General features: G+C 43.6%; 2 protein-coding genes across 3 annotated transcripts in view; both read right to left on the reverse strand.

The window, feature by feature from the left end:
* Nucleotides 1-8939: 8939 nt before the first annotated feature.
* On the reverse strand, nt 8940-41325 carry LOC307238297 (sodium- and chloride-dependent betaine transporter-like; the record flags this gene model as incomplete). Its single annotated transcript, XM_080011230.1, has 13 exons — nt 8940-9029; nt 30213-30313; nt 30429-30531; nt 30620-30757; nt 30861-30973; nt 31421-31545; nt 31741-31844; nt 32661-32795; nt 33545-33677; nt 35019-35121; nt 35660-35797; nt 40940-41074; nt 41172-41325. The coding sequence occupies 13 exons, from the start codon at nt 41323-41325 to the stop codon at nt 8940-8942; spliced, it is 1572 nt and encodes a 523-aa protein (XP_079867356.1).
* Nucleotides 41326-65109: 23784 nt separating this feature from the next.
* Nucleotides 65110-72089, reverse strand: part of pold3 (polymerase (DNA-directed), delta 3, accessory subunit) — a 13481-nt gene continuing 6501 nt past the window's right edge. The window contains exons 6-12 of one of the 2 annotated variants that reach the window (XM_080011425.1): nt 68546-68792; nt 67593-67665; nt 66739-66883; nt 66275-66378; nt 65997-66088; nt 65837-65909; nt 65110-65741 (exon numbers count right to left, since the gene is read on the reverse strand). In XM_080011425.1, the coding sequence (XP_079867551.1) occupies nt 65536-65741; nt 65837-65909; nt 65997-66088; nt 66275-66378; nt 66739-66883; nt 67593-67665; nt 68546-68792 (940 nt within the window). In that variant the 3' untranslated portion in view covers nt 65110-65535. Of the gene's footprint in view, nt 65742-65836; nt 65910-65996; nt 66089-66274; nt 66379-66738; nt 66884-67592; nt 67666-68545; nt 68814-72089 lie in introns of both variants that reach the window. The other variant, XM_080011424.1, reaches the window with a different exon arrangement.

Raw genomic sequence — 72089 nt, forward strand, 5'->3', positions numbered from 1 at the left:
AGGAGACTGAGTACAGGGTTAGGGTGGACCACATTGTGGCAAGGTGTGAAAACAACCACCTCCTCTTGAATACGACCAAGATGAAGGAGGTGGTTGGGATTTCAGGAGGACCAGGACTAAGCCGAACACTATTTCCATCCTGGGAGAAGAGGTGGACGTAGTGGAGGGTTACAGGTACCTGGGCGTTCACCTGGATAGCAGACTGGAAATGCAACACTGAGGCTGTCCACAGGAAGGGACAGAGCAGACTCTTGAGGAAGCTCAGGTCCTTCAATGTGTGCAGCAATATATTGCATATCTAGTACAGTGGTACCTCGACTTACGACTGCATCTACTTACGACTAATCCAAGATACGAGAAGCGATAGTCGCGAAAATTTGTATCGACTTGCAACCGACTACTCCAAGATACGACCGTGGAAATTTGCAGTCGGCGTGTCGGCAGTCAGCAGTCAGTCAGCAGTCAGTCAGCGGGCGACCTACATCGTGTGTGCACGTTGTTCGTGGCTTATCAATATTTTTTTCATATTTACTGTGTTTGTGCTGTGTATTTTACTTATTTTCATCCTTCATGATTTCATAATTTATATGGGAAAAATTGCTTCGACGTACGACTGTTTTAACATACGACTGTTCTTATAGAATGAATTACAGTCGTAAGTCGAAGTACCACTGTACCAGTCTGTTGTGGCTAGTGAAATTTTGTTTGCAGTTATCTGTTGGGGCAGAAGCATTAGAGCCAGCGACTACATGAACTGAACAAACTGATAAAGAAGGCTGGCTCTGTGCTGGGGGCTGCTCTGGAGCCCCTAGAGCTGGTTGTGAAGAGAAGCATGTTGCATAAGCTGCCCAGCATAATGTCACTGCACACCCCCTACACAACCTACTGGTCAGACAACAGAGTGTCGTCAGCCAGAGGCTCCTTCAGCTCTGCTGCAATAAGGACCATTATAGGAGGTCATTCCTGCCCACCGCAATAGCCACCTACAATGACTCCCCTCTGTGGCAGAAGAGGAAACTCCTCTTCTGAATGCCAATGCACAAGGCACATTTTTACTTCACATTTAACTTACACTCCTAATCTTTACCTTTCACTAAGTTAAATTCTATTTTATTCTATTTATTTTTATACGGTACAGTAGTTATTTTATATGTGTATGTATTTACACATATGCATATGTGTGTGTATCTGTATATATGTGTATATGTTGAGGGGGCCCTGTGAGGTTTTATTGATTTACTGTTAATATTAGTATGCTGATTTATGCATGTTGACTTGTAATATGGGGGTGTGCTTCATGGACTATTTGGGAAAGTGGGATCAATATTTTTGCTGGTGGGTAGTTGTTTTCCGTATGGTTAGGCGCTAATCAGCAAGACCCGGCTGATGGCTACGAGACGCAGCTGTTGCCAATGGGCGAGAACAGCAGACGGCAACCGATTGGTTACACCGTAATGGACGCCAAATAAGAGAGGCCGATTGGAAGTCATTGGGGGGGGGGGGTCACCGCGAGCTGCCAGGATCGGCTACTCTGTGCTGACACGGCGAAGGCGAGCCGACGAAGGACATATGTTCTGCGATCTCAAGCACTTCCTAAAGGAATGGTGACTTCTGGAATCCAGTAGTGTTTCTGTGCGAGTGGGCCGCCCCATCAATGAAACGGGAAGGCTCATACTGTGTCTGTTTGTTCTGTCAGCTACAACAATCGATCCCCTCCTGGAATCCCAAGTGACGTCAGCTCTACCGTGGGACTCCGGGCCATTCCCATGCCAAGGCCCCGCCTGCTGTCAAAGTAAAAGTCCTGGCTGCTTGGGATCGACTCAACTTAGGAGCCCCACAACCGGTGAACCTTCTGCCAGGTTTGCGGTGACCATTGGCGGATCCCACTTTGCCTTGCTTTTGTTTCTTTTTTTTTGGTCGGGAGGGACCCCGACAGAACGGACAATTTATCTTTCTGTTTGTTTGTGTCCTTAGTATTTTTTAACTTGTGTAACCTGCCAAAGTGATAGATTTGGGGGTAGGCCTTAGGCAGGCCACCAGTAAGGTTAGTGCGGTCCATAACTCACGTGTGCAACTGGTGTGCTGGTTTGGGTTTGAGAGATTTGTGGTAGTCCAGTCACAAATCTAAAGAAGGTTTGCAGCGAATGCATTTTTATACAGTTTGCCGTGAATGCATTTTCATACAGTTTGCCGTGAATGCATTTTTATACAGTGTGCTGTGTCTTAAACCGTGTGCATATATTCACTGTAATTTAGACCCAGACTGTGCTGTGTGGTTACCATCGGCTCTAGGCCTCCTTACCAAGTGCAATTGGTGGAGTTATTTTAGTGGATGAATTGCAATAGAATAACTTTTCAACTGACGCTTGCTGCCTCTGTGTTGTGATGTGTCCAGGGATTTCCTGCATCAACTGGGTTGTCTTTAAGACTTGGCGACACCCACTTTTTGGCGTTGTCGGCAGGATCCCGGTAACACCCACAACATGGAGGGCGCTAGGCCAAGTGATGGACCCGAACCAGCGCCTAGACCAGGAGGCCACGCAGTGATGATGCCATGGTTCATGGGGGGCCCCTGGATCCCCAAGTTCAGCGGAAAAGGAGGAGCCACTGCCTTTGAAGAATGGAAGACACAGATGGAGGCCTTTCTCCGGGCACAGGGGCTACATGGCCAACAGAGGGTGGATTTTGTCCTGAGCGCTTTAGAGGGTGAAGCAAAGTAGGAAGTACAACTGGCTGCACCCGCCAACAAAGTCACCGACGAGAGAATCTTCACCCTGCTGAAAGGCCTATATGGGGGAGCCACGTCAGTGGCACAGCTCTGGGCGCAATTTTTCCAGTGCCGACAAGGGACTGATGAGGGGGTGGGAGCTTTCACACTCCGGCTCCGAGGATTACACCATCGGTGGTGAGCAGCTGACACAGGCCCAGCGGATGGCGATGACGAGATGCTTCGTGCACAGTTTGCAATGGGCCTGCGGCCCAGCCCCATTTAACAGGAGCTCCAGCGTCAGCTGCGACGCAGACCAGATATATCTTTTACAGCCACGTACACCGAAGCCAAGCCAAGGTACTCGAGCAGGAGAGGGACCAAATGGAGCTACAAGTATGCCGGGTGGATGCACCAAGACCAGCTGCCGGCACCCCTGCAGTCGACTCCTCCTGGCAGCAGTGGAAGAAGACCTTTAAGTTGGAATTACAGCAAGATCTAAAAGAGCAGCTGTCCACTCTTGGCAAGACCCTGGCACAAGACCTCCGGAATCTACAGCTTCAAGATCGCCAGGTAGACCTGCCCGTAAGAGAGCGTCGGGTCCAGGACAACGCCCCCACCACCTCCAGACCTAGACCAGTCCGGAGAGCCCAAAGGGAGTCACAGTCGTACCGATGGGATGCACAAGGCAGGCCCATCTGCCCTGATTGTGGTGAGTCTGGCCACATTCAGTGACGCTTCCCCCGGAGGCAGCGCCCGTCTAACCCGGATTTTTAGCACCCTCGGTTGCTGTGGGGCAAGCCACTGGGGAAAACAGGATCCAGACCGCTGCTCAGAGGCCCCCGATGGTAGGAGAATGCCCCCAAGTAGAGGTTAGGGTACAAGGTAAGAAGATCTCTGGGTCTCAAGTCACACTGTTTAGCTACTCCTTTTTTCAAAAGTACTCTGGGGCAGGCAAAATCCACAATGCGGAGGAAATCCCTTGGCTCACCCTGAGGGCAGCCAACAGCCTGACCATTCCTTATGTCGGCTATACAATTCTCAACTTTGAAGTAGGTGGGGTTCAGCTAGTGGATAAGGGGGTGGTGATTGTGAAGGACTCCTGCCTGGGGGCTGACTGTGGTATACTGGGAATGAACATTATTTCTGACTGTTGGCAGCAGGTGTTCCAGGGAAACCACCCCGGGGAGACGACATTCCGGTCGACCAACAGCCCAACCACAGGGGCAGCATGGGCTCAGGCATTCGCCGCCTGCAGACCGACCTTGGTACCAGGACCAGGATTTCCTCTCCAAGGAGTCACCAAGCTGGAACCGCAGCCACCAGTCATCCTCCCCCCTGAGATGGAGGTGCTGCTGTGGACCAAGGTCGCACAAGGCAGTGGTCACTCCGACTGCTTAGTGATGGTGGAGGATCTGGACGAAGCAGATCGCGAGTGGCCAGAACCCTTGGCTGGATACGACAAGGAAGAGTCGCTGTCCGACTGTGCAACCCAAACCCCTATCCAGTCCAGCTCCCACAGGGCTGACCCTTGGCAGCCGAAGAGGTGCAAGGCCAGCATGAGATGGTGCTAACCAGCCCGGTGCCAGCGGTGGAGGAAGTGGCTGTACAGCCGGTTAAGGCTGAGGAGACGGGCGGTCATCCAGCCCTGGCGTTGCAAGGGGAAGACCTGTCTTCCTCCCAGCAGAAGCAGCTGACTGCCTTGTTACGGAAATGGTCCCCTGTCTTCGCAGCCCATGAAGATGACTTTGGGTGGACCAGTGCAGTCCTGCACCAGATCCCCATGGGCACTGCACCACCAGTGCGTGAGCGATACCGCCCCGTTCCACCACGGATGTACCCAGAGCTGCGTGCACTCTTGCAAGGCATGCTGGAGAATGGGGTGGTGAAGGAGAGTTCGAGCCCCTGGGCCGCCCAATCATGTTGGTGCGTAAGAAGGATGGCTCCTGGTGCTTTTGCTTCGATTATCGGAAATTGAACACCCTGACGCATAAGGACACCTACCCCCTGCCACGAATCGAGGAGTCCCTCACCACCCTGAAAAAAGAGGCCTGGTATTCCACCTTGGAGCTGACGTGTGGGTATTGGCAGGTCGAAGTGGATCCTCGGGACCAAGAGAAAACGGCGTTCACCACGCCCATCGGCTTGTACCAGTTTGAGAGGATGCCCTTTGGCTTGTGCAATGCCCCAGCCACATTCCAGCGACTGATGCAACGCTGCTTTGGCAACCAGGTAAATGATTTTCTATTACCGTATTTTCGCGACTATAAGGCGCATATAAACGTCTTTTTTTTTACTCAAAATGTGCGGCGCGCCCTATAGTGCGGCGCGCCCTATGTGTGTTGTTACTGCGGACGTTGAGACCACCATGAGAACGTTAAAGGGGGAAGTGTGGGCGTGGATTGTGTATAAAAGAACAGGTATGTGCTTTATGCAGAACATTGTTGTCTTAACAACCCTTAAAATGGCAAAGAGACACGCCTATGAAGCACAGTTTAAACTGAAGGCTATCAGCTACGCAGAGGAACATGGAAATCGAGCAGCCGCGAGAGAATTCAAGATTAATGAATCGATGGTTCGCAAGTGGAGGAAGATGGAAAACGAACTCCGACAGGTGAAGAAGACGCAGCTGAGTTTCCGCGGACATAAGGCGAGGTGGCCCGAGTTGGAGGAAAGACTCGAGCGGTGGATCATCGAGCAAAGAACGAGTGGGGCGAGCGTTTCGACGGTCACTGTTCGACTAAAAGCAGTAACGCTAGCAGAAGAAATGAAAATTGAACATTTTCAAGGAGGTCCGTCGTGGTGCTTTCGTTTTATGAAACGGTGCCATTTTTCCATCCGGACAAGGACTACAGTAGCGCAGCAACGTCCGGCGGATTATACTGAAAAGCTGGCGAGCTTCCACTCCTACTGCAGCAAACACATCGCCGACAAACGCATCCAGCCAAGCCACATCACCAACATGGACGAGGTGCCGCTCACTTTCGACATCCCGGTGAATCACACGGTGGAGAAGAAGGGGACCAGCACGGTAGCGATACGCACAACGGGGTATGAAAAGGCGTCGTTTACTGTTGTGCTTGGCTGCCACGCAAATGGACAGAAACTGCCGCCTATGGTGATTTTTAAGAGAAAGACTTTGCCTAAAGAGACTTTTCCAGCTGGAGTCGTTATTAAGGCAAATGAAAAGGGCTGGATGGATGAGGAGATGATGAAAGAGTGGCTGAGGGAGGTGTATGTAAGGAGACCAGGTGGTTTTTTCCACGCATCACCATCGCTGTTAATCTGTGACTCCATGCGTGCCCATCTCACAGCTGATGTGAAAAACAAGGTGAAACAAGTGAACGCTGTGCTTGCTGTTATTCCGGGAGGTCTGACAAAGGAACTTCAACCGCTCAACATCGGTGTGAACCGGCCGTTCAAAGTAAGGCTGCGAGCGGCGTGGGAGCGATGGATGACCGACGGAGACCACAGTTTCACGAAAAGTGGAAGGCAGCGCCGGGCAAGTTACGCCACAGTTTGCGGATGGATTGTAGATGCTTGGGCTAACGTGTCTGCTGGCACTGTTGTTCGAGCTTTCGCAAAAGCCGGCATCATTTCCGAGGAGCCGCACGGCACGGAAAGTGACTCTGACAGCGAAGAAGGGGAAACTGGCATGTCTGATTTAGCGCAGCTGTTTAATTCAGAAACAGAGGATGATGACTTCGATGGGTTTGATTAATACTTTGTAATAAATACATGAATAAAGCACAAACATACTCAGTTTTGCTCCCGCTCTATTTTTAAATACGCAGTAGAGGTATTTAAACGTAGTAGAGGATATGTACCGGTATATAAAACCTGCGCCCTATAATCCGGTGCGCCTTATGTGTGTGTTAAATACAGTAATGGCACACATAACTGAGACTGCGCCTTTTAGTACGGTGCGCCTTATGGTCGTGAAAATACGGTAGTTTACCTGGATGATGTCATAGTGTTTTCATCTGATTTTGACAGCCACCTGGACCACCTGGAGCAGGTCTTCAAGCGCCTGCAAGCCCACGGACTCAGGCTTCAACCCCAGAAGTGTCACCTCTTCCGGCGGGAGGTCCGCTACCTGGGCCATGTAGTCAGTCAACGTGGTGTCGCTACAGACCCCGAGAAGACGGCGGCAGTAGCAGAGTGGCCTGTCCCCCGCACTGTGAAGCAAGTGCGCCCCTTCCTGGGCTTCGCAGGTGATTACCGGAGATTTATATCAGGATTTTCTAAAATAGCCAGCCCCCTCCATCGCCTCCTAGAGGGCACCGCTGGAGTCAAGTCTGCCACGGTCCAGTGGACGGAGGGCTGCCAGACGGCATTTGAAAGGCTGAAGGCTGCCTTACTGGATGCCCCGATCCTGGCATACGCTGACTTCAACCTGCCCTTCCGGGTGTATGTCGACGCCAGTCTAGAGGGTCTGGGAGCTGTGCTATCTCAAACCCAAGACGGAAAAGAAAGAGTGATTGCCTACGCCAGCTGCAGTTTGCACCCAGCGGAACGGAATGACCAGAACTACAGCTCATTTAAGCTGGAGCTGCTGGGGCTCAAGTGGGCAGTCACCGAGAAGTTCAAGGACTATCTCTGGGGGGCAGAGATTGACCCTCAGGGCTACCGCACAGAGGTGGGTGGCACAGCTCTCCAACTACCACTAAGTTGTAAGATACCTCCTGGGCAACAAGAACGGGAATGCAGACGCTCTGTCCCGCCTGCCGGGGGAAGCCATGGTGTCTGCAGTCGAGACTGGTCTGGACCCACAACCCCAGGGAGGTGAATCTTCATCACAGCCGCCCCACACTGAAGAGGCTGTGCCCCCTGCTGCACCCGCTAGTCGATGGAGGGACACACAGTGTGCACATCCCGACTTGCAGCAACTGTACGACTGGAAGAACCGGCATGCTTGCCCGACTGATGAGGTATGCACCACCCTTTCCCGACCCTTACAGAGGCTGCTGGTAGGCGGGCGATCGATGGGAGGCGATCGGGATGGGGTCCTGGTAAAGATGGGGAAGGAGCCTGATACGTGTGCAGATGCCCAACTAATCATTGTTCCAGGCAGTGCAGCCCCAGACATATGGGCCCAATATCATCGGGCTGCAGGGCATGCTAGTGCAGAGCGGACTCTGAGCCTCCTGAGGCGGCGCTTCTTCTGGGCCGGGATTTCCACCGACAGCAGCAACTGGACTAAAGACTGTGTGGAGTGTGCAGTAAGCAAGGCTGGTCCAGAGGTGAGAGCTCCCCTTCAATCCATACAAACTACTTACCCATTTGAAGTTGTGGGGTTGGACTATTTGTCATTAGGCAGACTAGCCGACGCGTACCCCTATATCCTGGTTATTACTGAGCTTTTCTCCCGTTATGCGGTAGCAGTACCCACCCGAGACCATTCCGCTGACACTACCGTGAAGGCCTTGTGGGGAGCGTTCATCCCTTTGGCTGCCCGGAGCAGATTCTGTCAGACAGAGGGGGAGCATTCAAGTCAGAACTGATGCGGCAGCTCTGTGCCCTGTATGGGTGTGTTAAGAGCCGCACACCATCCACAGGGTAATGGGGCTGTCGAGCGGTTCAATCAGACTTTGCTGTCCCTGCTGGGTTACCTGCATACGGAGGAGCACTCCCAGTGGTCAGCCAAGATGCCTGTGCTGGTACAGGTATATAATAGCACCATTCATAGTGCCACTGGGCTAACTCCCCATTTCGTGGTGTTTAGTAGGCATGCCAGGCTCCCTGTTGATATGTGTGTGGATGTTCAGGCTCCCCAGGAATGCACCACCCTAGATGGATGGGTCGCACATCACCACCGAGCCTTGACTGCCGCCTATCACCGGGTTCAAGCACGCACCCATCAGAGGCAGGCCTGGGACCAGGCACACTACAACCGGAGGGCCCGGGCCACTGAATTACTGCCAGGGGAGCGGATCCTTGTCCGAAATTTCGGGTCAGGGGCAAGCTGGAGCCTAGGTGGGTCCCCTCTCATTTTGTGGTTCTTTCTCAGTTGCGCCCTGAGCAGCCAGTTTATCGCATCCGGCCTGAGGGGAAGGAAGGGCCTGTCCGCACCATGCACCGGAACAATCTGCGTCCCTGCCCGGCTGGTCTTCAGGGTCCTCCTCCGCCCCCGTTGAGACCAGCAGCTGGACCACCAAGGGTTGGAACAAACCCGCCACCCCGATGGCCAGGGATGGGAGTGTTGCCTTCTCCACCACGTCCAGAGCCTTGTCTAGCCCCAGGCCCAGACAGACGGATGCCGGCCCCCGAGACTCGGGGAAATCTCCAACAAGATGAGGAGATACTGGGGGAAGTTGTGCCTCTGGTCAGGAGAACAATGGGAGAAAACAGCGGAACGGCAACAGATTGGTTACTCCGTAACGGACAGCAAATAAGAGAGGCCGACTGGAACTCATGGGGGGGTGGGGGGGGGGTCAACCGCGAGCTGCCAGGATCGGCTACTCGGTGCTGACACGGCCATGACGGCGTATTGTTCCGGTCCGGTTCTCTGCAGCGCGTCAACAGAGAAGGCGAGCCGATGAAGGACATATGTTCTGCGATCTCAAGCACTTCCTAAAGGAACGGTGACTTCTGGAATCCAGTAGTGTTTCTGTGCGAGTGGGCCGCCCCATCAAGGAAACGGGAAGGCTCATACTGTGTCTGTTTGTTCTGTCAGCTACAGCGATCGATCCCCTCCTGGAATCCCAAGAGTGACGTGAGGTCTACCGTGGGACTCCGGGCCATTCCCATGACAACGCCCCACCTGCTGTCAAAATAAAAGTCCTAGCTGCTTGGGATTGACTCAACTTAGGAGCCCCACAACCGGTGAACTTTCTGCCAGGTTTGCGGTGACCATTGGCGGATCCCACTTTGCCTTGCTTTTGTTTCTTTTTTTTTTGGTCGGGAGGGACCCCGACAGAACGGACAATTTATCTTTCTGTTTGTTTGTGTCCTTAGTATTTTTTAACTTGTGTAACCTGCCAAAGTGTTCGATTTGGGGGTAGTCCTTAGGCAGGCCACCAGTAAGGTTAGTGCGGTCCATAACTCACGTGTGCAACTGGTGTGCTGGTTTGGGTTTGAGAGATTTGTGGTAGTCCAGTCACAAATCGAAAGAAGGTTTGCAGCGAATGCATTTTTATACAGTTTGCCGTGAATGCATTTTCATACAGTTTGCCGTGAATGCATTTTTATACTACGGTGTGCTGGGGATGGTAGCTCAGGCGGTAGAGCTGGTGGTCTAGTGATCTAAAGGTTGCTGGTTTGATCCCAGGCTCCTCCTGCTAGCATGCTGTAGTGTCCTTGAGCAAAACAATTAACCCGTAATTGCTCCAGATGGCTGCGTCCGTCGGTGTTTGAACAATTGTAAGTCGCTTTGGATAAAAGCGTCTGCTAAATGACTAAATGTAATATAATGTCTTAAACCGTGTGCATATATTCACTGTAATTAAGACCCAGACTGTGCTGTGTGGTTACCATCGGCTCTAGGCCTCCTTACCAAGTGCAATTGGTGGAGTTATTTTAGTGGATGAATTGAAATAGAATAACTTTTTAATTGACACTTGCTGCCTCTGTGTTGTGGTGTGTCCTGGGATTTCCTGCATCAACTGGGTTGTCTTTAAGACTTGGCGACATATATATTTATGTATGTTTTTATATATATATATATATATATATATATATATATATATATATATATACTGTATATGTGTGTAATCTAGCCACTGGGGTGTACAAGCCAGTGTATCATCAGTGCCAGTCCCAAACCCGGATGAATAGAGAGGATTGCGTCAGGAAGGGCATCCGGCATAAAAAAAACCATGGCAAGTTAAAAATGTGAACCACAAATCTGATTTCCATACTGGATCGGTCGAGGCCCGGGTTAACAACCACCACTAGCCAACAGGGTGCCAGTGGAAATCGTGCTGTCGGCCGAAAGAAGAAGAAGAGAAGGGGAAGGCGTGTCCGGAGACAGCAGGAGAGGAAGAAGAGTAGGAGAGTAGAGTTGGGGCTAGGAACTTTGAAAGTTGGCACTATGAAGGGTAAAAAGAGGGAGCTGGCTGACATGATGAAGAGAAGGAAGGTAGAGAGGCGTGATCGAGATGGTTTGGACAAGAGATGAGAGTTACATTGGGAGAAGGATGCTGAGGATGGAGCTGCCAGGCAAGAGGAAAAGAGGAAGACAAAAAAGAAGATAAATGGATGTGGTGAGGGAGGACATGGCGGTTGGTGTGAGGGAGGAAGATGAGCAGAACAGAAGGTATTGGCGGCAGATGATCAGCTGTGGCGACCCCAAACGGGAGCAGCCGAAAGAAGAAGACTGTATACCGTGTGTGTGTGTGTGTGTGTGTATATATATAAACACATATACACACACACACGTATATAGTAATTGATTGAAAAATGTGTTTATGTGTGTTTTTTCATGTATGTCATTGCTGCTTGCAACACTGGAATTTCCATTTGGAGATTAATAAAGTATCTGTTTCTTATCTTATGTTATATCACTTCTCTCCTTGAGGCTGTTGAGGCATGGCGTGGCTTATAGTCACCCTCCTTTTGCAAAGGTTGGTGAGGTCCACATTTGGGCCGATAGAATCCGCCAGGGTCGGCAGCTTATCAAAAGCAGCTTGAGTACAATCAGAGCCTGGGGATTGGGCTGGTTCCTCCCAGGGCTTTCCTTGCCCTGGAATGGTCTCGGGCTCTCCAGCCGCATTGTTCCCCAAGATTATATAATCATTACCTTTCCTGTGTGCCTGATATTTGATTATTGCAACTTGTTTAGGCAGTAGCAATGCCAACATTAATTCCACAAACTTATCACAATGCATAATCCCCTCATTTTCCATACTGCTCCAAACAAATGACATACGCCATGTGCATATGCAGTATCTGTGTATAAATTTACCGTTTTTCCTGTTTTTTCGCGACAGGCAGCTGTAAGAGCTCTCAACTCAGCTAATTTTGCTGAATATAGCTGTTTACAATGAGAACTTTGAATAACAGCAAATGATTTGTCTGGGTTCTGTCTCACTACTGCAAATGCTGCATGGTTTCCCAAATGATCCTTGTGGCTTTTAGATTAAGTCAGTCCCACCACATCGTCAAGCTTATTTCTGACTGGCCCTGGAAATGTCTCTAGGATTGACTTCCCAAAGAGATTTGATCGAATCTGTTTCATGGTCTTTTTCTGTCTCCATCCGTCATCTCTTGACCTGACTTCGGATATAAGAGGTGATGTTCTCTTCCTCTCCCAGCAGCTGTCCCTTCAATGCTCGGGTCGGATACTCCTCCCTCAGTGCTCCCCACAGTTGTTTTCTGTATCCATCAATAGCAGTGCCATCCCAAATCACTTCCTGCCTAGCTTTTGGTAGACCTCCTTTTCTTAATACTCTACTCATGCTGGTCAACCCCAGTGCTCTGGCCAACAGTGCTTTCAGGTCTCCCACCGCTATTATCTTTCCCATTGTCTGCTCTTCAAATATTTTGATCCACTTACTTGCTCCCTCATTTATGTTGGGTAAGGTCAATATCAGGCTGCCTAAGTCTTGCTTTTGACCATGGGATATATTTGTCCCTTTCTCCTTTTTTTAATATTGGACATTGGGATTGGGCTTAGACCACGTGAAATATCCTTCATTTGGAGTGCTTCTTCTTAAAAAGCTTTTTAACTTTTCCAGCAACTGCTGGACTAGTGAAGAGCTTTTAGGTTGTCCTGGAGTTCCCACACATGGGTCTTGCCTCCCTTCAGTCCGTGACAGTTCTCCCTCACACAATTTCCCAACCAGCTTTGCTGCTACCACACCCACACCCACACACACACACACACACACACACACACACACACACACAGTCAAAGGGATACCCCTTACTTCTGTTCTCTGCTCAAGGCCTCTTCTCTCTATTCTCTCACTTTTTTTTACCAGCCAAATACAGTTTCTATAATTATATACTCTACCCGTTCAGTCCTTAGCAAGCTTTTTCCCGCTAAGCGGTATCCGCAGAGTTCAGTTCCACCTAGGCAGACCCTCTAGAAGTGCACATTTTTGAGGCGGCATCTCTTAGTCTCTCTAAATCTTTTAGTCTATCCAAGCACACTCTTATGAGACTTCCTCTCCTTAAGGTGGAATCATAAACTTCAGTTCTCGTCTGACCAAGCAGTCCCTCTCTATTGGAGGCGGTTTCTTAGAACAAATATGCACTTCTGACCAAGCAGCCTTTAACAAGAGTTATCTCCTTAAAGCAGTATCTCAAAAGTACAACTTACCCTAACCGTTCAGAGACCTGTCCTGTCCTTTAAAGTACCTTTCCCCTAATTTGTACCCATAAAGCGGTATCCGCAGGTTTTATTTTCCTATTATTATTTTTTATTATTAATTATTGAATCAATCAATCAACCAACCAATAAATCAACAAATTTACCAATAAATCAAATTAACCAAAGAACTAACTAATGAACTCCTTCATGTTTTTATTTATTTACTTATTCAGATACCATCAACAATAAATGACAGAGCTTTTCAAAAATATCAGCAATAAACCATAAAGCTTCTGAAATGATCAGCAATAATATATCACAGAGCCTTCAGAAATATCATCAGCAATTCATTAAATTCAGCATACCACAAAATCTTACAAAGCTGGTGAGAATATTATCAGTAATTTATCCAACTACAGAGTTAAAAAAAAAAAAGTTATCAGCAATTTAGCAAACTACCAGGCATAATCATAACACGTGACGCCAATCTATGTTGTGGAAAAACAACAATTAACAAAGTAAGAGAAAGGTTTCAAATTCAAAAAGACCTTTATTAAAAATTAAAGCAAGTAGTATGAAATCCGAGCAGTCCGGCAGAAGACCGGCTCTCCTCACACCTTTATACCTTGCACACACCTATTCTTGCCGCTTTCCTCTCAGGAGCGGCCACTAAGGATTCCTGTTTCAGTATTGCTCCACCACTATTTTCAAACCACAATTGCTGACCGCATGTTTTTCATAGCTGGTCAGTTGTCTCCTCAGCTTTCTTGGCACCACAGTCAGGTTCACCTTCATGACAGTTTGAACATAAATGATAGGTATGCAACTCTATACTTACACCATATAGACTGGTTTTCCACCATTATCAATCCTGTTGTCAACCTTCAGATCTTCCCAATCAGACACAGTCACTTCTACACTGGTCAGAGGCCAGGCTGCAGTTCTTTGGATTCTTATTCAAACACTTAAAACTGCGGAAATAAAACACTGGATAGAAGGGTTGGTAAATATTCATCAGTACACAATTACAAACGTAACATTTTAGAATGTCCAGATGAAAACTATTAAGATGGCCAATGTATTTAACATGTATTTTAGTGCTGAAATTTTTAGGAAGCGAACGCTAAGCAAACACTCCATAACCTCTCCAATGTACAAAACAAATCCCTCTTTGTTCATCTACTTGCTAAGTTTTATACCGTATATCAACGGCTACCTTATTCAATGTCATGTCAAGATTACTTCTAAAGTAAAACTAAAAATAATGTTGTTTGATCATACTTAAACAATTACCAGCCTTACAGAAAAAAGTAACCAGTAAGGATTTGAACACACAAACACTACTGTATATAATCGAAGCTGACAATACATTCTGCACTATTACTATTTAATGTATAGTGTCTAATCTATACTGTTTACCTTTTAATCATATCCTTTCATTTAGAATTGCCAATTTGCCAATGCTTCATGCCATTTTTCCACTCCATTAATGCTGTAACACTGCAGACTACCCCTCTGTGGGATTATCTTATCTTTATCAGCAGTTTACTTTGGCACACAACAAATATTCAAAAGAGAAAAAAAATAATTTCAATGTTCCCACTTTCTGCTTTTCACATCAACTTCTGTAATCTTTTCAGTCTGTTAACAAATTTTACAGCTCTCTCTCGCCTTGCAATACTTTTCTCCACTATCTAGGTTGGGACGGTGCCCACCATCCCATTTTTCCAAAGTAACAGGTGTCCACAGTGTGAACAATGCTAATCCAAATAACACCAGGATACCCTTCACTCCAGCGTTGGTTGTTCTAATTATCTCTGCATGTTTTTTTCTGACTCTCTTCCCACTCCAGATGGTTCATGTATAACCTTTTAGCTAGATTACAGACACACAAAAAAATGTATAGTTTATAATCGCAATATTTACAATTCTGACTTGGATCTCTGCAACAACATTTTGCAACAGTCAAAATAAATGCATTGTATTTTTCTTAATGCACTCTAAGAATTAAAATGTCACATTTACTTAATTAAGTTAAGTCAACCGACCCCACAAAACTAGGCTGAATAAATGGGGGGAAAAGTAATAAAGAAAAAGTAATTATTACATGCTTTTAAGCAAATCTCACCAAACCATGTTAATTAAATGCTACAGCATACAGTTATGCTGAATTTACTAAACACAAATGAGTTGTATTCATGTTGGATTCAAGTCAAGTCAAGTCAAGTCAAGTCACAGTTTATTTATAAAGCGCATTTTATACTACAGCAACACAATGCACTTTACAAAGAAATACAGTCAAAGAAGGAACATTGTTGTCAGCTGGTAATTTCAAAACAACAGCAGCAGCAACAACAACTTATTTTTCCTTTTTCTTGCGGCATCTCCCGTTAGGGAGATGATCCCACAGTGGATCATCTGCCTCCAATACCTTCTATTCTGAGAATCTTCCTCCCTTACAACAACTGCCTGCATGTCCTCCCTCACAACATCTATAAACCTTCTCGTTGGACTTCCTCTTTTCCTCTTGCCTGGCAGCTCCATCCTCAGCATCCTTCTCCCAATGTAACTCTCATCTCTCCTACACATGTCCAAACCATCTCAATCTCGCTTTGCTTACTTTTTCACCAAACTGTGAAAACCTGAGCTGTCCCTCTTATGTACTAATTCTTAATCCTGTTCATTCTAGTCACTCCCAATGAAAATCTCAACATCCTCAACTCTGCCACCTCCAGTTCAGCCACCTGCCTTTTTGTCAGTGCCACAGCCTCAAAACCGTACAACATAGCTGGTCTCACTACCGTCCTGTAGACCTTCCCCTTCACCCTTGCTGGAACCCTTCTGTCACAGATCACTCTGGACACACTTCTCCACCCACTCCACCCTGCCTGTACTCTCTTCTTCACCTCTCTCCCACACTCTCGACTGCTTTGGATGGTCGACCCCAAGTACTTGAACTCATCCGCCTTCTCCACCTCCTCTCCTTGCATTCTCAGCTTTTTGCTGCCCTCCCTCCCATTCAGGCACATGTATTCTGTCTTACTCCTGCAGACTTTCATTCCTCTTCTCTCTAATGCATGCCTCTACTTCTCCAGACGCTCCTCAACCTGCTCTCTACTCTCCCTACAGATCTCAATGTCATCGGCGAACATCATAGTCCACGGAGACTCATGTCTGATTTTATCTGTTAACCTGTCCATCATCATTGCGAACAAGAAAGGGCTCAGAGCCTATCCTTAATGCAATCCCACCTCCACTTTGAATACCTTTGCCACGCTTACTGCACACCTTACTACTGTCTGACTGCCCTCATACATATCCTGTATCACTCTTATGTACTTCTCTGCCACTCCTGACTTCCTCATGCAATATCACACTTCCTCTCTCAGCACCCCTCTCTATCATACGCTTTCTCTAAATCCACAAAGACGCAGTGCAACTCCCTCTGGCCTTCCCTGTACTTTTCCATTAATTATTAATTGCTTTTGATATGACCAAGTCCAGAGTATGCCCCTTATTGTTGGTGGGTCCAGAAACATTCTAAATGTGAGGTCAAATGCCTCCAATACTCTCATGAAGTGTTGAGCATCTGGGTCTATTTGATTGTCAACATGAATATAAAAATCACCTGAGATAATTACACAATCATAATCAGTGGATTCATGTAGGATTATGTTTACTGTACATATGACTTCATTCAAAATTCATTCACAGAGAGTCATGTGCCAAACCAAAAAACACGGGCCAACATTTACTGACATTTTGAACAACCTTGCAACCAACTCAGCAATCCCCAGGATAAACAAAACTGTATACTATTTGCTGCTTAACACTTTAACCCTTCTTATGGTCAAGTCATCTCCTGGGGGGGAGACGGGAAGGAGAGGGTATACACTCCCAGTGGACTCTGCTCCTTCACGGACCGTTTCCTTTACTTTCTCCTTGTGTCAGATTCAACATTTGTTGGAGAAATTCTCCTGCGTGGTCGGTGAGGTTAATCTGCCCGATACAGGAAAACAAAACTGAGAGTATTAAAGATATTTATACTGCAGAATAAAGAGAAATATTCAGAGCTGCCTCAAAGCCATGGTCTTGATCAGCCTACTCCTGCTTCTGACGAAGAGGGTTTAATACCGATGAGAGGTTGTGTGTCATTGGTCAGGTGTCATTGTCAAGACTGTGCCCTGTATGAGGGTGTTACCCTCATACAGGGATTTAACAGTCAAACTCCGGTCACAGATACAATCTTACTGTGCCATGAAACAAACCACAATGCTCTGTCGAGCGCCCCTGGGGATTGTCCTTATCTCAACACCAGGTTGAGTGAGGATGGAATGTGATCTGGTAAACCCTAATACTACAATAGGCATTGTTTAGAAAGAACAGTCTCTTCATATAAACTCTGAGAGACTCATTAAAACCTAGAGGCAATGTGTTTAAAAAGCTGCATAAAATACAAAAGGCTATTGTCCTATATAAAACATCATTCAAAGAATTGATCATGTGCATTTTTCTCACAAATTATCAAAATGGAATTAGAAAAGGGTATTATTGAAAATCTCTTTCAGAGAACGATCATTCATTTCAAGTATCAATAATATTATTTTGAATTAATCTCATCGATTTTCCATTAACTGTCACACAATAGTAAAAGTTACCCATAACAATTCCCAAAGCATTGTCTTGAGGTATTTTCTAAAATTAATAACTATATAACTATTAAAACTCCTACAGATAAAGGCTGGAGTTTTACTTGTTGTGTGACGGATTTCAAGACAGACATTAGGGCACAGTGTTTGAATCGAGTCAAGCTGGCGATACACAGCTTTTCAAATGTAACATCAAAGTATACAACTGGACGTACAAAAGTAAAAAATACTAATGGATGCATGGCTTTGATTCATATGGTTTAATAATTCATGTACTTACCAGAAAGCAACATATTGCAATGGATTGTAGGGGAAATATGTACTGTCGTACTGCGTGGCAATATACCTGTGTTGTCACCTGGCTCCTTGCCGAAGCGGGCTGTGTTCGATTCCGGCACAAAGCCATTTGCTGCATGTCATCCCCTCTCTGTCTCTCTGTACTGTAACTGTTCGATAAAGCATGAAAAAAACACCCTATAATACACCTATAAGACAATATCTTAAAAAAACGACTTATTCAAAGGTCAATATCTCAGTTTATCCTCCACTTAGATCTACACTTTCTATGAAGAGAGTGTAGGACTGGTTGAAAATGATCATACTGATTCAATAAACCCTGTGTAGCCTCATGTGAGGATGGTGCTGACAGCGGAGAAGTGAGCTCAGGTCCCCCAGCAGCGGGGGTAGCTGATGGAGGAAGAGCGGCTGGAGGGGAGGGGCGCAGGCATATTGCATTTCCTCCATCTGCTGGACTGTCCCTTTCCCTATCTATTCTGGCATTATCATGGCATGTGTGAAAAGGCACAAGATGGAAATGTTCCGTAATGTAGCTGCATGTGTGAATAGTAAAACTCACTAGCGGTGCTGGAAATGTTATCTCAGTAATTTACCAGGAACTATGAATGAAAGGGGCTTAAATTGAATAAAAATTTTATTTTTACTTTGTTGAAGCACAAAACCAAAGACATATTTGTAAAGGTCTCTGCTTGTTGGTTAGAATATGTAAGTTTGAGAAAATTCAGTGGACCCTAAACTGAGATATTGACCTTCAAACCCTGACTAGAGGTCTACTAAGGTCTATTACTATGACTTCTAATAAGGTCAACTGTTGTGGACAGCTCTGGACATGTACTTTTGGAGGGGTATCAATAGGGGTAGTGTCCATAGGGGGCGCAACTTAAATTGGCCTAACATATAACACTGGGCTTTGCAATTAAATATGCAAATTCTGACAACGCAGGTATATTCCCTGATCAAATCAACCCCTAGAAACACATGCATGTAATTTTTTACCCATTCCTTCTTTTCCTTTTTAGGTTTATACTAATATAGCTACCTTAACGAATCGGCCATTGCATCAAGATGCCTCACAAAATAGCATAGAATTGGAGTTATTGCGTAAACGCAATGTATATAATTATTTATTTTTTGCTTCTGTAGAATGCACAAGTCCATATGATATCAACCTTGTTTTGAGAAAAACATGTTTTACTCACAATGTCATGGAGAACTATTACACTACCCGCAATTCTAAAGTGTAACAGTGAAATCTCTGATTGGTCGAGCTCACTGTTACCATGGAAATGTTTACTGCACTGGCTGATGGGTACATTAAAATTTTCAGCAAGGCGGGCATGTGTGCTAAACATACAGTATATCATTAATAAATGCTGACGTTTATATACAGTTAAATTGGATATATGAATGAAATTCAAACTGAGGGTATGAACCTATATCCGTATTCTCACCCAACCTTGAAATGAATCGACCATTCAATAGATTAATTTGTGTGACTATGAGCAGGAAAAAGCGAAACCAGTATCCCACTTTTCTTTCGTGCTAGACAGAACCAAATTTCAATTTAAAACATCCACGCCCCCCTTCCTCACCGCCAGGTGGTAGCATATTTTCGTCATAAGGCTCGTGGTTAGTTTTAGGTTTTGAGGAGATCTGGGGGAAAAACCTGAAAAATCTGAGTCTCGTATAAATAACTAAAGGGTGCACTGTATGTATCCGACCCCCATCCCATTCTAAAGTCAAAGAAAATCTCCTGATTGAAATGAATTGGTTTAAATTTTATTCTGTGTAGTGTGAGAGAAAATCTTACGATCATTTATTTTGAATGAGGACAAAGGCCTCTACCTCCAGAGGGGGAGTTTTTTTTAAAACATTGTCTCTATTTTACCAGGAACCCCCCAACTTTATGTAAAGCTGTTCTTTCTCTCTGCAATGTCAATTCTAACATGGAAGAACCAGATCACATTTGGCCCTCTTTACCTTGTAGGGAGATGAAGAATAACCACAGGGAGCCTGAAGGTGCATTGTAAGGGATTGTAATCCGCGTCTGCCAGGTCATTTACAAGTTCCTGTGAATTGACTGATTGAGGCTGGCATCCAGGGAGACAGTTGAGGGACACAGACTTGTAAATGACTGAATGAAGCCACACCCTCTGTTGTTGTATAAAGCCCTCTTGATCAGAAAAAAGATTAGACTGGTCTGACTCTTCTCTTTATTCTGCAGAATAAATAATCTTGAATATTCTCAGTTTTGTTTTCTTGTAGTGGGCAAATTAACCTCACCGATCATTGCAGAAGAATTTTTTCCACAGTAGCCTGCAAATAAATCCGACAATTGAGTTCCGTTCTATGGCAGAGAGGTGTTTTCAATAATGCATGAGTTATTAATATAGCAATTAAACTGGGATATTAAATGTTGACAATGATTTTGAAAGAAGAGGATGGGCCACTTTCTGAGTTAGAGACAACAAATAATGTTGTCGTTCAATAAAATTACATCTTAATAAATCTGAAATTCATGAATATCATTCAACAGAATTTTGAGCCTTTGAAAAATGGTGGAAACCATGGAATTCATTAATTTTCCAGTCTTTAACATTTTATGGAATATTCATAAAATGTGCATAAAATGTTCACAGAGTCAAGTTGCTTATTGTAAATATTATTAAGATCCAGATGTTGTTTCAAATGCTAGTTGTGTTTTTCTAAACCTTTTTAAACAAAATTAAATGACAAAATAACTCTAACATCTGTTAAAACTACAACTTATACTACTCTTCAAATGTCTTATAACATGCAAACTGCTGGGATTTAAACTAAAAAGTGTTGTTTCATCTATACTGTAGATTCTACAGTCATGTTAATGGTGTTCTAATTCAATAAGTTGGCAATTTTAATAACGTAACAATGAAATTGAATGTCTATATTGGTTTCCAAACTCTGTGAATGGAATGAAAAGTCAAAAAGGTATTTCTCAACTACAGAGGCTAACTGCTGATAAAAGTGCTTCATCATAAGCGAACCGCTGCACTATAACACTTTAGAAAATGCAAGCAACAACTTGTACAACAGCAACCCCAACAACCCTATCCAAATGTTCAATAATATGGTTTAGTGTGTGTGTGTGTGTGTGTGTGTGTGTGTGTGTGTGTGTGTGTGTGTGTGTGTGTGTGTGTGTGTGTGTGTGTGTCCTCTGTGATATGTCTCCTGTCTAAATGAATCTCCCAGAGCTGGTCAGGCAGGCTTATTCCACATCAGGACAAAGTAGAATGGTCATCTCTTGTGGAAAAACAACAGACGCTTTGTCTCGTGGAAAATCTTTCGCAAACCTTGAGGATTGCCCATGTTGAGAATCTATACAAAATAAATCTATACTCTATATCTCTACAAAACAGTGACACAGTGATCGTAAAGTGGATATGAAGTTATGTCAATAAAATGGAGAAAATACAGAAAAATACATACAAATACATTTATACAGATTTCTCACCCTGGAATGTTAGCCTTTTATAATAGTTTTCACCTAATAATAACAATTACATAACTTGCTGGCATTCAGACACATTAATAAAAAACAGAACACGAGGAGCAAATACATCAACTGCATGTCAAGAGTCAAGAGTCTGTTAACAACAACATATTATAACAAACCTGCATTTTGACAACGGACAAAGTAAAATGGTCATCTCTTGTGGACAAACAGCACATGCTTTGTCTGGAAAGACGGCATCACATTAATGTTAATGCGCTGTACCGGAGAGATTTTGACTGATGATAAAAACACATAAAAAAAGTTGTTTTAAAAATTTAATCTAAGACTAATTATATCCAACTAATTAAAACAGATCAACTTTTATGTGCTTTTCAAGTTAGTTATCATTGCTTTGTCCACAAACAATCACAGACACATTACCTTGTGGAAAATCTTGTGCAAACCTGAGGATTACCCACAATCCTTTGCAATTTTACAACAGCAGATGGCACAGTTGTCCCATTTAGCAGGATTTAACCAGAACCTTTTCCACTATGTTACACACACACACACACACACACACACACACACAAAGTCAAGTCAAGCCACACTTTATTTACAGAGCGCATTTCATACCAGGGCAACACAATGCACTTTACAAAGAAATACAAAAAAGAAAGAGAGAACATAGTTGTCAGCCGGTCATTACAAAACAATGCCCCTGAAACAACAGCAACAACAAAAGCAACAACAAAGACAACGAAAACAACAATAAAAGCGACTCCAACCATAGCGACAACAACAGCAACAGAAAACAACACCAACAGCCACAGAAACAGCAACAACGGCAGCAGCAACATCGACACCAACAGCAACAACAGCAGCAGCAACGTACACGCAAAGACTTCACCGGAACCGGAGGTGGTAGCTCTCACCGGAACTGGAAAGGTCACTCAGGTTAGAGATGGTTAAGTCGAGGTATAAGGTTACGTTAAGTTGAGGTATAAGGTAAGTGAGGGTTAAGTTGAGGTATAAGGTTACGTTAAGTTGAGGTATAAGGTAAGTGAGGGTTAAGTTGAGGTATAAGGTTACGTTAAGTTGAGGTATAAGGTAAGTGAGGGTTAAGTTGAGGTATAAGGTAAGTGAGGGTTAAGTTGAGGTATAAGGTTACGTTAAGTTGAGGTATAAGGTAAGTGAGGGTTAAGTTGAGGTATAAGGTAAGTGAGGGTTAAGTTGAGGTATAAGGTTACGTTAAGTTGAGGTATAAGGTAAGTGAGGGTTAAGTTGAGGTATAAGGTAAGTGAGGGTTAAGTTGAGGTATAAGGTAAGTGAGGTTTAAGTTGAGGTATAAGGTTACGTTAAATTCAGGTATAAGGTAAGTGAGGGTTAAGTTTAGGTACAAGGTTAGCAGCAATGACACCAGTTAAGGTATAAGGTTAGCGGCACCAACAACAGCACCACACCAACAACAACAGTGACAATACCACCAGCAGACAACAGCAGCAACAAAAGCAGCAACAGCAACAGCGCACAAGCGAAGACGTCACCGGGACCGGAAGTGGTAGCTCTCACCGGAACCAGAAATCTCCTCAACTGTATTGAGTCAAGGCCTATTTTCTATGTGAGTATGAGTATGAGTATGAGTATGAAGCACAATGTCACCTATAAAACAGTGGCCTGGGACTAGCCGGAGGATTCAATGTTTGACAAACTTATTAGTGGTGTAACGCAACGTAGTTGATCCTTGATCCGTACGGATTGCCCCCCACAGTCCGGCTTGCATGTGAACCACAGATCAGTTGCAAAATGTCACCATCAAAGTAGAATACAGTTTTACTGCTGCTGTTACTTTTTAAAGTAATAATTTCATAAATCTCGATGCAGAGTTGCAGTGAAAAGAAGATAGACAAGACAGATGCGTCCAGTGTTTTACGTTGAAGCACAATGATTGCTGTACGGTACAGTACGTCACGCTATGTTGCTGCTACTGTACGACATGTCGGGAATGAGCTGCTGTATGTCGTTGCTATGTGTCTGAGTGTCTGCCATATTGGGGCGGTCAAGAGCCGCTAGTAAATTTGATGTGTATATCGAGAGATGCAGACCTTTCTACATAGTTGACTGTAACTCGCTTAATTTTAAACCAATTTTCACAAAATCAAATTTCTTATAAATGTAGTTTATTTTATAAAAGTGAGAAATTGAACATGATACTGGTTTATTACTAGAATTAAATTCAGTTACTGGGGGTGGATTTAATCATATTTCTTCATTCACTACCATGTTCAATGGAAGAAGGTATCATGCATGCCTCATACAGTGGTACATCGATTTACGATTGCATCTCCTTACGGCTAATCCAAGAAAAGAGTAGCGATAGTGAAAATTTGTATCGACTTGAGACTGCTCCAAGACTGCTCCAGATTCCTTGCTTTAATATCTAATAATAACACAAAATTTGCTAAGTAATTATTTTCTTCTAAAGGTAGAGGATATAGTTGAACATAGTAGTTGGAGATTTGATGTTCGACCGGACACCTATTTTTATTGCTGGGATTTTTTTATTTGTATTCTTCCCTGTTTTTCGGGCTAAATGATTTTGGAAGACGACAATCGCAGTATGCACAGACATGGTTGGGGTCTCGTTAGAACCAGGACATTTCAGACGTCTGGAGCAGATATTAGTGAAAAACTGTCGTCATTTCACCAGAAGTAGAAGAACGTTGAGGCGATTTGATTTGTTTCAGGAGCGGCCCCCGTTGTGACATCATCATCCAAAGCTATATAAGTTCAAGCTTCATCTCTCAGAACTTATTCGCATCCAAGCCACTTGCGACACAAAGACAGACTAGAGCCTATGCTGCATTTATAGAAAACTCGGAAGAAATGTAAGTCGTGCTGCGTATCACAAAACACGGAAAACTATAATCGGTCACAGAAGGCATCTTCGCATTGCAGGTAGTTCTAAGAACCTTTGGAGGAACCACCCCTTTCTCTTGTATCCACACTGCCAGATCCAGGAACGATTAAAATTGTTTAAACACCGTTCTTGAGGGACATTTAAATGAAACGACACAAGAGGAATTCAGTGACAAAAGTGCAGTGGTGCAGACCTAAGTCCATGGTGATTGGTCGAACACATGAAAAATGTCATACTTTGTTGAAAGTAAGCATGTCTTTACTTATTTTTTGACAAATTTTATTTACTAATTTATTTCACAAACATGAACTATGCATTAAAAACAACATCATCCCTCCACAGCGACGGGTTTCTCATTACGACCTGGCCAAGTTCCATTGCCCTGGACAGCAAATGGCGCAGAGTGAAGTGTATCACAGTTACAGCACCGTACAGGCCTCGTATCGCCCCGGATCACTAGACCCTGGAAACGGTCTGATCACAGCATTACGGAAACTCGGAAAACTGTTACTAACTGGACTAAACTGGACCCTGTGTATTGCTGCCTGCAGCTATATTTATCATTATTATTATGATGATCATCATCATCATTATTATGCATGGTACAGTTATACTGATAAAAATTAGAATACATACACAATACAAAAGTTTCAAATCAAATTTAAATGAAACAAGTTGAAATGTGAACATTTAAAGAAATAAATCAAAGTGGGTTAGTAACTATAAATACATGTAATTCTACACCATTCATTTTTGAGCATGGTTTTTAATATGGTTCCCAGAACAACAGTAAAACATAAGACAAGAACAAGACAGACAAGTTAAACATGGAAAACCAATCAAAAACACAGACATGGGGGGTGGGGTTGCACAGGATGTAAATAATTGTCACACATAGATAGATAGTAGGATAGATGGATAGATAGATAGATATATATATATATAGATAGATAGATAGATAGATAGATAGATAGATCAGGTAGGTCAGGTTCGCCATTTTCAAAAAATAATTTCGCATTCATAACAACATAAAAACGTAAAACATAATGTCTTAAATTTCCTTTTTTTCGTAAACAGGAAGCTCACAGAGAGAGAACGTGAGAGAGAAATTTGTAATACGTGGGGGAGACATGGCATTTTATCAGGTTTTTCAGGGTTTTAATGACTCTTTTGCACGTCAGCAAATTATATATTTTCGCTGCAGTCACACTTTCGGAAGAAACTAGAAACAGGAAGTTGCATCGCCTCCTAATGTCCACCTGCTGTAGCCAATGTTACACTTTGGATGTAGCACTGCAGCAATTGCACAAACAAGTTCTACATAAACTGCGGTATTACTTTTTTTTAAAACATCTTTTTTCTTTTAAAAATGACACTGAGAACATGGGTCTATGATGTTCCATTTCAAGCTTCAACTTCGGAGTGCATTTAAGCACGGCAAGAAGCTGCAGCGGAGAGGTAACTTTCTTAATGGTAAAGCATTCACTGAGGTTGGGAGGAACCACCACTATGGCCTGGGTTGAACAATAGCAAACCTATCCTTTAATTTCTGCAAATCATAATTTGCAGATTTGGAGACTTGGAGCTATGAGAAGAACACATAAAAGCCCAACCATCTAATGTCAAAATGATTCAACAGATGTTCTTCTTGGATCCCCACAAGAATCAATAGTTGTGTGAATTAATTTCCAATATTCAGCCAATAACCCAATAACCCATTTATTTCAATTTTTTGATCTGCTTCCTAACACCCTCCATTCATCTTAGTTTGTCTTTTTATCCACCAAAATGTCTTGACAAATAGCTTGTTAATGTCTTATGTATGACAAATAACTAGTTAGTAAACCCCATTTGTGCCAAGTTTCAGTTTCAAGCGGCTAATGTATGCCTAGGGCGCAGAAGTCATCAACTCCTCAGTCATTTCAATCTCTACCGTTTTACTTTTGTGCTGAACTGGGTCTTCTACTGGATGACAAAGGACGGATAGACGCTGAGGAAGGAAACACATTTTATGTTATTTAAATTCAACAGTCCTGTAGGCATTGCATAGCATACACATCTACATATCTTAGCTTTCACTTTAGATATTTTCCTAATTAGGAGGGAAATACAGGGCATCCATAGCTAAAAATGTGAGAGGTCTTAAAACACAATAATTATTTGATGGTCCAGTTAATGTAAATGTGCTTTTCATTTAATTGTATTTGAAGAAAATATAATTCTTACTGTTCTTGTTGTACTGTATCTAAAATCTGTCCGTTGTACTGTCGATGTCTGGTTATAACAAACAGATGCCACTGATATCTATCCTAACGGCAAAGTTTGACTATGTCTTCAGCACATTTAAGACACTGCAGAACAGCGCTGGTGCCCACATGACGCAGACAGCCTAAAAACCACCCTAACCTTATTTCTCCAGCGATGTTTCTCTTATGTGAATATTCTGTGAGAGTAAGACACTTAATTTTAAGTGGAATATAGATAGATCTCAGTGTAATTTACTTCAATGTGGTGACAGTATATCAAAATATAGACTGCTGGTCTTGGTCTTTGTCTCAATCACCTCAGATTTTAGTTTTGTTCTTTTTCCCCTTATTTGAGCTTTGTACTTCTTCTGTCTTCTACAATTCTGATTTTGAAGGAACTGAACCATCACTGTGCCACCATGTTCTTAGATTTCTTTGAAACGAGCAATGGGTGGAAGGAAGAGAAACAAATGCCACACACTTTTCCTGAAGGATCAGAAATATAGAAAAACAAAATGGAAAAATACGAGGCTCCTCGGAAGACTGACCTGTCTCAAACTGCCTGTTTCCAAGCAGACCTGTCGGATCCCAAACAGGGGCACCATAAGGATAGAAGACAGTGCCATGGTCCAGCCCAAAGCATGTGCCCATCCCGGGTAAATATAGGTGGTAGATATCTGGAGCTGTGTGTAGTCCACCAGGTAAAGGATAAAGGAGCTCTGTGAAGTTGTGGGACAATGCTTTAAAGTTAATTTACATTGGGGGCAGTTTTGCAGACGGGATTAATTTAAATCAGGATAAAGATAATCCCATATTTAAATTAATCCAGAATTTAAAAATGACTTCCTGAGATCTTGCTGAATTTGAGATGAATTAGTTCTATACTAGGAAGTCCTAGACTAAGGTAATGAAGGACTAGTCAGCTCCTTCTGTATGGTCTTGGTGCTGGTTTTAGTCCAGAAAATAAATTTTCTCTGTTGTCAAGGTCGACCTGGAGGCCCACGTCCATGAATCCAAAGATAAACCTGCCAGGGTTAATTTAATACTTCACTTAGACCTAGATTAGATCTAATCTTCCTTCTGTAAATCACATTATTTTTAAACAAAGACTAGGGCAAGTCTTAGACTAAACCATTACTGATAAAGGCGATTTCAGTTAGTCCATATTAAAACTGTGATTAAGTTTGCGATTAGGCCTAATCTGTGACCGCCCCACTCCATTATGTCAACTATTCAATTGCACAGTTGGCGTTTTAATCAGAATGGCCACACCTCACAAGAGGGATGGCACACATCATGGGCAAACATCTTGAGCTACAGCTTGACTTGGAATGACAGGAAAAGGAATTAATTTGCTGCATTCAAAGAAATTCCACTCAGTCACGGAACAGAGGGATTTTATTTTGAGGAATTATCTTTCACTTAATATGAAGAATAATGAAGAATATTGATTGGTTGTTTTTCATTTCAAACTTAACACTCAAACAAAAGTTGGTCATGGAATAAAGTCATGGTGATTTCCATGGTAATCCACAAGTCATTACTCATTGTTCCATGTATGTGTAAAAATGATCCTTGTTTTATCATACTTTTACTTCAGAGTGTTTGTGGAAACTGGTTTGACTAAAATACAAAATGGCAGATTGTGATTGATTATGATCTGAACGTAGTTGTAATCCTAAATTCTAATAAAATTGAATAATCTGTTTAAATCTTTCTTTTCAATATATGAATTTCCAGCTCTCACCATTGAATATAGTGGTCTGTCAACGCAACACCACCCCTCCACCCGAAGTGTCACAGTTGTAACCTGTTTTTGTGTAGTTAGTGTGTCATTTAGGTTTTGTCCTGTAGATGTCTCCCTTTTTTTATGAGTCTTCTCGTTTTCCTTTCTCGTTTCACCTGTGTCAATTAGTTCATTGTGTTCACCTATGTCTCTGGGTATTTGATACCCCTTTCCCACTGCGCCAAAAACCTGGTAACACCCTGTAACATCTGGCGTTTGTCATTAGTGGGAAAGGTAACACCTATGTTTCAGTCCCGGGTCAAATGACCCTTCAATAGACACAGGTTTTTATCGGCTCCAGCTCCGATCGGCTCTGATGTGAACGGGACACCCGGGGTCGACCCGCAAATTTTGGCCACTTTACCTGCACAATGCGATGCGCATTGAAGTTTTGGATGTTGGTGCATAAATAGAAAGGAAAATCCGTGTATCATTCAATCATTTCATATCCCATTTAGAATCCAAAATGAAAATCAGGGGTTAATAACTTCTTGTTATCAAGTTAAGGATTTTTTCCAATATGGGGGACCATGAAATGTCCCCCAATTGAGTGTGGGGATCGCACCGTGGGGAGCACACTGGAGAACCCCCACGCTCCACATGGGCTCAGAGCCACTCCAGCACCGCCCCAAGCTGGTCTCTGAATCAGCATCAGTCCTTCAGCACTTCATTACTTCTGAAGGTACTCCTCACTTAACGATCTACCTGTTTAACGACCGTTCGGACTTAGGACCAGTGCTACGACCAGTTGTTATTGTACGCTGGAACAATACTGCGGCGTGCGTGGCGTCTCAGCGTCAAGCATCTCATCTCATCACCGTTCTCGGTCTCGTTCCCGTTCTCGCAGTCTGTCAGTATTCACTACACTAGAATTGATCATCATTGATGAATGCCCAATCTTCAAATCACCACATGGAGTCAGCGGCCTCATCGAACTGGATGACGATACCACTTCTTGGCTAATGTCCCAATTGCCTGTGTAGCCCCACACGAACGAACGAACGAACGAACTAGAATCGACAATTGCCACGCCCCCTTACCATGAAATAATGGTAAGGGGGCGTGTCCTCGCTTATCGACCAATTTGCTTTTAACGACCTGAACGGAACTCGGTCGTTAAGTGAGGAGTACCTGTATAGAAATAAAACTGATCCGTTTCTTTTGAACTGCTCTTTTGTAGGAACACAGGGAGCCGAGTCTGAGCTGATGAGCTGGTTTTTTTTTTGTTTTACAGTTTTACGTAGTTGTCTGTTTATGTTGCTGTGTCTTCTACTGTTTCTTTTTAACCAATCCCACTTGAGACATGACACACCCCTTTTCCAGCTTGTTCGTAACGTCGAACGTGACACACCAGAAAAAATATAAAACAGCAGTTCCCCTGGCAATGGGAAAGCAAAAAAAAAATTACCTATTTCAATAGGTTTACCCAGTTTTAAAAAGTCTGCAGTTCAGTTTCCTCTGTGTCAGTTCGTCTTGTCACTTGCCCCGTCAGTCATCGCATTGCCAGTGGGAATTTGTTATCAAGTTTAGATTTCCTGTTAAGTTACGATTTCCTTTCAAATTTGATACAATTTACAGCCTGCCTGTTCTTCTGTTTTCATCCCACTTTTGGCATTAAACTCTGCCATTTTTGAACCCTGCATTTGCCTCATTTTCTGCATTTGAGGTGTAGTTCTGAACCCTCAGAGAAATAGCATGCTAGCCTACTGTACGCAAACTTAGTATGGTCGAAACCATAGTGTGCTTAAATGATATAGGAAAGTAACAGGGTGACGTCCTGCATCAGGTGAAATAGAATAGCATGCGAAAGACGTTAAGAGTTTATGACGAAGTTTAACATTCTGGGAATTAAAGTGCATTTCAAAAATGTTACAACTTACCAGTGACCACAGTGGAACAAAATACCTCCAGCATAATCTGAAAAAAAAACATGGCCGCTGCCCCGTCATGTCCTCGGCGATATTGTAAAACTGGTCAATGCCTGTTGGGAATTTTCATTAACTATAACTTCAAGTTGAAAAAATCCTCTTTAAACCTATAAATGGCAAAGTTATCTCAAAATATGGGAAAAACAAAGAAAACAACACTTGACTTACCAAAAATCCAACCCACGGCCAAACACTCAAACAAAGCCATTATATCTGCGCAAGCTCTGTTGCAGCCGTAATAATCGATGAGCTGGAATACGTAAATCCCTCCCTAGATAACGCAAGAAACAACACCTGAGCAAAGATAATGAAATTATATTTAAATGTTACAATTATTCAAAGTTGTTGCAGTTTTTTACCTCAGTGACCAAGCTCAGCTGTATGAGGAAACTCGCCAAACAGACAACGAGAACAAAGATCTCACGTCGCCCTGTCGGGCGCAACAGCCTGGGAAACAGGTCGCTCAGGGAGGTGACGAAGCATTCCACTGTCACAAACTGGGGAAAAACCAAAACGAGCAAACGGATGAGGCTTTGGCGGATCTTGAACCACACTGACAAATAAAATCACTGCACCGACGCAAAAAATTGAAAACAGAACCTGCGTGTCGACACTCAGCAGAATGAGCATCAGGAAGAAGCAGACGCTCCAGAACTGAGGCAGAGGCATCATGGCCATCGCTTGAGGGTACGTGACGAACGCCAACCCAGGACCTGGGTTATAAGCATGCAAAGAGATGATGATGGTGATGTTTGTGAACTGTGTTTGAATTTTAATTCAATTTGGAGGAAATCAAAACAAAAAAAAAGACTATTGAAATTAAGACTTCAACTCACTAAGAATTCATTAAATACGGCTTTCACTTTATTTGTTGTTGTTGTTGCTCATGAAATTGACATTTAAGTAAATTTACCAATGTGTTTAAAGATAAATGTGGAATGGCCTCCTCATTTGAATTCACTAAGTGTTTAATAAAATGTTGACTATTAAGTAGACCAAGTATTAAGTCATTAATTACTTAATTATTACTTCATTAGTGAATTAACTGACTTAGAAAAAAATTCTAAACAAGCTATTCCTAATTGTAAAATGACATGTACTTTTGTTTCTTTTTCCAGTTTAAATTGAGCTTTGAATGAAGACAATCTCTGCCTCGCTACCTGAATCGACCACCATGTCAACAGGAACGCCTTGTTTCTGCGCCATGAACCCAAGTATGGAGAAAACAACAAAACCAGCTACAAAACTGGTCCCACTGTTCAACAAACACAGCAGAAAGGAGTCCCTGGAGTGAGGAGGAGAAAATACATGTAATTGCCATATTCAGAAAAACACTTTTAAGAATATATAATCAGTGGGAAATATGGTACTTTTTTTTTTTTGCTTAATAATTGTGATTACTAATAGTAACAGTAATTCGTTTGGAGAATGAAGACTTGATTGTTGAATTAAATGAAAAAAAAGACCAGCTCTGCCATACTTGTAACAATTGTTGTTGTTCTCATTATAGCTGCCCAAAACAATCAGAGTTCCAGTGGCCAGGCTGTAAGAGAACATTATCTGTGATCCAGCCTCTACCCAGACCTGCATTATCACAAAAACAATACATTGTTCGCATTCAGTTCTTCAACATCACTACGAGTGAAATATTATGAGTGCTGGAGGGATTGAATATTAAAATAAAATATTTAGATGATAAAATATTATTGTTTTAGATAATGGAAGGCTTTGTTTAACAGTTTTTGTTTCTCCCTTCCTATCATCACTATTGAGAATCTGGTCCAGGGGTGTTCAAATTTGGGTTTCTTACCACTTTACAACAATCAAGTTGCTACTCATGACAGATGTTCTGAGAGACAATTCTTAGATTTAATTTAAAATGATCTTTATTTATCATGCATCATTTGAGGTTGGGGTCTGGGCTACTGCTCATCACTCCAGGTGAGGTGTACAGCAAACATAAGCATGCTTGGTGAGCTAGAAATATAGGAGTGATAAGTTCAAATCCCCTCATTGGATAGAAGAGTAGAGGCAGCAAAATAGGTAAGGCAGGAGGAATTGGCTGTTTAAATAGTCCGGCCAATGAAGGGCTTGGAAGCACTTGGTTCTGTCAAGTTGTCTGACAGAAATAGCTACGCATAATTTTTTCAAATCAAGGGCATCAGTTTATGTTAATATCTGAATTTGAGCCAGAATAGTTAGAATAGGCGTAGAAAATAAACTTTCACTCTTTAAACATATTTTTACATATTTTTTTGTAAAGAATTTGGAAAATGTTTCCTTTCATTACATTTTTGCTATGTATAATGGTTATTTGTTGTATTTCTTATCTTTTGTTTCTGAAATAAAAAAAGATCAATCAATTAATATTATGCTAGTTACACAATCTCAATGACATACCTCAAGATCAGCCATGTGGCCTATGTCTGGATACAGGTAGTACTTAATTCCTTCCCAAGCCCCAGGTAGAGTCAGACCTCGGATTAGTAGTATTAATAACATCACATATGGGAAAGTGGCCGTGAAGTACACTACCTAAATACAAGATGGAGAAATATTAGTGTACGATATCTGACAATATCTATCAAATTTTTTTCTGCATAATGATGAAAAAAAAAACATGATATTCACTATGATCTACATTGTGGGTTTTCAAACTTTCTCTTGCCCTGATCAATAATCCATAGGCTACCGTAACGACTGCATTTTAGAGAGGGAGCGAACTCGGACCTTTCTGCTGCTTGGAGGCGCCACGACATAATACCGACCTTATACACCAGAACCAACTGGGATAAGTCATGTACACTCACCGGTGGACACCTTACACACACACACACACACACACACACACACACACACACACACACACACACACACACACACACACACACACACACACACACACACACACACACACACACACACACACACACACTACCACACTTGCTTCGAATGCACCCCAGCACCCTCCTGGTTGCGCTCCTCTCCTTTCCTCCCTCATTTACTGCCATAACTATGACAGGAAGAGGCCACATGTCCAGTTTTCCTGGACCTAATTAACTGTTTTTCAATACATGTTGTCGTCCAATGTTTATGTTTTTGTGTAAATGTTGCTTGGTTCTATGTTTAATTGTCTTAATTGACCGAACTAAATGTGATTCTTAACATATTTGTAAAATGATTCATAGACCTATCATGAAATGTCATTAGTCAATGGCCTGACGTAGATCAACCTTTATTCTACTTTGCTGCAGATTCCTTTAAATAAAATGTTACAACTGGACCTTTCCTGATGACCTGACACCTTTCCAGATACTGAAGTAGCAGAAGACCCAGCAGAAGAGAAGACACAACGCCAGGTCCCATCTAACGCTGCCCAACTCCTCTATGCCTCCAGAGATGGCCAGAGCTCGTCGTCTGAGGTAATGAGAAATTAAGAGGAAATGGATCACGTTCTCCTGAAGAAAGATTTTTTAATAAATTCTTATCTAGTTGTATTTTTACTTTTGTTGATGGACAATTAAAGACATTGAACAACATTAGCTACATTATCTTAACGTGGTAATCCATAAGATCATCTGTGTTGGGCAAATTTCACTGCAAGTTCCAGAATTCCCTTGGTTTTCCATTCCATGTTTTTCCCCAAATATTTTGCCCTTGTCTTTAATCTAAGACAGTCCCTTTCTTTTCTCGAGAGTATGCCTTCTGATCAAATTATTTCTCCAAAAATGGAAACATCATATAGAGGAGTAGAGGAAAAGGACATACAGATTTTTTTTAGGTGCCAGCTAAAAAAGGTTACAAACATTTTTTTTTTAACAAAAAAATGTTATGGATTACCACTTAAAGGTGCATTGTGTACAATTTATGGAACAGAATTGGCAGAAATGGAGGTAATGCATTAGTGCTTGTAATAAGCATTAGTTAATAGTTAAAAGGTCCTTATACGTTGTTTATTAACATTATTGTTGTGTTAATAAGACTATATAAGTGTTAATAACAGTATTTATAAGCAGTTAACTATGCACTTATTAACAAGTTAACTATGCCTTTATAATGTGTTAATAAGACTGTTTAAGTGTTAATAACAGCATTAATTTCAAGATTCTTCATTCAAGAGGTTTATTTGCGGTTAACTCTGCACAGTTAACTATGCTGTTATTATGTTTTAATAAGACTATAAAAGTGTTAACACTTATATAGTCTAAGACAATAATAATGTTAATAAGCATCTTATAAGGACCTTATAAACAATGCTGCCATGTTGCACTGCCACGTTTCTTCTACAGTAGCCCAGAACGGACAAACCGAACACTGGCTCTAGAGAGGGCCTTCATGTTTTTTGTGAGTTTCATGCCCATGGTCTCTTCCACGGAGACCGCCATGTTGCACTGCCATGGGGAGGGGCATTGGTGGACAGGTAATCTGGCATACCGGCGCACCTCTGGGCCGATGTCATTTTAAATTAAAAATAAAAAAATTATTGATCCAACTGCCGGCACATAAAACAGGGACATTGGGACATTTTCTATAGTTACACTGGGTGGCCCAATCAGATCACTTACTTGGCCCCAACTCTCCCCCTCTGTCCTCTGTCCCAGTCCAACCCTGGAGAGGGGTATTTATTTGGTTCTGCAACCTCACTGCTAGATACCACAGAACTGAACACACTGCACCTTCAAAGGTATGAATAAAAATATCCCAGGCTATATTTATATTTATTATTATTTATATTGAGAACGTAATTTTTCCACTCACTCCCAGAACTCAGTAGCAGCAGAGGTGGTGTTGGTCACCATTGTTTGATTTTCAGTTCGATTTGCGGACTGAGAATCCCAATTCTGAGAATCTATACAGTTGGCTGGTAAGAAAAACAAGTATTTCAAAATGGTTTCCTGTGTGAGAAGAATACGGACAATTCTGAACAGTTAAACTTCCTTTAGTTCAATGTGGGGGTTGGTTGTTTTCCATCCATTCAGAAATGCTGGGCTTCGCTCCACTCACTTCACTTTGAACCAACCAAGGGGATGTTCTAATCGACACAAACCAGAGGTCCAACTAATGAGTGAAATAAGCTGCATCTCTGCATGGGTGGAGAAAGACATGGCAGGATTTTTTTTTGTTTCTGAACCTGGAATTTCCCACCCCTGCCTAGAAGTTATCTAGTTAAAAAAAATTGCCACATCCGTTTTAGTTGCATCTCTGCCTCGCATCCATTTTGGTTGGTACGTGCCCCCCACAAAGTCTGAAAATAATTCTTAGGGGGAACCCTTTTTTTTCTTTGTGGAAAAATTCTGTAAGAAACTGTGCAGCGAATTTCCCCCCAGGTAGAGAGACATGTTACAGTCTCCCTAAAATAAATTGCCCTTCCCCTTGGATACATTGCCAATACTATGTACCTGTGTTCCAGGTGTTCCCACAGTTGGCCCAGGGAAGCTCAGCTTGGAAGGAGAATATCAGATAGAGGAGAGCCCAGGCTTGGATGACGATATAGATGAAGTCATAGAGCTTAATCAGCAGATGTCCATATCCAATTCCTAAAATAGAACACACACAGGCATCCTGTGGTTTAAGTTTCATCCATATCGATCCACATATGGAGATGAAATTTGTGAAAATTTAACCAAATTTGACCCCAACTATTGAGCTGGTCCTGCTTGACCGACACACCACTGTTTGTAAACAAAAAGAACGAGATGAGATATAGAGTAAGACACTTTATGACGTTTAAAGAAATGTCATGTATATATAGTGTGATAGTGTTATAGTGTTATAGTGTATAATACTATATTTATATAGTATAGTGTATAGTATATAGTGTTCAGTGTTAACAAGTTCTTAATAATAATAATAATAATAATTATATAATAATTCTCATACCAAATGAATGTTAAAGTTCCATTAATTTTGTCTCCATTACTGAATTTTCCAAATATAGAACAGAAAAAAACACAATGAAGTTGTAATTACAACTAACATGTATTTATTATTATTCCCATGTAAAGTAATTACAATGTTTGTTTTTGTTATTGTTCCAGATGCCAAAAAATAGCCCAAAGTCAGCATTGGCATATTTGAGAATACATAACAAGTGGTATAAGGATGTAGAATTTAACAACGAATGGAATAATCCTCTTTCCAAAATTTAAGAAGATCCAAAAACCACAAACAACAATAAGGTATCTATGTGCATTGATAATATTGAAAATGCAGATTTAAGTTCAGAAGATGAAAATTTTGATGAAACATTGACTGATAAACAACAACATGGTATATTTATGGACACATGTTTCAAACCAGTTGATATTGTACATTAAGTATTAGAGCACCACTTTGATGAAATGTCGTCTGTAGCACCAGCAGAAGGGATCAACCCTGTACCATTATTGGCAAATGAAACCAATGAAGCAAAATGTTTCCCACTTCTTTTCCCAAACAACAATGGGAACACTTGATACGTGTTGTTGTCCAAGGTTGATTCACACCGATCTACATTTGTATCGGGAAAAATTAATAAAACTTGACAAAATCACCGAAGATTGAAGGACATTGGCTTTACATTGAGAACACAGTCACTTTAGGACATCATCAACCAATGCCCTTTGTAACTCGTGCTACATTGCACAGAACCCAGAGAACTGTAATACCTATCTAACACGACTAAACTGGACCCATGTATTGCTGCCTGCAACTTATATTTCCATTTAAGATTTATTTTGGTTTACATTGTTTAAACATGTGGATGCCTCCATAGACAATGTTGCACGGACAGCCTTTTGGGTATTTCTAAGCCTTGGATGGTTATGAATTTCTCCCAGATGAATCCTTATACATACAAATTGTGTTTAAATATAATAATGATTTCTTGTAAAGTAGTCATAGGGACAAGATTAGTCCGATAGAGCATTTAATTAATTAAATTTAGTCACCTAATTATCACATCTCAATTGTTCATGACAGTGTGGAGTCCCAAATACAACATCAATAACACATACATACATACATACATGCATAATACAAGTCAGTAATAGGCTATTTAATGACTTAGAAGAGCAATTGTGTGTGTGCAAAATGACCATATTGATCAATGCCACTCAGTCCACTGTTATCACAATGGTTACTAAGATTTTAAGCTCTAAAAACAGGTAGTTCTCATCAGACACTCTGTTTAGGAGGAAATTCGCATCACCCCTGACCTGACTTGTGTTTCGCGTGTTTGTATGTGTTTTATTTTAATTTGGGCAAGCCCCGACAAACGTTCAGTGACTAGATGATAGGACTGTATGATTCTGGGTAAAATGAGAACCAGAATTCTCTCCCGATTGAGAAATTATAATACCATCTTCAACTGTATATCTGGATTATACTTTGATAACTGAACACCTATTATCACCTTGGAGTATAAATATGTTGTAACTTACTAGGACTGCTGTTATATTGGGATCATTAGTACTTCAAATATTAATTATTGATACTATTATTATGGACTACTGTTCTTTCGCCAAAAGCATGGAATTGGCTGTTGTGAATAAGTATTTCAAGAAGAGGGAGGAACACAGGGTGGCATACGAGAGTGGAGGAAGGTGCACACAGGTGGACTACATCTTATGCAGTAGGTGCAATCTGAAAGAGATTTGTGACTGCAAAGTGATGGTAGAGGAGTGTGTTGCAGTAGAGCAAAAGATAAAATGGTGGAAGTTGAAAAAGGAGCTGTGTTGCATGCAATTTAGGGAAGGGGTAAGGCGGGCAATAGGTGGGAATGAACGGTTACCAGATGACTGGGAAACAACTGCAGAAGTGGTGAGGGAGACGACCAAGAAGGTACTCAGTGTATCTTGCAGTAAGAGGAAGGAAGATAAGGACTCTTGGTGGTGGAATGAGGAAGTACAGGACAGCATAGAGCAGAAGAGGTTGGCGAAGAAGAAATGTGATAGTCAGAGAGATAAAGAAAGTAGACAGGTGTACAAGCTGATGAGGCGCAAGGCAAAGAGAGAAGTGGCAAAGGCAAAGGAAAAGGCATACAACGAGTTGTATGAGAGGTTGGACATTAAGGAAGGAGAAAGGGACTTGTACCGATTGGCAAGACAAAGGGACCAAGCTGGGAAGGATGTACAGCAGGTTGAGGTGATGGAGATAATGATGGGAATATGATGACTAGTGAGGAGAGTATGTTGAGAAGGCGGAAGGAGTACTTTGAGTAGTTGATGAATGAAGAAAATGAGAGGGAGAGAAGAGTTGATGATGTGGGGATAGTGGATCGAGAAGTGTAGCAAATAAGCAAGGATGAGGTGAGAACAGCATTAAAGAAGACGAAGAGTAGAAAGGCAGTTTGCCCAGATGACACACCTGGGGAAGCATGGAAATGTTTAGGTGAGATGGCAGTGGCGTTCCAAATGAGACACCATCCTTGAAAGGGAGAGGATGCCGGAGGAGTGGAGAAGAAGTACTGTATACTGGTACCCATCTTCAAGAATAAGGGAGACGTACAGAGCTTTAACTACAGGGGAATAAAGTTGATCAGCCACAGCATGGGAAAAGGTAGTGGAGGCTAGGTTAAGAGGAGAGGTGGGGATCAGCGAGCAGCAGTATGGTTTCATGCCAGGAAAGTGTGGTATTGCATGAGGAAGTCAGAGGTGGCAGAGAAGTACGTAAGAGTGGTACAGGATATGTTTAATGACAGTCAGACAGTAGTAAGGTGTGCAGTGGGCGTGACGAAGGCATTCAAAGTGGAGGTGGGATTGCATCAAGGATCAGCTCTGAGCCTTTCTTGTTTGCAATGGGGATGGACAGGTTAACAGATTAAATCAGGCAGGAGTCTCCGTGGAATATGATGTTTGCGGATGACATTGTGATCTGTAGCAAGAGTAGGGAGGAGGTTGAGGAGAGCCTGGAGAAGTGGAGGCATGCATTAGAGAGAAGAGGAATGAAAGTCAGCAGTAGTAAGACAGAATACATGTGCCTGGGAGGGAGCTAAGAGCTGAAAGCTGAGAATGCAAGGAGTGGAGGTGTGGAAGGCGTGTGAGTTCAAGTACTTGGAGTCGACCATCCAAAGCAGTGGAGAGTGTGGGAGAGAGGTGAAGAAGAGAGTACAGGCAGGGTGAAGTGGGCGGAGAAGAGTGTCTGGAGTGATCTGTGACAGAAGGGTTCCAGCAAGAGTGAAGGGGAAAGTCTACAGGACAGTAGTGAGACCAGCCATGTTGTATGGTTTAGAGGTGGTGGCACTGACAAAAAGGCAGGTGGCTGAACTGGAGGTGGCAGAGTTGAGGATGTTCAAGTTCAAGCTCAAGTTCAAGAGGTTATTTGTCACATACATATACATACGGTCATACATATATGCAGTGAAATGTCATGACACCCGGTGATTACGCACAATAAGCTTTATAAGCTGTAAAAATACTGAAATGTAGAGATTTTTGATGGAAGTGACAAGTATGGACAGGATTAAGAATGAGTACATAAGAGGGAAAGCTCAGGTTGGACAGTTGGGTGAAAAAGTGAGAGGGGAAATTTAGATGGTTTAGACACGTGTGTAGGAGAGATGAGAGCTACATTGGGAGAAGGATGCTGAGGATGGAGCTGTCAGGCAAGAGGAAAAGAGGAAGTCCAAAGAAAAGGTTTATGGATGTGGTGAGGGAGGACATGCAGGCGGTTAGTGTGAGGGAGGAAGATGCGCAGAACAGAAGGTATTGGAGGCAGACGATCCGCTGTGGTGACCCCTAATGGGAGCAGCCGAAAGAAGAAGAAGGAGAAGACTGATTATGGACTACTTCTATCGCTGTATGCCACTCTTGACTGCTGTTAGTATTGTAAATGACTTTTTTATATTTCTGATATTTCTGTATGTTTTGAACAACTGTTACTATGGAATGCCACTTTTATTAGTAATGCCGCAATATTATAACTTGTACTTAATTAGAGTAACTGACACTTTCCCATACGGGGCATACTAATTAGTATAACGCTACTTAATGGTGGCACGGTGCTGAGTGCATTGCACTGCTGCCTCACAGCAAGAAGGTCCTGGGTTTGATTCCCGCCTGGGGCGCTGTTGGCACCGTGCTCCGGCGGGTTATCTCCCAAATAGGAGCCTTTCTGTGTGGAGTTTGCATGTTCTCCTCGTGCTCACATGGGGTTTCCTCCACCTCACGTCAGTAAGGACCCCCACAAAAACATGCACCCATCATCGTCTGACCAGCGATGGACACTTATCACCTGGTCCCCGGGCGTGTCCACGTATGCTGCCCACTGCTCCTGGCTGTGCCCCCGGAGGAAGGACAAGCCAGGATGGGTCAAATGCAGAGGATCCATTTCACCGGCCACCATCCAAAGCATGTGCATGTGTGTGTGTGTGCAAGCATGTGTTGTAGTGTGGTGTGTTGCGTGACGAATAAAGACTGTTTCCTTCTTCTTCTTCTAATGCTAACTTGTGTAGATAGATAGATAGTGTGAATATGTATTATTTCTTGTCTCTTTTTAATCTGTTTCTGTTTCTTGACTCCCTGGTTTTTGGCGCTGTAATGCCTGAATTTCCCCCTAGTAATTAATAAAGTGTTATATATAAAATCTTATCTTATCTTATATTATCTTATCTAATCTTTTCTTATCTAATGTCTGTCTCTTTTGTTCTCCAACCAGACTGAATTTCCTATCGTATGGCTAAAATTAGCCCGTGCACTCACCTTTTGCCAGTGGACAGATTTTTCCCCAACAGGTGACCATTCCTTCTTGGGTGTACTGGCCAATCACAGTCTCCAAAAGAAACAAGGGTATTCCACAAACCACAGCTAAAATACTATATGGCACCAGAAAGGCCCCTGGGTATAGAAAGCGACACAGATTGAATGAGTCTATGAATTGAAAATGTCAGAGTGCACCAAGTGAATATTTAACGATTGGAACTTTACGACTCACCTCCACCGTTTTTGTAGCAGAGGTATGGGAATCTCCACATGTTACCCAGGCCAACCACATTTCCTGCAACGACCAGAATATATTCCCTTTTATTTGCCCACCGTCCCCTGTCTTCACTTCCACTCTCAGTATTGTTTCTTGTATGTCTGTTCATATCGAAGACAACTAGAGTGATTACAGTGCTGCTCTGTCTGCTGCTCTGTCTTGTTGACTTTAAATACTGTGTACTATTATTTCCTAATATTCTGCACACAAACAAAGCAAAGCCTGTAATTACAGTACTAATAAGGGTGTCTCTGTTTCCAGCCCCTGGGCTTCAAAGTGCTTTACCCAGAGGTGGATTCAGTTTTAAACGGGAGTAGATGTACGCAAACTCACATTTGTCTTCTTGAACAATGATGATGAAAGTTAACTCTGATATTCACAACACTTACCAACAATTGAATTGTTTGACAACGGTTAATAATTATATATTTATGAATGACCATGTACATGTCAAAAAACCAGGGGGGTATTCCCACAAAACAGTGCTGGTTGGCGTGTATTTTTTTGATTGTTTAAATAAAAAGTTGGAAGTTGAAGTGTTACCAGGTACCACCGAGTGATCCGTGCATTGGTGTCTTTCACATGGCGGAGCCATTGTAGTGAAGTTAGGTCGGTCAAGGGGCTGGACAGTGCTGCAAAGTTCGGCACAAACCTCCGATAGTACCCGGCCCGCCCCAAAAACTGCTTTACCTCCTTCTTAGTCTAGTCTTGGGTCTCGGCGTGTTCGCAACAGCGGCGCTTTTATCCACTTGGGGTCAGAGCAGCCCCCCCGCCCCTCCGTGGTACCCCAGATACCGTACCTCCTTCCACCCAACCTCGCACTTCTTTGGGTTGGCGGTGAGCCCCGCATGCCTCAAAGGACGCTAGCACTGCATCCACATGCTGCAGAGGCTGCTCCCACATATTTGCTATGAATAATCACGTTGTCTAAGAATGTAGTGGCAAATGCTCCATGCGGACGCAGGATGCGGCCCATGAGTCTCTGAAAGGTCACGGGGGTACCAAACAACCCAAACGGAGGCATGCAAAACTGGTAGGCCTTGCCGGAGTAGAGATGGCCAATTTTTCCTTGGACTGCTGGGACAAGGGAATCTGCCAGTAGCCCTTGGTTAAATCCAGTTATTAATAGATTGCATCTCAATGGAAAAACTATTGGCAATATCCCAAAACAATGTTGTTTCATTTAATGAAATATGGGCTACTTTTATCACCGACATAACTCCATAATTTAATACTTGAGTCTTCCTAAGTCGGTGCAATGTCGTTGCGCTTTGGGGCATCCTGGTCTGCCGGGGCTCCGCGTTTGGGTGGCTGTCCGGGCGGCTCTGAGGATGTCCGCATCTGCTCCCAGGGAGTACCTGCAGCTGGCGTCCATGTGTGGGTTCCGGGCGTGGTTGTGGGTTCTGGGGCTCAGGCACCGTGGTCGGCGGGTCGGCGCGCCCTGGGGTGGCTGGGCCTGCATGTCCCTCTGCGTCCTGTGGGGGGGGGGGGGGGGTGGCCCGTCGTGCATTCCGTCTGGTCTGTCAACGTGAGTCCTGAACCTGGCTGTCTGTGCTAGGCGCGGGGCTCACTTCGTGGGTGGCGGTCTCCTCTCATCACACAGGGCTGCCGTGGTACCTGCCCTCTGACGCTCTCGGTGCGCGGGGTGCAGGTAGCTGGGGGGTCCGGCTGTGGGTGGGGGTGCCGTCTGCCGCCCTCTGTTCTGCAGTCCACATGCTCGGCGGCTGGGGGCTGACCATGGGCCTGATGGGGGCGTGGAGCTGCCGGACATGGCAGAAGCGCATGGCGGACGCTCTGCGCCCTTGGCTGATTGCTGTGGGTTGGCTGCCACCAGGTACGGGAGGTGGCCACACTGGGGCGCGTTTGGGTCCTGGGGGAGCGGGTCTGCGTGGTAGCTCCCCGGCCTGCTGCGCCCCTGGATCAATCTGGTCGCGACTCGCCTATCTCTCCCAGTGCCAAAACTCATACTCAGCACATACACCACACAATACAGTTAAGGTGGCAGAACTACCAACGTGGGTACACGCATCTCATTGAAAGAAAGTTCCTACTCCCCTCCAGGTACCCATTGAGGAGACAATGTGAGTGTGTGAGCAATGTGAGCAGACAACGCTGCTCACCCTGCAACTGTGATGGAATCATGTCAACCACATACATAGGCTACATGTGTTACCGCCTTTCCCCTTACCGCTTTCCCCTTACCACAGATGTGTGTTTTGGAAGCAGTTATCAAAGGAGCTTTCGACACCAACACTGGCGCCCCACAGTCCGCTCCACCGCTGGACTTCTGATCCACATTTGATTACGCCTGGCCACTGGCCCACCTTGTTATATGGTCATCCTTTCCTTCTTCCTCCATCAAAAAGACCTTCTGGGTTTCCCACTGGGTTTTACCGGAAGACAAGGGCTTGTTTTTTTTCTGATAACCTTATACGACGCGTTATCTTTAGGCAAACCGCTTATTTCTTGTGTAACGACCATTTGTTTTATTGCATTTCTTCCCGCTTTATTTTATTTTGTTTTGGGTTTGTAAGTTCAAGGTTTGTTGTTGGTTTGTTTGCTGTTGTGATGTTCTTTTACTTATATATATTGTGCCCTGTGTATGTTGTCATAGTATAGTGTAGATAACCCTTACTGGTCTTTTACACTTCGCTAGTCAAATGTGAGAAGAGAGGTTTGGCCAATTTGAGGTGGAGATGTCCAGGGATACTATCTGGTATGTGTTTTCCTAGTTGAAAGCAACAAGATAGAATTCATAGGATATCTCTGTTATATAATTGTATTGTATTCAATCTATATGTCATTTTCTGATCCCTTTGCCTCAATTATATGAAATGTTATCCTTATTGCATTTTTCTTTTGTATTGTTCCACTGGGAACAACAGGAGGGAGTGTGAGAGAAAAATGATGATCAATGTTAATGAATGATATAATTCTACCACCAAGTGATTTTTAAATGCTGAGGGATATGTTTGTTTGGTGAAGCCTGACTCTTTCACAGGAGATCTTACATTCCTGTGTACCACTGTCACAAATCTTTTAGTCGTTATTTCAGTTTTTCTAGATTGAAAAAGACCATTTGTGTAAACACTCAATGTAAGCCCGGTACCAAAAGTGTTCTTTGTTTTCCTTGTTAAAAAATGTTCTCAGCTATTACTGAACAGAACAGCGAATCACATGGCTAGTCTCACAATGGGACACTAACTATAAAGGCCCCTTCAAGTAAAGCAGAGGTAGACTGGTCAGAACACTGCTATGGAGCAGCACTGAATCTTTCTCTTTAGTCTGCAGAACTAAATATTTTTAATACTCTCAGTTTTGTTTCCTTGTAGCATGCAGATTAACCTCACCGACCACGCAGGAGATTTTCTCCAACAGTCCCAATATTGGCTGTCAACGTGGTGACATAAACGAAGTGCCAGGGTCGGTCAGGATTTCCTTCAGAATCCCGACCCGGGAGATGACCTGATACACCACCTGCGCCACATTTTTGGCCGTAATACTGTGCAGTGGTACTGCTTCTGGGTATCAGGTTGTGTAGTCCACTAGGACTAACATGATTTGATAGCCCCGAGCACTGCAGACTAATGGCCTGATGAGATCCAAAGCAATTCTCTCGAACAGCGTATCAACATAAGGGAGGGGCCTCAACAGTGCTCTGGGATTAGCCGGTGGATTCACCAGCTGACACTCGGGACAGACAGCACAGTGCCGCCGCACATCCGCCCAGATGCCCGGCCAATAGAAACGGGCCATTATCCGCTCGAGTATTTTCTTGTGTCCTAAGTGACTGGCCATCGGGTTATAATGAGACGCCTGGAAGCCTAAACCCTGATAGGGGCTAACAATTGGGTAACCTCTTCTCCCGACTGAGCGTCACGGTTCACCCAATATAATCTATCCCTAATCATCGCAAAATACTTGTGAGTGAGCGCAGCATCCAGGTTTTATCCATTGATTTTATCTCCCCGCTCAAAGGCCCCGTGAAGCACATCGTCCCGTGATTGTTCCAGAGGAAGATCCTCCATGGGATGGAAGTTCCCACCTGGGGCTCCCCCTCCCCCGGTCTAGTGACCACCGCCGGTGCGACCTCCGTGTCGCCGTGTGCCACCTCCGTGTCGCCGTGTGCCACAGACCATGAGCGCAGCCTCCGGGCGAACCCCCCCCCCGCGCTTCTCTCATTAACACATCGAATCCCGGCCAATTTGTACCCAAAATCAGGGGGTGCGACAGGCGGGAACTAACCGCAGCCTTTACTATATGCTTTTTTCCCTTATAGCGAATTTCGAATATCCACCCGTGATGCCTTTACCATAGTCCGGGGTTGAACCAGGTGTTGCTTAATCATCGTCTGTGAACAGTCCGAGTCTAGCAAAGCCTGACGTCTACCGCCTTGTAACCTTACCGGCACACGGTAGGCCCCTTCTCGACCGGGAGAGGGATCCAGAGGACCGGCGACCCTAACGACCTGGCCGACCCCATGTTTGGGTAGTCCTGGAAGTCGTGGTTGGGTCACCCGCATCCCCAGCATACCTGATCAGGCATCTGCCCAGCTGCCAGTGATCCTGAGGCCGCGCCAACCTGGAAGAACCGGGGGGGTGGAGCGGGGATGGAGGTGGATCATCTGGCTGCCTTGGCCATCAGTTAAAAGTTGGCGAGGAACGCCTCAGGATCATCCTCCCCCATCATCTTCTGTAGTGGGGGTACGGGTCGTTCCTCGCCATGTCTAGTGCACTCCTAGAGGAGGACCAGGATGGCCTGTTGGCTCTCCCTGAGCGCCTCCTGGTTCCGCTCACGGACCCTCATCATTTCCCGGAACTGCAGGGCTGTTCCTGCATTGTGGCGAGGGCTGCCATCATTTGTTCCAGGTTTGGGATTCTGCCTCACGCTGCTCCATCCTGTTCAGGTGGCACTTGTAGAGGTGTGGTCTGGCGCAGGAATGAATAAGAGGAGGCAGGCAGAGGCAAAAAGGTGCCGGTTGGCGTGTATTTATTTGCTTGCTTAAATAAAAAGGTGGCTTGTGGGCCAAAATAGACAACTTAAATGCTTGCAAGCAAATACTTAAATTGTTCGTCTGGCTCTTGGATGCACTCCCCCGTGACGGGTCCGGCACCTTCGGTAGCGCACTCCACGTGCCCGGTCTGCAGCATGTCCTGCAAGCACGCTGCTGTCCTTCACTGCGGGGACAACAAACCATATGGCGACGAGACGAGAGTAGCTTGGCTTCCCGCCCCAGGCTGTCATCAGCAGTGTGACCCAAGCATAACACCACTGCTCAAACAGTTCTACATTCTGCAAAGAGTAGGAAAGGACTGTGGAATTATTGGTCAAGAGAAACGTGTTTAAAATAGTTCACAAAAATCTGTCGGTGCCAGGGGAAACTTTGAAACGCCGGTGTGGAAACAAAACAATTAGAGCGAAGACCTCAGTTAAACTGCAGGAAAAGAAAATCATAGGTATTTTAAAATGTGTTTAAAATAGTTAAGTTAAATATCTATCAGCATCGGGGGAATGTTAGAAACACTCTTGCGGTGAAGAAACACTCTTGCGGTGAAGAAACGCTTAGGGGAAAAGGTTTAATTTAGATAACAACAATAAAAACATGATTGAATAAAGACTTATTCAAATATAAATATATAAATTACTCGAGGAACATTGAGGTGGAGAAAAGCAGAAATGAATTGTGTCTCTTAGTCTGTGTGCGGGCGTGTGTGACATTTAGAGTGAGAGAGAGGTAAAGTGGAAGAAGCTGCAGCTGTTTTAACTGAATAGTTAAATTATGTAATTATGGTCAAACTAGTGGTGTAAGCAGACTAAAAGAAAATCAATTTAATAATAACAAAGTAGACAACATTTTTATTTTTTTTCATTTTGGAGGTACTGCTGGTCCAGTTTTTGTGGCTTTGTTGCGAGTCGGTTTCATGAGGTTTTGGTAGTCTGACGGCCCATTGTGTAGTTGGCTTATTTTTCTTCCCATCTTTGTTCATTTTTGCCAGGAACTCCTATAGGGCTTTATTTATGTATTTACCTCACAAGTAGTAATACAGTTCACATAAATTCACAACCAGAGCATTCAGTGAGGTTGTGAACAGTTATAAATGATGGCAACCAACATTTTTCAACATGAGGGCTGGGGAAATGGCAAATCTATCCCTTAAGCAATGGGGGGAGCTAACAAATAAGTTCTATTAAGCATTGGAGGAACAGCAAACGGCCTAGAAGTGAACCGTTGGCATCGTGACTGTTTTTTGAGGGACTACCCAAGGGCGTAGGGCACTGTTTTGGCGCACCGACGGGCTTGGGCGATCGAGCAAAACGCCACAATCGATACACGATTTTATCGGGGGGGCGTTCGCGCGCGCGCAGAGAAAAGCACTGTCATGTGGCAAACGCGCTCTCCCCGTCCCAGAAGTGCAGGACTTATTATTTACAAGGACGGTATTTGCACAAAAACATCAGCTTTTTACAAAATTCAGTCCCATAGCAACGGAAAGCAACGGGGAGACGTGCCTCCAGATAGTGGGGACGCACGTTGTTTTTGTGACAGTACGGAGTAAGGAGTTGACCGTCCCTTCACTCAGTTGTGTTAAAACATTTTTTTTTATATACGTGTAGGAAACAACCGAATTAAATCGATCCAGTCGGTGTGTCTGGAGGAGAAACAAAAAAAACCTCGGCTCCGGTTATCTGAGTTTTCAATACAAGTTAAAAAAAAAAAAACAAGGAAACAAAATAAATCGACATCTTTCTCTATGAGATTATATTGTATGTTGCTATATCATTATCACAAGATCTGCATATTGAGCGGCAAGTGCAGGGGGGAGGGGGGGATGTGCAGTGATCTGCGCTCCGCTGTGCTGCTCCGTTTGATCAGAATGGCAAAATGCCTTGAACCGGAGCTGGAGGTCCATGCGCCTTTTATTTTATTCTTATTCTTATTCTTATTATTATTATTTATTTTATTTTTTTAACTTTTTTTTGAGCACCTGCCCTTCAAAGTTTCTGTACAGGACTGTAGAGGGGGAAGTGAGATCCGGAGTAGTTTCTCAACAGCGCTGAGTGGCGAAGTCGAGAGCTTCTCCCCTCGCTCCCTCTCCCCGTCTCCCCTCCAGTTCAGAACACGGTAAACTGCACTTAAACTGTTTAAATTCTCCATTTTTTTCATGGTGGATAAACTCCCTGTAATTTCCGCCCCTGGGACTACCAATAAAATATGCAATTGGCTGAATTCATTACTATGATGGTGATAACACTGTCAAGACCAGGCTCAACGGTTAATTAATTGGAACAATTGGAGACAAGCAAATAGCCTCGGTACTAGCCCCAGGGTTTAGGGAAGAGAGAGAGGAAAAACATTCAGGAAATGGGGAAATTGCCATAATCCTCCCATCTCAAATTGCTATTTGTAAATGTACTGTTCACACTAATGCCTCTGAACCCATTTCTAAAAGATACGCTCAAGCTGATGCCGCTGCCATGCTGTCGCAGCCACCAAGCTGACACAGCCGCCAAGCTGCTGATATATCTAACACTGCTCATGTTCTAACAATGGTTGTTTCCGCCACAGATGAGGAGGACTCAGATTTCCTCACTAACCATTCCCCTTATAAGGCTAGAGCTTGGGTGGCGAACCTGCGGCTCGCAAGTCGCACGCGTCTCTTTGCCGGCTCCTGTGTGGCTCCTATTGATGGGAATTTTATTAATTACTTTCATATGTTGTGTATATGCATTACAAACTCCTTCCTATGTCATAATGCGAACCATGACAATATAAACGTGTGTGTGTGTAACAATATATCTAAATCTATGCAATCACATAAACATATATGGACATACATAATTAAGAACACAACCTCATATATCCTCAGTCACATAACTTTATTGCAGCACAGTGTTAGTTTCCAGACATTCCAAACCATGGGAGTATAGTCGCTGCTATTGTTTATTTCGGCCTCCCCACAATGCAGCAGCAAGAACAGGAACAACACTTCATTGTCCTTTGCGCGTCACAGAGTTTACCTTATCTTGAACATGTATGAATCTGTGACACCAAACTGGCCATATATTCTCTGACTCCCTGAAATTACGTTGTTGGTCTCAGGGAGCTGCTCTTAAGCACACCTCTGATCCAACCCTTGTACAACCGGCCCATGTACAACATAATAAATTCACTTTGAGACCAATAACCTTTTCCTCTTCATTGTTTATTAGAAAACAGGGCATTCAGCAAAATATTTTTTCTAACAAGCTTGGCCCCCAATGTGGGGCTCCAACATCCTTGATTTTCTTCCGGGAAGACCAAAAAGTACACAGACTGAAAGACCTCCACCTCCTTTTTCTGTGCAAACCAACCCAGAGGAAAAGATTAGGTCTCATATAAAATAATTCTCGCTACAAAACAATTAATTGAAATATTTAACTAGGCTGTTGTACTGACAAACTAAACTGTCCGCTCGTACAGGTCAGGGACCTGAGGAAAAGTATCTGGGGTACTTAAGAAGGTAAAGGTGATCATAGTCTTGGAGACTTAGCCTTATCTTAAAGAAAATCAGTGCTGAGGCAGTTTAGAACTGTTTTAAGAAAATCAGTCTGGGACTGAGGCAGTTTGGAACTGTTTTAAGACATGAGGATCAGCAAAGAGAGTCAGGATAAATAACCATGGGTAACAACAACAAAAAAAAAAATCTTGGAAAGCGATCTCAAAGGAGATCTTAAATTTATACATAAGAAAGACAAAAGAAATTCAAGATACTATTATGGGTGGAGTAAGAAATATGGGTTCAGAGGGAAGTTGAATGTGGATGAATGTAACCTGCTAGTGGCTGATATTGCAAAAGAGGCAAAAAATAAAATACATAATAAAAATAAATAAATAAATCAATCAATCAATAAGAGAGACAATTAAGTATTTTATAGACAGAGACAAAAATTCAGACCACAGCCCGATCCTCGTCCATACCCAGATTCGCCACTTCTCACTCCTTCAGCGCCCTCCGACTCCCCTCCCCACCAGGAACCAGACCCTCCAATTCCATCAATATACCCTGAGTTACAAGACTATGTGGCATAGAGCCCGATGGACACATTAACACCCAACCCACCGCAAACGCGATCAGGAAAAACATTCTTTAATCTCTTGCTAACATTAAAACTTACAATAATGCATGCTGAAGAACTAGAAGCGAGCAAGAGACCGACAACCAATGTTTTTGTCCTAAAAGATTCCAGTTGTGAGGAAGTCTACAACGATGGTTTGTGTGATGCTTCTGCTTCTGTCATGTTCCGAGGCGACCAAAATACCAGAGGCCGAGGACGAGGAGGACGGTTCCGAGGCGGAGGGGGAGAGGAGCAGCGGGAGGAGGCAACAGGGCGGATGACGGATGTTTTATCGGTGGAAAGAGGGATCACTGGGCCAGTGATAGGAGAAATGGATCTCGGGATGGAGGACTGGGAGGCAACGAGACCGACACTGCGTGACTGACCGACTGCAAGGACGAATATACGAGTCATGACACCAAATTTTCTGTAAATGATGACGAATTTGAGGAAAGAGGGAGAGGAAACTGAGGTTCTAGATCTACTAACAGGTGAAGTGTTTTTAGCCCAAGAACAGGAAATTGATCATGACATATTGAGACGGATGCAAAACAATGCACCTGCAAAAGAAAAAGACAAATGGAAAAAATACAAAATATCTGTGGATTGCACCCACCTGTGGATATGACAACAGAGCAGGCTTATTTTACCTAAATCTTTGTTAAGATATGCAGCAGAAATGAGTCATGATGTAACACGTCTCAACAGGGAGGATGGTGGATAATATAAACAAAGTATTTCCTACATACGTGTTTACAACCTATGCAAAACGCTATTGTGCAAACAGTGAAATATGTGCAAGGAAAAACCCACATGGAATTGAAAAGCTGAAGCAACAAAAGTTCCCATTACTAAAATAACCATTTCAAAATTTAAATATGGACTATATCGAATTAACCCCCTGCCATGGAGGAAATATTGTCTGGTAATCATTGATGTTTTCTCTAGATGGGTGGAGGTTTTTCCAATGGCTAAACCCAATGCTTTACTGGTAGCAAAAGCTCTTCTATTAGTTATTATTCCAAAATATGGGATTCCTGAGAAATTATATAGCGACGATAAGCGACGATACGTCACTTAGCTAAGGCTTTACGAATACAATGTCAAAATCACTGTTCCTACCCCAAGTGCACGGGGAGCGCACAGCCGAGCGCAGATCACGGGCGTCTCCTCCCGGTGATCTGCTCTCCGCTGTGCTGCTCCGTTTGACCAGAGCGGCAAAATGCCTAGAACCGAGGCTGGGGATCTGCGTGCCTTTTATTTATTGTTTCTTTTTTTGTTTGTTTTTTGAGCATCTGTCCTTCAAAAGTTTCTGTACAGGACTGTAGAGGGGGAAGTGAGATCCGGAGTAGTTTCTCAACAGCGCTGAGCGGAGAGGTTGAGAGCTTCCCCCCTCTCTCCTTCGCCCCCTCTCCCCTCCAGTTCAGAACACGGTAAACTGCACTTAAATTGTTTAAACCCCCCCCCCCCCTCCCGTAATTTCCGCCCCTGGGACTAGCAATAAAATATGTAATAGGCTGAATTCATTACTATGATGGTGATAACACTGTCAAGACCAGGATCAACGGTTAACAAATTGGAAACATTCTGTTATGTTCTTATAAATTTGCAGAAAAGCAATAAGCCTCATTACTAGCGCCAGGGTTTAGTAAACAGAAACCAAATGAGACCATGCAACTCTTTGCATGGTCTCATTTGGTTTCTGTTTGCGAGTTTCTGTTTGCGAGAGAAAAATACCTTCAAGAAATGGGGAAATTGCTGGTTTAATTTTTGTCAATAACAAACTGGCAGAAAATAAGTGTGTATGTTCACTGAACTAGGTATGATTTCTCAGTGTTTGATGTATTTAGGATTAGTATTTCCATTCGAAGGGGCTCGTACTGTGCTACATTCCACAGCTACACTTTCTTTAACTCTACAATATCTGCAACGCACGGAAGTACTTTTTCTTATTATCAAAAAGGTTTTTTCTAGCATTATGTGAAGGGCATTATGTTAAGGACGGAATGTGTCCATACTGTAGCAATTCATGACGTTATATGGTTGAACAAGTACTGTTACTTGTAATTCTTGAGTGTATTTAATATCATGTATTTCAATTTGATAACTTAAGTAGATTGGGTAACTTAGGGTATCTCTACTTCTACTGAGGTTATAAGTAAAATATATGGGTACTGTCCACCATATGCAACTGTGATGCAATGTGAAAGAGTTGCATTACAGTTATCTAAGCATGAGAAATTATTGTGAGTATTATGAAAAGGGATTTTAACTCCCAGACCCCATGATTAGGATGGTGAACTTATACCATAGTAGATCAAATTTGGCCTTGAATGCTAAAGTAAGCTTATTTTGAGAATTCATCCAAAATTGATATTATACATACAGCCTTGATGCTGTGGTATTATGAATTCCATGCACATATAAATTATATGTACTCTCCAATCACAATATACGTTTATGAGAAAAGGTTGTGTAGCCACCTGCCGAAGCCAAGGCAGGGTATACTGTATTTATACACCCATCAACCACAAGATTATAACCACTGACAGGTGAAGTCAATAAAATTGCTCATCTCATTCCAATAACACTTGTCAAGGGGTGGGATATATTACCCAGCAAGTGAACAGTCAGTTATTGAAGTTGATGTGTTGGAAACTGGAAAAATGGGCAACCGTAAAGGATCTGAGTGACTTTGTCAATGGCCAAATTGTGATAGCTAGACAACTAGGTCAGAGCATCTTCAAAATTACAGGTATTGTGGGGTGTTCCCAGTATTCTGTTGAACCGGCGACAGGGTCACGGGTGCCCATGGGCTCATTGATGCGCGTGGGTTGAGTGAAGTCTTGCCCGTCTGGTCCAATCCCACAGAAGAGCTAGTTTAGCACAATTTGCTGAAAAAGTTAATGCTGGCGATGACAGAAAGGTGTCAGACCACACAGCTAATCACAGCTCGTAGTCTTGTCATCACGTGTTCTGGTGTAACTTTCCAGACAGCTGCTCCTTTCCCAGAAAAGAGCAGACTCTACAATTCTGGGCTGCGCCATATATGAGCATGTGTCCTTGAGACCTCCAGCTGCATTTGGTCCTCCTGTTTTGTGGAAGGCTTTGGCTCCCACTCCTGGTTTTATAATGTACATTTTTTTTAATGTGTTTTGATACATACTGCATATCTCTAGTATTGGTTATTTAGTATAACATGTTATAGTTTATTTTCATGTGTTATAACATGTAATACGTTATTTTCATATGGGGTTACTATTTAGTATAACATGTAATAGGTTATTTTCATGTGAGGTTACTAATTAACCAGAACATTCCCCTCTTTGTGATTTCTTAAGTCACATTCTAACAGAATAACAAGGATAAATTAAAGAGTTTTAAGTGGTTACAGTGGTTATGCTGGATAACACATGGCTTATAGATGGCATCAATGAGCATGCTGGATATATTGTAGGTAAACAAGCAGCATATAGATATATATGTATATATAGCATATATATATATATATATATATATATATATATATATATATATATATATACACACACAATGGTACCTCGACTTACGACTGCATCTACTTACGACTAATCCAAGATACGAGTAGCGATAGTTGGGAAAATTTGTATCGACTGCTCCAAGATAAGACAGTGGAAATTTGCAGTTGGCGCGTCGGTGGCCAGTCAGCAGTCAGTCAGCGGGCGACCTATATCGTGTGTGGATGTAGTTTGTGCCTTATCAATATTTTTTTCATATTTACTGTGTTTGTGCTGTGTATTTTGTTTATTTTCACCCTTCATGATTTCATAATTTATATGGAAAAAATTGCTTCGACATACGACCATGCTAACATACGACCGTTCTCATAGAACGAATTACAGTTGTAAGTCGAGGTGCCACTGTATACATATATATCTATGACAATAACATAGCCATCATTCAAATTGAGACCATCTCAAACCCTAGAAAGCCTATTATTAACCCAGTAAACGCAATCAATGAAGCAATCACTATTGTCTACAATCTGTGCTTAATCCTGTTTCTACTTAATGATTCAATTCACTAACTATTGGAGCCATTTTCTAGAATTTTGAAAATTATTTGAATTAAATTTGCCAATACTCTTACTACAATGTAGTTTTCCTTAGAGAACATTTAATAATCTGTGTACTATCAGGATAGACAGATTGATAAGACAGGCGAACATGCACAAAGGCAACCTTCGGGATCACAAAGATATAATTTCCAGCAGGATTTGAGGCAATTCAGTTGGAGCAGAAAAACATTCAGATTCCAGTCATTCAGTTTGATGCTTTGTCTGACGCAGCGGCATCACTGAATGCAGGTCCATAGGAGCACAGTTGGTCAGGCTTGGTCGTGCGTTTGGGGGGCAAACACATGTTCGTTGGTGGAGAGGAGGTGCAGCAGAAGTCGACGCCTGCATTTAATTTCACACAACAGAACTTTGCTTGTTGTTCAGAAAATGTCCGAAATCATTCAGCCTGATGTTGGCCAAGTTGGATCTTTGTACACAAGATCTTCACAGACCTTCTCGGCAATGAGTAGAGTGTCTCCCAGCAGAATATCAGGCGAATAAGAATGTCCTTCAGGCCTCGGTGAATCCCTGGGGCGCTTAATGTGCTTGCTGCAGACATTGTCAAACAGACAGGGTCATGAATAAAACACTCCAGGGTTCTCTGATAGCAATGTCTGTAGTTGATATCACAGTAATCATTAACTCAACTTTTGAACAATACTTCAATGTAGTATGGTGTGGATGGGATGGTTTGAGCAGCCACACCTGACCTGGATCTAGGTGATTGGATGAGGTTGGCTGAATACCAGTTGCTCATTGGTTGGGCTAACGAGGAGCAGGTTAAAACCCCCATCCACACACACACTCAGTATAGGAGACCTGTCATGACATGTTCCATCTACTCCTGGCTAATTCCACCAGGCCTCCTCTCAACAATAAATTGATGTCTACAACCAGTCGTCATCTGTGTCTCTGTGCGGGAGGGCCCTGAAAACATCACTTGGGTGGTGTGTGGTAGGAGGAACTGCCGCAGTGGCACCTGAACAGGGACTCCGGCACGGGGATGGGACACAGAAGGGCCGTCCGAAGATGCCCTGGAGCCACCAGCGGGTCAGCGGGTGGCCCCAGCAGCAATCCTCTCCCGACTGGCAGCAGCAGCACCCAGGGTTCCGGCAGAGGACAGGGAGAGAAGCATATATATATATAAAAAATATATATATGTATGTATATCATATTTAAACATACCATCCGTCAAGTCCCATCAGTGGAAGTTAAAAGATGGATTTGGAGATACTGAATTGACTGAAATACTGAATGCTGAATTGATTACTTAAGAATCGAAGATTGATTGGTTTGTTATATCTCATGACTGATATCCACTTAATTTGATGGTGGGCATCATGGCTTCCAGTTGATACTGAAAGATTACTGTAGAGGCATAATCTCCACATTAGCCCCTTACTGTCCTCTTCATCCAGGCTGAGTCATCAACAGGCTTACAAAGGATAGACAAACGCTGGTTGCGGAAAATAACTTGGTCAGTTGGTGCCATCATTATTTTCATATTATACAGCTAAAGTGATAAAGAATAACTCTTTATTGGCTTTTAATTTTTTTTGTTTTGGTTAATTAAGATACGATTACTTATAATTACCCAGGGGAAATTCAGGAATTGTCACGACCAGGGCTAGGAGAGACCCAAACGCATGGATGGAGCAGGGCTGGGCAGGGATGATGATGACTGGGAGGAGGGGTCCAGGATCCGGGTGGAGAGACGGGGAACCGGGCTGGATGGAGAAGGACGGCCAGCCTTGGTCGACAAGCGGAGACAAGAAGGTAAACCGGGCTGGCTGGAGAAGGACGGACAGATTGGGTCGAGAGGAGACAACCAGGAAAGGGGAAGACGAAACAAAGAGACATAGACTAGATTCAATATTCAAGGTTGTTGAGGTTTATTCGTCGCATACATACACATACTTTCATACATATATGCAGTGAAATGTAATGCAAAGCACCTGGTGATAACACACAATATGTCCTAGGAAAAAATTATTTCTAAAAGACCAACTAACTGAATCCTAAAACATCATACAGTAAGTCGAATACTTATACAATAAAAATAAAAATATATAGAATAAAATAAAATACAATGAAATTAAATGGAATAGATAGAGGGAATATGCTTATGTATATGGAATAGGCAATTATGTATATACAGATATGTGCATTAAAGTGGCATGTGAATTAAAGTGGCATGTGAATAAAGTGAGGTAGTGTTTGGGAACAGTATGGCGCAGCAATATGGCATCACGACAACCCTGAACAGTGACACAGTATGCGATACAGTATGCTACATAATAGTACAGAAAGGTAGTGGAGCCTATGTGTGTGGCTCAGTGAGGACCCCTGGTGAGGTCAGCGTTGACAGTTCCAATGGCTTGCGGGAAGAAATTCCGTCTCAGTCTCTCTGTTCGCTGTGTGACTGCGGAGGCGTTTTCCTGAACGCAGCAGCTGGAACAGTCCGTTGTTGGGGTGATGAGGATCCTTCATGATCCTGCGGGCTCTGCTACTACACCTCCTAGTGTATAACTCCTGGAAGGGGGGGAGGGTAGTTCCAGTGGTAGGTTCAGCTGAACGCACCACCCTCTGCAGGGCCCGCCTGTCCTGAGCAGTACAGCTCCCAAACCAGGCAGTAATGTTGCCTGTCAGGATGCTCTCCACTGCTCCAGAGTAGAAGGACTTGAGGATCCTCACCGAGACCCGGAATTTCCTCAGCTGCCTGAGGTGGTAAAGATGCTGCCTCGCCTTTCTCACCAGAGTGTCTGTATGTATAGTCCATGTTAAGTCCTCTGTGATGTGGACTCCCAGGTATTTGAAGCTGCTCACCCTGTCAACAGAAGTCCCATTAATCACCAAGGGTGCATGCGTCCTCGATTGTTATCCTCGCCAAAGTCCACAATCAGCTCCTTAGTTTTGCTGACGTTCAGGTGGGGGTTGTTGTCCTGGCACCAGAGTGACAGGTCAGCCACCTCCTCGCGGTAGGCCTTCTCGTCGCAGTCGGTGATCAGGCCCATGACAACGGTGTCATCAGCAAACTTGATGATGGTGTTGGAGCTGGACCTGGCCACACAGTCATGTGTGTACAGGGAGTACGGTAGGGGGCTGAGGACGCACCCCTGTGGGGATCCGGTATTCAGGGTGAGGGAGCTTGACATGTGCTTCCCCACCCTGACCACCTGGGGGCGGCCTGTGAGGAAGTCCAGGATCCAGGCACACAGCGGAGCATTCAGTCCGAGCTCCTTCAGCTTGACAGCCAGTCTGGTGGGGACTATGGTGTTGAAAGCTGAACTATAATAAATGAACAGCATTCTCACATAGGCCCCCTTCTGGCCATCCAGATGCGTGAGCGTGGTGTGCAGTACCTGGGAGACTGCGTCATCCGTGGATCTGTTCTGCCGGTACGTAAACTGCAACGGGTCCAAGGTGCGGGGGAGGGAGGCGCAGATATAATCCTTAATCAGCCTCTCGAAACACTTCATGACCACCGAGGTGAGGGCCACCGGACGGTAGTCATTCAGGCAGGCAGGAGAGGTAATCTTCGGACAGGAACGACGGTGGACCTCTTGAAGCAGGACGAGACCACTGATTCAGCCAGGGAGATGTTGAATATTGTAGTGAACACCGGGGCTAGCTGGTTGGCACAGGTCTTCAGTACTCGCCCAGATATGCCATCTGGGCCCGCAGCTTCACTGGTGTTCACCCGCATCAGAGCCCTCCTGACCTCGTGCACGGACACTGAGAGTGCGCGCTCATCCCCAGCGGTGTAACTCCAATTAGCCGGCGAGCTAGCGGTGTTGTTGCCAGACTCGAACCACGCATAGGCGTCCACACTCGTGGCTGGAGGGGGAGCTGTAATTCGTAATAGTCCGCAGCCCCTGCCACAAGCGTCTTGTGTCCCCCCGCTCCATCCGTAGCTCCACGGTCTCCCTGTACGTCCGTTGTAAGCGGCCGTGCGAGCATTCAGAGCGCAGCGGATGGATTTATCAACCCACGGTTTCTGGTTTTGAAATCTCCGAACTTTCACCGTGGGAAAGAGGTTGTCTGCTAGCGTAGTTACAAAACTTACTACAACCTCCGTAAACTCGCTGACGTCACTTGAACTTGATTGGAACATGTGCCAGTCTACGTCAGTCAGAGCGTCCTTAAGCGCAGCCTCCGATTGGTCCTTCCACTGCTTCACTTCCCTCGTTACCACCAGTTCTCGAGCGGTCAGAGGCCTGTTAACGGGAACCAGTGAGATCGCGGTGTGATCTGATTTCCCAAAAGCAGGGAGTTAGACGGTCTAGTATCTGTTCTTGTAAGGTGTGTAACAATGGTCCAAAGTTCTATCTCCCCTTGTGGCACACGTGATGTGTTGGTGGAAATTAGGCAGAACTTTTTTAAGGTTCACCCTGTTAAAGTCCCCAGTCACCACCACAGCCGCGTCGGGATGTCTGTTCTGAAATCCGCACAACACATCGTACAGGACCGACAGAGCTGCGTCGGTGTCCGCTTGCGGTGGGATATAAATGGCTGTAATAATGACCGTGCTAAATTCCCGGGGGAGATAAAATGGCGTTCCTGGTGTAAAGGAGTTGATTGTCAAAATTCTTGATTTTTGTATTTTATTTTTTCATTTTATTCTACTAGCCAGTCATGGCTCCAGCACACACTAACCATATTCATGGTACCCAGGGGGCCAAAATCCGCAGGCATGACAAGGACCTGCAGCAGCTCCGGGACCTCCAGGGTTTCCACTGGCCAGCAGGAGAGGCAACTCTATCACTGGCTTCTACCAGTTCCGGGAATGTCACCCCTATCCCCCGGCATGGTACGACGGGGATCCTGGCTGAGTGCTCCCTGGTTTTCGAGCTTCAGCCCTCTTCCTTCCTGGCAGACTGCTCCCATATCACCCATCTCATTACTCTGCTGGCGGACAGAGCACGCACCTTGGCCCTCCCTGTGTCGGAGCAGCAGTCACCCGTCAGCTCTGACTACTCCTGGCTTATTTTGAAGTTCCGGCGAGTCCGACGAGAGCCTGTCAGTGTGGTTTTTAAACAGACTTTCAGAGTCCCTCAAGGACAAGCTCGCAGCGCACCTGATGAACCGGAAGCCCTGATTTTGCTCTCAATACAGGTGGGTAACCATCTCCAAGAATGGGAACAAGAGGGAGCCTCTTAGTTTTCTGTCCGACGCCTGTCCAGCTCTGATGGCGGCAGCGTCTCCGCCTCCTACTGGGCGGTGCCAGTCCACCCCGGCATTCCCTATGCTCTATCTCAGCAGATGACAGGTTCTTCCTCTGACCCAGTGCCTATGCAGATCGCCAGGACCAGACTTACCCACGCCGAGCACAAGCTGAGGATCCAGAGTTGCCACCGTATGACTGTGGGGAGCCTGACCACTACGTCGCTTCCTATCCTATGCTGTCTGCCACTGGGCCTGCCACTAAATTAAAGCTTAGTGGTAAGCTGATCTTTTCCTCTGGAACGTACTTCCAATATGCCTGCCAGCCTACGCTGGAGAGACCTTTCAGTATCTGTTCTTATTGACTCTGGCGCTGACAAGTGTTCTGTTGATCAGTCCTCGGTAGCCCAACTTGGTAACTGTTTGGCCACTGTATCAGCAAAGTTACGCAACTCACATGCCCCATTTGGCTGCTGATCTCCAACCACCACCAGGAGAAGACCCAGTCGCACCCTATTGAGTCAGCCGGTTCACTGGTTCCACGCTAATATTTATGAAGTTTCAAGTTCTTCTGCGTATCCTGAACTCTCAGGATACACAGAATATAGTATAGAGGGTTAAATGACATTACGGCTAAGAACCGGTGTTCTGCCCCCTCAGGCAGGGAGTGTCCCGCCCCCCCAGTCTTTACCCTGACATCATAGTATTGTGATGATAGTGTGACATCGGAACACAGGCATATAAGATAGCCAGACAGAAACACATGCAGAAAATCTGATCACGCCTCAGACTCGGACTAACATCTCTTTCCATCCGCCTCGTCATTGACCTTGAGAAAGCACAATCTGCGAGTTAATTAACGTTATCCATGTATGCATACAGTGTAACAGCTATGACAACGTGATAACATGTTATTTACATCTGCATAGTTATCATTAATCTGCATACTTCTGTACTGTTCCACAGTTTCACACCGCTTCTATTAAAGATAACTAAAGTGGGCTCCTGTTTCCGAATACTTTCTGGGTGAGTGTTTAGCTTGCTGCATAACCATGTGCGTCTCCACTTGGTGAGGGCAGACCCACTTCCTCTCCTGAACTCCGCGTTAAAGCTTCTTCAAGGGGCCAATGTGTTTACTAAGCTGAACTGCGGAATGTATATCATCTTGTGCGCAGCTGGGAATGGGATAAGTGGAAGACTGCGTTTAACACCCCCAATGGACATTATGAGGTTTCACTCATGCTCCCACTCTATTCCTGAGCCCATTTTCTCCCCATCTTGCATTCTTCCAGCCTTTACCTGGGAGATCGAGGTTGCTGTTAAGACGGCCCAGCAAGACCGGCCTTATCCTGTTGGGGGACCTGACAACTGGTGCTTTATTCCAGACACCGTTCATTCGCAGGTTCTCCAATGGGCCCATACTTGGCCTCAAAACTACACTGAATATTTTGCTTACCAAAAATCCATACAACAACTAAACATTCAAAAGTGATCAATACATACAGGCAAATTATATCGCAGCCCTCCCTAGGAAATGCAGAAGGACATTTGCCATAAACCGTACATTTTGTGAAAACGGTATTTAGGTACTTTCATATATTTCACCTTACTAAGTACAGCCAGTTGGATGCTGGAAAGCTGGACAAACAGATGAGAACATAGACTTCACCTCGTCCCGGTGCTTGAAACTGCTCAGGAAATAAGTTGCACACTGAAGTGACGAAGCACTCCACTGTTACAAAGTAAACATATAATATACAGAAACAAATAAAGATTTATGTGGCTGATTAATGACAAATGAGCAAAATAATAAACACATATACTTGTGTGTCAACAGTAAACTAATCATCGGGAAAACGACAACAGTCCAGAAGGCAGAGGCACCTTGGCTGCTGCTTCAGGATATGCAACAAATGCCAAGCTGCATTAGACAGTACAAGCAAGGACATGGAAGGAATATTTTTCATCCAAGACCTTAAATTAAAATGTTGGTTCCCATCATTTGCTGTGCAACTGTTAACACAACCTTGCTGAATGATTTACTATTGAGAAATGTACTGCTCTGCAACAGATTCTCACTGTGCTTAAATGCAGTTGAATGGGGCTGTTAAATCTTAAAATGTTCAGTTTGCGGTAGTCACATCATATGGCCCTAGAAAGGCCACTAGAACCCAAAGAAAGGCCACATTTCCAGTACACACATGAATCCTACACAATCAAAGTGACATGCTGATTCATATGTAAACAAATAGATACATTTGAAACAATGGACAATATTGCCCATTATGTCCATGTGTGTTACAACCCTGGTTAGTGGTCTAGGGGTGAAGCAGGAAAGGTAACAATATAACCAGTTTGGTGCTGAGCGAATGGTCTACAATACAACAAAATGTATAATGCTTATGTGTTTATTCACAAGATAATGGTGCAAGGGTTGTATGAAATTTACAATATGTACAGGCCAAGTGCCATAATTACAGTAACAAAGCACTAGGAGAAGCACTAGGAGAAAAGGACTAATGGAAATTAAGAAAAGAACCAACCAAAACAAGCGAGTTAAGTAGAATTTAATTCCAAGAAAAAAAAAAAACTCGCCGTTAACCAAAATACAAGGGGAGCACTCAACTCTAATCTAGTGTTTTTAACAGCAAATTACCTATGTGTGTAAAGGATAATGTGTGTAGAGGGTAATCCATATACTGTAGAACCACAATAGATTATCATTATCATTATCAAGAAGAGCCAGTCTTCATCATTTGTAGAGATTGAGACTACCTACATTCTCCCTACATGGCATCTGGGTACCGTTAAAGCAGAGGACAACTTAACAATCAAGCACTATTCTACAGGCCAACGGCAGCTGCAAAATATGGCCACCGAGCTGCCTCAAATCAGTCCAATCAGCGCCAACACTGCGCTGATTGGTCCGACTCAAAGCAGGGAGTTTTCTTAACGTTTTGTTTTGTCTTACAGAGGAGATTGGCGCAGAGGCTCGTGAGCAGCATGGCAGAGGAATGGCATTCCTCCTGCACCCGAGAGCACTATTATTTACCTGATTAGTATAAGACTCCTCGGTTTTATATATATATATATATATATATATATATATATATATATATATATATATATATATATATATATATATATATATATATATATATATATATATATAATTGTGGCCTGCGTGCCACATATTGAAATGGACAATAAAACTCTTGCCATGTCAGCGCACCAGGGCCAGAAAGACTCCGCTTCCCTCCCTAAACCCTTACATGTGGGAAGAGACCCCCACAAGTAAGGGTTTAGAATCAGCACCTCAGAATGTTCTAATCTCCCACTCTGTGGGGAAGCAATACACTCCATCTTCATTACCAGTCAGCCATACCAAGGTTGTTGTGGCAGGGGCGTATGGTTAAGGTATCAGCTGTAGGTGGAGAGCCAGGTGTGGCTTGTTTGAGAAGCAGATGTAGCTGCAAGAGATGAACATAATTAACAGCTTTAAAGAGAGATTTTAAGTTGTGGGTATTTGTGGTTTGCTCGCTCTTGCAATGAAGCTGGGTCTGAGCCTACTCTCCCCAGAGCCCAGAGGATCGTAGCCTGGAAAGGCCTGGAATTTAAGTTATTTGTTGTGAACAGTTTATGTTAAGTACAATACCCTGTTGGAAGCTTGAACATCTGCCTCTGGTCCTTCCCTCTAACCCCAAGTGGCGGCAGGAGAACCTGCACAGTCAAGTGTGAGCAGACGCAGGTGCTGCTGGATTTTGCAGTCCGTCAGTTGGAGGAGAGGGCTCTCCTGCAGGAGCTGTTGCTGCCTCTGGCTGCTCTGGAGAGTGGTCTGGGCCCCCCAACAGCACATCCACCCAAGATCTCCCTCCCAAAGATCATCCAAAGGCATGGTGGCGGCATGTCAGTGGCAGGAGGCAGAGTGGGTGATGCGCCTTCTCCCCCTTCTCTCTGGCAACAGATGCTGACACACACCCCTATGGTCACCGAGCACTGCCTCCTGGATTCTGCTCAGTTACCCCGGTTCCGCTTAACAGTTCCCGGAGTCTGAATGCTGCAATGAGCAGGCACAGCTGATGAGAATCGGTCTAATTGATTCAGTCTTCCTGTCAATCAGCAGGTTCTCAAAACCTTGGCCCCTTTTCAATCTGCGTTCTTGTCTGTACTTGTGTTCTTGTGGACTTGTGAAACGTCATCAGTCGCAGCCCAAGTACTGTTCCAATTCAAAGTACGCATCAAGCCAAGTCCAGTCCAAATGGACTTGCTTCGCCCAGTTTATCGAGGACGCATCGGTGGTGACTTGTGTGGACTTGGGACAGCCAAGTATTCCAGAATGCATTTCGCAGAATGACTGTCCCGTCCCCGGGAGTCTGTACTCCCGAGTCGAACTTGCCAAGTCTGAACTACCAAGTCTGCAAGTCTGGACTTCGCGGACTTGGTATTGAGAAATGGCTCTTAATTTGAGATAATAGCACAGCTCTAGTACATGAGGGATCCTTTCATTCCAGTGCATTATGTCCGTAGGCAAGCCCCAAAAAGAGCACAGAAAGCTTTGCCACAGTTGTTTGATCATGAATTCAGCTTTTAATACTTACAAGACCTGCTGTACATAAAGCAGAAATTCTTTTAAGATGTAAGAAAAGAATGTCCTGTCAAAAATGTAATATTCTGTGAAAAACAAAAAAGCAAGCACTCAAAAGCCTAGAGAATTAATGTTAGCCAAGACTATTAACTGTACCATTGAAATATGCATATTAGGGCTGTTAAACTATTAAAATAATAAATTCACTTATTGGTGTGATAAATCTCAGATTTTAAATGACCTAATTTGAAAAAAAAATAAATTCAAAAGCAGTGCGTTGAGTTAAAGCATTACTATGATTTGATAATCGAGTGAATGAATAGAGGATTCAATTTAAGCATTCAAGTACTATTGAGATTAGATACACTTTAATATTAAAATATTCAAGATTTTGAAATATATTTAGTTTGGTGGTACACCCCATCCATAATGCCTTACGTAAAAAATTGGTAGAGCTTAAAATCTTAATGGACCTATTGTAGTTGACCTATTGGTTTCCTTATTTTATTATTAGCAGGGTCAAACTTAAAGGTTACCTCATTGTTTTACTTATGTGAAAAAAGAAAGCCTTTTGGTCATAGTACTTGCATGTGTTCAGCCAAATAGTCTGAAATTGCATATGATGTTGCATATTATTTTAAACCTAATATAATATGTTTTACCTTTTTTACATAGTGATCGCATGAGTCAGTCCACCATCTGAAGCATCGAAAGTAGGTGACCGCTTTTCAGTTATGTGTGTTGTAATAATAATTAAATGCTCCATACCACAATGAGTTAATTACATAATCAAATCTGAGACAAACTTTTACCCAAAGATGAAATGGAAATACACAAAGACAAGCTATTGCTTAATATTGAGCGTGTACTCAATATTGTAGGGCTCATATGGGAACCGCAGTTTGTACAGTTTTATTCTATTCAAAAGTACTAAAGAAAACACAATTCCGACATCTAAGAAAATATTTTAATGAAATGTAAGGTCACATTCAAAAGCCTTCTATGTAACAATGTCCGATAGATCGAGCCCCTTCAAACCTTTGTATAATTTCATGGTTTAACAAAACTGAAAAGGGCCAGCTGCAGAGTGAACTTGAGTTCAGCTCAAATTCCAGGAAATGGAATATACCATATGCAATCAAAGAGCTGTGTGGTAGCCAAGGGGAAGAGCGCCTAATTTGCCGCCAGATTTATTTTTGACATTATATACATTTCATAGGGACAGCAAAGTGCCACTTTGACCCACGTTGGGTTGTTAATACGCATATGAAAACGTCCTATATGGGTGAACCTGAAGTGTTCCATTGAGAGATTTTAATCTGAAAAGTCTCCAATAACTTCACATGTTGTGGCTGAACGTGTGCCTGACAGTCCTGCGGTCATTTCTTCTGGAAGAAGCCCATAATGGAAGCCTGCTTGGAGCCTTTGCCGGCACTCGCAGTGGACTTCTTCTGGCTTTTCTTCTCTTCTTCCCTCTTGTTTGCAGGACGTTTTGTGGCCATTGAAGTCGCTGGTGCTGCTTTGCTGGACTGTACATCTTCTTCCGTCTCGGAGTAGGACTCACTTTCATAGCATTTCTCCGTCACTACAAATGGGGGGAGGGATATGTGGAGTTAGCGGCCAACCCTTGACACGAACGAACCAAACTGCTGGTGTGAGAGTGGTTTGATGCCCACACACCTATGCATCCTTCTTCGTCCATGAAAGTACGAGACTTCAGGACCCTCCTCCTCTTCCTCCTCTTGTTCTGATCCTGTTGTGGAAAGGACACAAACAGAAAAGCTGGTATTGGTATCACTTCAAGTTGGGCCAAGCCAGAGAACCCAGTGTGTGAGCTTACATTTGGACGTGGAAGCGCCTCCTCTTCCATTGGTACGTCGGCACTTGGGGACAGCGCTCTCATTCCCTGCTGCACCGGGGAATCTGGAATGACTGCAGCGAACAGGAATTTGATTTTAAAATAAAATGCATTTGGTTATTGTTTCCCAAAACTTCAGATGTTTAGCTGACCAACTATCTCATCTTTGAATGGGGTGAGGAGCCCCCCCCACTATAGGTGAAAAATGTTTCATGCAATCCATTCGAAAAAGAGAAACATGACACCATCTGACCACTGACCCTCATCATCACTGCTGTCCGATTGAGGCTTTTTAATCCTGCGCCGTTTTTTCTTCTCCATTTTCTCCTCCTCGCTGTCAGAGTCCTCTTTCCTCTTGGTTTTGCTTCGAGGAGAGAAGAGAAATAAATAATTGATGGTAAAATACACATGTATTCATTTTTTTTGCAGAATCAAACTGGATATTGTTTTTTATAATCTAAAAGGTTGGCTTGACTAAGAATGGCACGAAGACGTTCTGTAAAATGACATCTCAACTCAAAATGCTGAAATAGTGATATAGTGGTGTATTGATTGCATTCCCCCCAATAGGAATATTGAAAGCGTGACCGGACATAAATTTGTAAAAGTTCATATCGTAGTTTGACCAAAAAAAAAAAAAAAAAGTACCAAACTGAAATTTCACCGTGCAATTTTTTGTGTTTGCAGTTGGAACGAGACTGTAAGAACAAATTTAAACACACACCTCCTTATGTCATTCTTTGCCTCCTTGGGCTGTTCCTCCTCGACAGCTTCTTCCGCTTTCTGGGTCGGTGTAGTTTCAGCTCTCTGCTCCGCCGTGGAAGATGAGGGGGTTTCGTCCTCTCTTTTCACTGTGTTCTCGGGTCTCTCTGGTGAGGTAGGAGAGCCAAGTGAGTGTTCAGCTGAAAAACACTCACCAACATTTATATACTTTCTGTATCTAAGACTTTCCTTCTCGCTCTTTGGAAAATGTGTTTTGTATTCAGTTCTTATTCCTTCCGAGACACAATTTTGATAAAATGGCAATGATTTGAATACATTACAGATTTAACCGAGTCAATGCCCAGTATCTGTATCGGGCAGATACAAGAAAAAAACAAATGCAGATGCAACAATCCGATCCTCAAACAAATCTTGTGTAAAATATTGAATTAAGTGTATGTTTGAGCTGTTTGGTCATTTTAATGGCCATTTAGATAATAGTATGGACCTAAGCCATAATTAGTTGTTAAAGAGAGGAGAAAAAAATAAAAAATAAAAGAAAATATATACATAGTGGATTTGTATCAGTAGATACTCCAGAATTCAGTTTGATAAAAGAAAAAGTGGTATCGTGCCATCTCTAAAATAAAACTGCAACAGATGAGGTTTTCGCTGCAGAATTGGATCAAAAAAAAAAAAAAAAATTCTAACAACAGTTGACATTCTATGACATTTCTAATTATTGAATTATACAGTTATGACAGTTGATTTCCTCCAATGTAATGGCATGAAACTTTAACAATTTAATTTGGCAAATTCCCCCCGCATAAACAACAGTAAAGGTCTTGATTAAAAACCACAGATAATATTACTCACTTGCAACTTGAGTCCCGAAGAAGTTGCTCATGGGATTGTTCTTCACAACTGGTTTGCTTTTGGGGACCTCGGCCTGGAATTGAACGGCTTTGAATAAATAAAAAACTAGAAACTACATTTTTAAGACATTTTTTGGGATAACTTTGGACAACAACTAACGACTGTAATAATAAACAAAAGTTACATTTATTATATACATTAGTTATTACTACTGGGTTACGGTCTACTATGGATGGAATTGAACAATGGACGCGTCAAGAGAACTGGGAAATAAAATTTCTTTGTTTTCCATTCTAGTATTATTTCTCAAAATAACGAATTAATTTAATTTATCCTGTACTGTTCACTCCCCGGCTGCTATCTTGTAATTGTAATAGGTTGCAACTGCTGAAATTCGGTACAGTAATATTAAACTACATTATTATATCTGTTGCTGTATTCATGTACATTGATGAGTTTTTGAAGCAACTCAAATTCTCACAGACAACTCTTAAGATTCACTTTAACACAATCTTTATTTGGGCCTCTGGCCTCTACTGTTCACTCCTGATGAGTTGTACAGAAAATACAGGCATGCTTTGTGAGCTAGAAATACTGGAGTGATGAGCTCAAATCCCACCACTGGATGGAAGAATAGAGCCCAATAGGTGGATGCAGGGGAGGTGGAAGGAGCACATGAAGCAAAGCAGGTAGGGCAGGAGGGATTGGCCGCTTAAATAGGCAGATTATTAGTATCGCAATTTATGTAAATCTGACCCAGTATTGTATTCACAGCTTCTAGCCCAATTGCTTAATTGATAATTAACTACTGACACACACACACACACACACACACACACACACACACACACACACACACACACACACACACACACACACACACACACACACACACACACACACACACACACACACACACACACACACACACACACACACACACACTCTCTTACTTCCTCTTTCGGCTCCGACTTCAACTCTTTGACGGGCTCCAGGTTCTTCGGCGCAGGCTTGTTGGCAAACATTCCCAGGATGCCTTTGGGTGTCTTGCTGGAAGGTTTGGACTTCAGACTGCCGTGACCGTTCATGCTCACTTTGACACTTGGGGGCTCTGGTGCGGGAACCCGTGCCGTTTCTCGAGCAAGCTGCATTTCAGCCGAGGACATGGCCACCGCGCCGGCACATCTTATAGCGCTGTACCTGAAAGCGGATTCAACAGTACTTTTCCTGTTATACAAAAATACTGTAATCAGAGGAGCAAATACTGAGTGGATTTCATGTAGTACCAATTGTTAGGTCTACAAATTTAAGTCTTGTGTTCTAAAAAGAACCCCCCCCCCCCCAATGAAATCGAAACATCCCACAATGGACAAGGCTGCAAAACTCCTAATGGCATGATTTACATTTTGTCTTTCTACACCTGAAGAAAAGTGAATTGACGCACGCGTGTGCACACACACACGCACACCTGAATGTTCTTTCCAGGGTTCATACTGGCTTTAAATATCCATTCAATTCAGGAGGAATTTCTCAGTGTTTTTTCTGCAAAAATGTTATTCTTCCTCTTCTGGCTGCTCCCGTTAGGGATCACCACAGTGGATCATCTGCCTCCAATACCTTCTGTTCTGTGCATCTTCCTCCCTTATACCAACAGCCTGCATATCCTCCCTCACCACATCCATAAACCTTCCTCTTTTCCTCTTGCCTGGCAGCTCCATCCTCAGCAGCCTTCTCCCAATGTAATGTTCATCCCTCCTACACACGTGTCCAAACCATCTCAACCATGCCTCTCACTTTTCCACTAAACTGTCCAACCTGATCTGTCCCTCTAATGTACTCATTCTTAATCCTGTCCATCCTTGTCACTCCCAATGAAAATCTCAACATCCTCAACTCTGCCACCTCCAGTTCAGCCACCTGCCTTGTTGTCAGTGCCACCGTGTCTAAACCGTACAACATAGCTGGTCTCACTACTGTCCTGTAGACCTTCCCCTTCACACTTGTTGGAACCCTTCTGTCACAGATCACTCTTGACACTCTTCTCCACCCACTCCACCCTGCCTGTACTCTCTTCTTCATCTCTCTCCCGCACTCTCCACTGCTTTGGATGGACCCCAAGTACTTAAACTCATCCACCTTCTCCACCTCCTCTCCTTGCATTCTCAGGTTTTCGCCGCCCTCCCTCCCATTCAGGCACATGTATTCAAGAGGTATATTCATCATATACATATACATACCTTTCATACATATATGCAGTGAAATGTCATGTATTCTGTCTTACTCCTGCTGACTTTCATTCCTCCTATCTCTGATGCATGCCTCTACTTCTCCAGGCTCTCCTCAACCTGCTCCCTACTCTCGCTACAGATCACAATATCATCCACTAACATCATAGTCCACAGAGACTCCTGTCTGATTTCATCTGTTAACCTGTCCATCACCATTGCAAACAAGAGGGCTCAGAGCTGATCCTTGATGCAATCGTACCTCCACTTTGAATGCCTTTGTCAAGCCTACTCACACCTTACTACTGTCTGACTGCCCTCATACATCCTGTACCACTCTTACGTACTTCTCTGCCACCCCCGACTTCCTCATGCAATACCACACTTCCTCTCTCGGCACCCTATCATATGCTTTCTCTAAATCCACAAAGACGCAGTGCAACTCCCTCTGGCCTTCCGTTTACTTTTCCAATCTTGGGGATGTTAGCTCAGGGGGTAGAGCTGGTTGTCTAGTGATCTAAAGGTTGCTGGTTCAATCCCAGGCTCCTCCTGCTAGCATGCTGTAGTGTCCTTGAGCAAGACACTTAACCCCTAATTGCTCCTGATGGCTGCGTCCGTCGGTGTTTGAACAATTGTAAGTCGCTTTGGATAAAAGCGTCTGATCAATGTAATGTAATAATAATTTAATGTAATAATTAAAGCAAACATTGCATCTGTAGTACTCTTTCCGGGCATGAAACCATACTGCTGCTTGCTGATCCCCACCTCTCCTCTTAACCTAGCCTCTACTACCCTTTCCCATAGCTTCATGCTGTGGCTGATCAACTTTATTCCCTTGTAGTTACTACAGCTCTGTATGTCTCCCTTATTCTTGAAGATGGATACCAGTACACTTCTTCTCCACTCCTCTGGCATCCTTTCCCTTTCCAGGATGGTGTTAAACAGCCTTGTTAGGAACGCCACTGCCATCTCACCTAAACATTTCCATGCTTCCCCAGGTATGTCATCTGGGCCAACTGCCTTTTCACTCTTCAGCTTCTTAAATGCTGTTCTCACCTCATCCTTGCTAATTTGCTACACTTCTCGATCCACTATCCCCACATCATCAACTCTTCTCTCCCTCTCATTTTCTTCATTCATCAACTCCTCAAAGTACTCCTTCCACCTTCTCAACATGCTCTCCTCACTAGTCAGCACATTCCCATCATTATCCTTCATCACCCTAACCTGCTGTACATCCCTCCGAGCTTGGTCCCTTTGTCTTGCCAATTGGTACAAGTAATTTTCTCCTTCCTTACTGTCCAACCTCTCATACAACTCGTCGTATGCCTTTTCCTTTGCTAGTTCTCTCTTCGCCTTGCATCGCATCAGCTTGTACACCTGTCTACTCTTCATCTCTCTGACCATCCCATTTCTTCTTCGCCAACCTCTTCTGCTCTATGCTCTTCTGTACTTCCTCATTCCACCACCAAGAGTCCTTGTCTTCCTTCCTCTTCCCCCATGACACACTGAGTACCTTCTTGGTCGTCTCCCTCACCACTTCTGCAGTTGTTTCCGAGTCATCTGGTAACTGTTCATTCCCACCTATTGCCTGCCTTACCTCTTCCCTAAAACGCATGCAGCACTCCTCCCTTTTCAACTTCCATCATTTTATCTTTGGTTCTTCTTTCACTCTCTTCCTCTTCTTGGCCTCCAGAGTCATCCCACAGACCACCATCCGATGCTGCCTAGCAACACTCCCCTACCACCACTTTGCAGTCACTAATCTCTTTCAGATTGCACCTCCTGCAAAAGATGTAGTCCACCTGCGTGCACCTTCCTCCACTCTTGTATATCACCCTGTGTTCCCCCCTCTTCTTGAAATATGTATTCACCACAGCTAATTCAATCCTTTTGGTGAAATCCACCACCATCTGTCCTTCCACATTCCTCTCCTTGACACCATAACTACCCATCACCTTCTCGTCACCTATGTCTCTGATCCCTTCTCCAACATGTCCATTGAGATCTGCTCCAACGACCACTCTCTCTTCCTTGGGGACGCTCTCCACCACTACATCCAACTCACTAAAGATTCTTCTTTCTCTTCCATCTCACACCCAACTTGGGGAGCAAATGCACTGACCACATTCATTATCACCCCATAAATTTCCAGCTTCATGCTCATCACTCTGTCCGACACTCTTTTCAGCTCCAAAACACTTAACATATTTTTCGTTCAAGACTATCCCTACCCCCTTTCTCCTGCTATCCACTCCATGGCAGAACAGTT

The sequence above is a fragment of the Zeus faber genome (genome assembly GCF_960531495.2).
Source record: "Zeus faber genome assembly, chromosome: 12".
Taxonomy (NCBI): domain Eukaryota; kingdom Metazoa; phylum Chordata; class Actinopteri; order Zeiformes; family Zeidae; genus Zeus; species Zeus faber.